The 72,089-nt window shown below is 44.3% G+C and overlaps 3 protein-coding genes across 3 annotated transcripts; all 3 read right to left on the minus strand.

The window, feature by feature from the left end:
* Positions 1–8,287: 8,287 nt before the first annotated feature.
* Positions 8,288–9,361, minus strand: LOC139385763 (histidine-rich protein PFHRP-II-like). The gene has a single exon (XM_071131023.1). It carries the CDS (start codon positions 9,359–9,361, stop codon positions 8,288–8,290), a length of 1,074 nt encoding a protein of 357 aa, XP_070987124.1.
* Positions 9,362–29,902: 20,541 nt separating this feature from the next.
* On the minus strand, positions 29,903–30,688 carry LOC139385593 (high choriolytic enzyme 1-like). The gene has a single exon (XM_071130793.1). The coding sequence runs from the start codon at positions 30,686–30,688 to the stop codon at positions 29,903–29,905; it is 786 nt and encodes a 261-aa protein (XP_070986894.1).
* Positions 30,689–37,874: 7,186 nt separating this feature from the next.
* On the minus strand, positions 37,875–38,657 carry LOC139385604 (low choriolytic enzyme-like). The gene has a single exon (XM_071130810.1). It carries the CDS (start codon positions 38,655–38,657, stop codon positions 37,875–37,877), a length of 783 nt encoding a protein of 260 aa, XP_070986911.1.
* Between the last annotated feature and the right edge of the window lie 33,432 nt (positions 38,658–72,089).

The following is a 72,089-nucleotide window of genomic DNA, read 5'->3' on the forward strand; positions in this document are numbered from 1 at the left end:
TACAAAATAGCCTCCAACACTCTAATCAACAAATTGGATGCAGTCTATCACAGTGCCATCCATTTTGTCACCAGAGCCCCGTATACTCCCCACCACTGCGACCTGTAAGCTCGCTTTGGCTGGCCCTTGTTTTATACTCGTCGCCAAACTCACTGGCTCCAGGTCATATATAAGTCTTTGCTAGGTCTAGCCCCGCCTTATCTCAGCTCACTGGTCACCATAGCAGCACCCACCCGTGGCATGCGCTCCAGCAGGTATATCTCACTGGTCACCCCCAAAGCCAATTCCTCTTTGGCCGCCTTTCCTTCCAATTCTCTGCTGCTAATGACTGGAACTAACTGCAAAAATCACTGAAGCTGGAGACACATATCTTCCTCACCAGCTTTAAGCACCAGCTGTCAGAGCAGCTCACAGAACACCGCACCTGTACATAGCCCATCTGTAAATTGCCCATCCAACTACCTCATCCCCATACTGCATTTATTTATTTATCTTGCTCCTTTGCACCCCAGTATCTCTACTTGCACATTCATCTTCTGCACATCTATCACTCCAGTGTTTAATTGCTATATCGTAATACCTCGCCACTATGGCCAATTTGATTGACTTGCCTCCCTTATGTAGCCTCATTTGCACACAATGTATATAGACTTTTCTTTCTACTGAATTATTGATTTATGTTTGTTTATTCCATGTGTAACTCTGTGATGTTGTATGTGTCGAACTGCTTTGCTTTATCTTGGCCAGGTCGCAGTTGTAAATGAGAACTTGTTCTCAACTAGCCTGCCTGGTTAAATGAAGGTGTTCTCAACTAGCCTGCCTGGTTAAATAAAGGTGTTCTCAACTAGCCTGCCTGGTTAAATGAAGGTGTTCTCAACTAGCCTGCCTGGTTAAATGAAGGTGTTCTCAACTAGCCTACCTGGTTAAATGAAGGTGTTCTCAACTAGCCTACCTGGTTAAATAAAGGTGTTCTCAGCTAGCCTACCTGGTTAAATAAAGGTGTTCTCAGCTAGCCTACCTGGTTAAATGAAGGTGTTCTCAGCTAGCCTACCTGGTTAAATAAAGGTGTTCTCAACTAGCCACCTGGTTAAATGAAGGTGTTCTCAGCTAGCCTACCTGGTTAAATAAAGGTGTTCTCAACTAGCCTGCCTGGTTAAATGAAGGTGTTCTCAACTAGCCTACCTGGTTAAATGAATGTGTTCTCAGCTAGCCTACCTGGTTAAATAAAGGTGTTCTCAACTAGCCTGCCTGGTTAAATAAAGGTGTTCTCAACTAGCCTGCCTGGTTAAATGAAGGTGTTCTCAACTAGCCTACCTGGTTAAATGAAGGTGTTCTCAACTAGCCTACCTGGTTAAATAAAGGTGTTCTCAACTAGCCTGCCTGGTTAAATAAAGGTGTTCTCAACTAGCCTGCCTGGTTAAATGAAGGTGTTCTCAACTAGCCTACCTGGTTAAATAAAGGTGTTCTCAGCTAGCCACCTGGTTAAATGAAGGTGTTCTCAGCTAGCCTACCTGGTTAAATGAAGGTGTTCTCAGCTAGCCTACCTGGTTAAATAAAGGTGTTCTCAACTAGCCTGCCTGGTTAAATGAAGGTGTTCTCAACTAGCCTACCTGGTTAAATGAAGGTGTTCTCAGCTAGCCTACCTGATTAAATAAAGGTGTTCTCAGCTAGCCTACCTGGTTAAATAAAGGTGTTCTCAACTAGCCTACCTGGTTAAATAAAGGTGTTCTCAGCTAGCCTACCTGGTTAAATAAAGGTGTTCTCAACTAGCCTACCTGGTTAAATAAAGGTGTTCTCAACTAGCCTACCTGGTTAAATAAAGGTGTTCTCAGCTAGCCTACCTGGTTAAATAAAGGTGTTCTCAGCTAGCCTACCTGGTTAAATAAAGGTTTTCTCAACTAGCCTGCCTGGTTAAATAAAGGTGTTCTCAACTAGCCTGCCTGGTTAAATGAAGGTGTTCTCAACTAGCCTACCTGGTTAAATAAAGGTGTTCTCAACTAGCCTACCTGGTTAAATAAAGGTGTTCTCAGCTAGCCTACCTGGTTAAATAAAGGTGTTCTCAACTAGCCTACCTGGTTAAATAAAGGTGTTCTCAACTAGCCTACCTGGTTAAATAAAGGTGTTCTCAACTAGCCTACCTGGTTAAATAAAGGTGTTCTCAACTAGCCTACCTGGTTAAATAAAGGTGTTCTCAGCTAGCCTACCTGGTTAAATAAAGGTGTTCTCAACTAGCCTGCCTGGTTAAATAAAGGTGTTCTCAACTAGCCTGCCTGGTTAAATGAAGGTGTTCTCAACTAGCCTACCTGGTTAAATAAAGGTGTTCTCAGCTAGCCTACCTGGTTAAATGAAGGTGTTCTCAACTAGCCTACCTGGTTAAATAACGGTGTTCTCAACTAGCCTACCTGGTTAAATAAAGGTGTTCTCAACTAGCCTGCCTGGTTAAATAAAGGTGTTCTCAGCTAGCCTACCTGGTTAAATAAAGGTGTTCTCAGCTAGCCTACCTGGTTAAATAAAGGTGTTCTCAACTAGCCTGCCTGGTTAAATAAAGGTGTTCTCAGCTAGCCTACCTGGTTAAATAAAGGTGTTCTCAGCTAGCCTACCTGGTTAAATAAAGGTGTTCTCAGCTAGCCTACCTGGTTAAATAAAGGTGTTCTCAACTAGCCACCTGGTTAAATAAAGGTGAAATATAATACAATTTAAAAAGAAATGCTGCCTAGAATGTGGTCTATAGTCTATGATCTGGCTTTGCCTTTGGAATTACAATATATAGCGTTTGCAATTGAATTTATTGACAGCTGACAACTGTTTTTCACAACAGTCAAGGGGGGTATAAGCAGTCTGTCTCATACACACACCCTGGCTTTAATGTCCTCATTACAGCTTCTGAAGGAGTCCATGATTAAGTCCATAATTTGTTATACACAGTGAAAATTAATATCCTAAATCCACACATAATTTTCAGACACTGCCTCCCTCCCCCTTCTCCCCTCTCCCTCGCTCTCCCCCTTCTCCCATCTACTCCCCCCTCCCTGCCCCCCCTCTTCCTCCCCACACCCTCCTTCTCCCCCCTCTTTCTCCCCCCTGACAATCCATTCTAGTTGAAATGTAAACTAAACAAAACAATCCAGAAAACATGAATGCAGATAATACTATCCCCCTTGTACACAGCTAATAGCTACGTAGCAAACATTAGCCAAAGCAAGCTAGCTAGCTAGCTACCCTAAATTACAGTACATATGAGATGAAAAATGATCAGGCTTACTGTACATCTTACTGTAGAAATGATTGTTGAAAACAATTCTAGGTTTGAACAAGATGCTTTTTGAGGCAAACCCACTCACAGTTCTGGGTTGTTCATCTACAGCAGGAAGCAGTCTCCTGCCTGGCTGAGAAAACAATAGATGTTCTGATCCAGTTTGGCACCACATACCTATGCAAGTCAGGGTTCTCTACTCTGGCATACTTTAAAAAAAAAAAAGTACAGAAAGGGACTCCATGCTGAGCATGACCTCAGGTTTGCACTGTCAAAAACTGAGATCAGAATAGAAATGATTGTTGAAAGCTTCAACCAGCCACACACCTTTCATTAGGACTGTGATTATGATTTCTGGTCTACATATGTGTGATGTGATCAATCAGTGTATTCCAATTCAGAATACAAATTATGTATTGTATTTTAACAGCAAAAGTTCCAACCTAGATTTTTTTTCAACAATACTTTCTACAGTAAGATGTAAAGTAGGTCTGATCATATTTCTTAGGTACTCTTACTTAGTGTTACACTATCAAAAACGGAGCCTTGCAATTTTCCTAAGTCCCTCTGTGTCACACTACTGAACAGTAGTCCAGGTGCAACAAAAATAGAGCCTGTAGGACCTGCCATGTTGATGGTGAAGGTAGAGCAGCAGTTTATTATGGACACACTTCTCTCCATTTTAGCTACTGTTGTATCAATATGTTTTGACCATGAAAGTTTTGACCATACCTCAACTTGCTCAATTCCCACATTATTCCTTACAAGATGTAGTTAAGGTTTAGGGTTTAGTGAATGATTCGTCCCGAAAACAATGTTTTTAGTTTTTGAAATATTTAGCACTAACTTATTCCTTGCCACCCATTCTGAAACTAACTGCAGCTCTTTGATAAGTGTTGTAGTTGTTTCAGTTGCTGTAGTAGCTGACATGTATATTGTTGCGTTATCCTCAAACATAGACACACTGGCTTTACTCAAGGCCAGTGGCATGTCATTAGTAAAGATTGAAAAAAGTAAGGGACCTAGACAGCTGCCCTGGGGAATTCATGATTCTACCTGGATTATGTTGGAGAGGCTTCCATTAAAGAACACCCACTGTGTTCTGTTAGACAGGTAACGCTTTATCAACAATATAGCTGGGGGTGTAAAGCCATAACACATAGGTTTTTCCAGCAGCAGACTATGATTGATAATGTCAAAAGCTGCACTGAAGTCTAACAAAACAGCCCCCACAATATTTTTATTATCAATTTCTCTCAGCCAATCATCAGCCATTTGTGCAAATTCTGTGCTTTTTGAATGTCCTTCCCTACATTGTGGAGCCAAGACATAATTGATTTAAAAGATATGTTTACATATGAAGACAAGCTTGACCCCTCCCCTCTCAGCGGCCCAAGTAACTGACCCCATGTCAGAGAACAGATAACTGCAACCGGCCAACAGTATTATCCAAATATAGACATTCTGATGAGAAGTAACTCACAAGCATATAATGAATATAAAACATCTTATCTAGGTTACCCAACTAATTCTGATTATTCCCCAAATGAAAACCCCCCCAAATTCTCCTCTTTCACACTCACTTATTGGAATTCAAAATGACAATTATTGTCTTAATTTGGTCAGATATACTTAGATGTGTAGTGTCAATGTTTGTTGCTTGCATGTCATGCCTAAATTCGCTAATCTTGCCTATGAAAAAATAATTAAAGTATTTGGCAAAATCAGTCGGTTTAGCAATGAATAAGCCATCTGATTCAATGAATGATGGAGCTGAGTTTGTCTTTTTTCACAAAATTTAATTGAAGGCACTTTTTACTATCATTCTTTGTCATTCATCTTTTTTTCATAGTGTAGTTTCTTTTTCTTTTTATTCAGTTTAGTTGCAGTACGTTTGCCAATCGGTTGTGCAGCCAGACTTATTTGCCATTCCTTTTGCCTCATCCCTCTCAACCATACCATTTTTCCAATCCTCATCAATCCACAGGGATTTAACAGTTTTTACAGTCCTTCTCTTAATGGGTGCATGTTTATTAGTAACTGGGATAAGCAATTTCATAAATATGTCAAGTGCAACGTCTGTTTCCTCCTCATTACACAACATAGGGATCCCTACACAACTTCTGGTATGACGTCTTATACACTATATTGGGCCCAGCTTTTGGACATTTTTTTTTATCTAGGGTTTTCCTACTTGGTGTCTTGCTTAGGCAGCTCCAGTAATATGGTGTATCTGAAAGCAATTTGCAATTTCCTAATGTAATCTTAAAAGCAGGGTTCATTCATTTCCAAGAGCAGCTAATTACTCCCACAATAGAAACATTTCAGGAAGAAATATTAACAGGAATTTAGGAGACGCCTCAGAAATTTTCCTGAATAACAGGGCATGCTGTGCTGAGTGCAAGGCTGACTCCAGTCTAGAATGAGTTGAGACAAAGGCATAAATCTGGTGGAGCGTGGCAAGATTTAGCATCAGTATTGTCTTTGTCTATGCTCCCCATGAGCCCATTACACTAACTGTTCGCAGATGTGTCGGATGCAAAATAAATGTAGCATCTTTAATACAGTACTCATAATTGGAAGAGAGAAGAGAGAGGATGAGGGATATAGGAGAGGAGAGGAGGGAAGCTAGTGTCCTGGCTGTGCAGTATGTGATAGGATAGCCAATGTGGCTTCATGGAGAGAGCCGATTGGGGCTCCGTCCCTCAGCCTGACACTGCAAAGTGGAGTGGAGAGGAAGAGAGGACAACCAGATCCATGCTGGGGAGCCTGTCAGCTTATCACCCCCAGACAAGAGCCCCCTGATAAACGTGGACGAGCAGGAGAGGAGCACAGCTTCAGCTGTGGAGGGGTGCGGGACAGCGATAAGGAAGCTCCGTGGGGCGAGATGGGGGAGTGAGGCATGGGGCCCAAGGCTGACAAACCCCTGCCAGCAGCCATGCTCATTCCAACTCTCTTCCGGCTTAACTTCTTAAAAAATGTACACGCACAGACATTCACCATGCTCAGCAGATGTAGGTTTGAGCAGGTAAAACTGTGTGTGTGTCAGCGTGTGTTGTGTGTGTGTACTTGTGAGAGAGGGAGTGTGAGTGCAACTGTGCATTTAACAGCAAAGAGAGAGGGGGTGGGGGGGCATCCTCTCTCTCCATCTTTCTTCAAGAGCAGCTCTGAAACTGGGTCTCTTGAAAACGGACCATGAAATGTCCTTTTTCAAAGGAAGTAACAGAGCGCGCACCATGAATTGATCCCCTGATGGAGATCTGGACTCCGTTTTCTCCTCTGCGCATCTGCCTGCCCAGATACAGGATAATCTACTCCCTCCCTGGCTTCCTAATCCAGCCATCCATCCCCATTCACAATGACAATTTGTGTCCCAAGCCGGACAGGGCTGTAGTTTGGAAGTCCATATTAGAATATATCTGGATGTTTGTCTTTTTTGAAATAACTATTGAACGGCTGTGAAGTGATCATTCCTCCAGCATTGCTACCATCTGGCTTGTGATTAGAATTCCATTCATAGTTCGTTGCAATCAGAGCTCAGCAACTTTCAACAAAATACTGCTACAATTATTAATCTGAAGGCCACAAATATTAGCATAAACAATTACACCACAGGTTGCAAAAGTCAGAGCGAATTAGTGTTTAATTGAATGAATATAGCATAAGTCAATATGTTAAGGGTTCTTTCCATTGAATGTTCCTGTTCAACTGGCACAGACAGACGAGCTCTATCATAATCACCTTAGAAAATTGTCATGCAATTCACAAATAAACATGGCTGAACCACACTGGTCTATTTGAAATGTTAAATACGAAACAATCTGTCTCATGTACAGTAGAAACAGTGATAAGGTTCAACTGGTACTCTGACCACTGACTGACATGACGACAGGGGACAGTTGTGCCAGACCTGGTAACAAACTTTACTGGCTGTATGAGTGTTACTGGCCCGTGCGAGTGTTACCGGCCGTGTGAATGTTACTGGCTGTATGAGTGTTACTGGCCCGTGCGAGTGTTACTGGCTGCGTGAATATTACTGGCTGTGTGAATTTTACTGTCTGTATGAGTGTTACTGGCCGTGTGAATGTTACTGGCTGTATGAGTTTTACTGAACGTGTGAATATTACTGGCTGTATGAGTGTTACTGGCTGTGTGAATATTACTGGCTGTATGAGTGTTACTGGCTGTGTGAACGTTACTGGCAGTATGGGTGTTACTGGCCCGTGCGAGTGTTACTGGCTGTGTGAATGTTACTGGCCGTGTGAATGTTACTGGCCGTGTGAATGTTACTGGCCGTGTGAATGTTACTGGCTGTATGAGTGTTACTGGCCCGTGCGAGTGTTACTGGCTGTGTGAATATTACTGTCTGTATAAGTGTTACTGGCCGTGTGAATGTTACTGGCTGTATGAGTGTTAATGGCTGTGTGAATATTACTGGCTGAATGAGTGTTTCTGGCCGTGTGAATGTTACTGGCTGTATGAGTGTTACTGGCCCGTGCGAGTATTACTGGCTGTGTGAATATTACTGGCTGTATGAGTGTTACTGGCCAGTGCGACTGTTACTGGCCGTGTGCATGTTACTGGCTGTGTGAATGTTACTGGCTGTTTGAGTGTTACTGGACCGTGCGAGTGTTACTGGCCCGTGTGAGTTTTACTGGCTGTGTGAGTGTTACTGGCCTTGTGAATGTTACTGGCTGTATGAGTGTTACTGGCACTGTGAGTGTAACAGGCTGTGTGAATGTTACTGGCTGTATGAGTGCTACTGGCCCGTGCAAGTGTTACTGGCACGTGCAAGTGTTACCAGATGTGTGAATGTTACTGGCCCGTGCGAGTGTTACCGGATGCGTGAGTGTTACTGGCTGTGTGAGTGTTACTGGCCTTGTGAATGTTACTGGCTGTATGAGTGTTACTGGCATTGTGAGTTTAACTGGCTGTGTGAATATTACTGGCTGTATGAGTGTTACTGGCCCGTGTGAGTGTTACTGGCCGTGTGAATGTTACTGGCCCGTGCGAGTGTTACTGGCCGTGTGAATGTTACTGGCCCGTGCGAGTGTTACTGGCCGTGTGAATGTTACTGGCCTTGTGAATGTTACTGGCTGTGTGAGTGTTACTGGCCCGGTGAGTGTTACTGGCCGTGTGAGTGTTACTGGCCGTGTGAATGTTACTGGCATTGTGAGTCTTATTGGCCGTGTGAGTCTTACTGGCCGTGTGAATGTTACTGGCCTTGTGAATGTTACTGGCTGTGTGAGTGTTACTGGCCCTGTGAGTTTTACTGGCCCTGTGAGTGTTACTGGCCCTGTGAGTGTTACTAGCCGTGTGAATGTTACTGGCATTGTGAGTCTTACTGGCCGTGTGAGTCTTACTGGCCGTGTGAATGTTACTGGCCTTGTGAATGTTACTGGCTGTGTGAGTGTTACTGGCCTTGTGAATGTTACTGGCCTTGTGAATGTTACTGGCCTTGTGAATGTTACTGGCCCTGTGAGTGTTACTGGCCCTGTGAGTGTTACTGGCCCTGTGAGTGTTACTGGCCCTGTGAGTGTTACTGGCCCTGTGAATGTTACTGGCCTTGTGAATGTTACTGGCCTTGTGAATGTTACTGGCCTTGTGAATGTTACTGGCCTTGTGAATGTTACTGGCCTTGTGAATGTTATTGGCTGTGTGAGTGTTACTGGCCCTGTGAGTGTTACTGGCCCTGTGAGTGTTACTGGCCCTGTGAGTGTTACTGGCCGTGTGAGTGTTACTAGCCCTGTGAATGTTACTGGCATTGTGAGTCTTACTGGCCGTGTGAGTGTTACTGGCCCTGTGAATGTTACTGGCCGTGTGAGTGTTACTAGCCCTGTGATAGTTACTGGCATTGTGAGTCTTACTGGCCCTGTGAGTGTTACTGGCCCTGTGAATGTTACTGGCCTTGTGAATGTTACTGGCCTTGTGAATGTTACTGGCCTTGTGAATGTTATTGGCTGTGTGAGTGTTACTGGCCCTGTGAGTGTTACTGGCCCTGTGAGTCTTACTGGCCCTGTGAGTGTTACTGGCCCGTGCAAGTGTTACTGGCCGTGTGAATGTTACTGGCTGTGTGAGTGTTACTAGCCCTGTGAATGTTACTGGCATTGTGAGTCTTACTGGCCGTGTGAGTGTTACTAGCCCTGTGAATGTTACTGGCATTGTGAGTCTTACTGGCCCTGTGAGTGTTACTGGCCCGTGCGAGTGTTACTGGCCCTGTGAATGTTACTGGCCGTGTGAGTGTTACTAGCCCTGTGAATGTTACTGGCATTGTGAGTCTTACTGGCCGTGTGAGTGTTACTAGCCCTGTGAATGTTACTGGCATTGTGAGTCTTACTGGCCCTGTGAGTGTTACTGGCCCTGTGAGTGTTACTAGCCGTGTGAATGTTACTGGCATTGTGAGTCTTACTGGCCGTGTGAGTCTTACTGGCCGTGTGAATGTTACTGGCCTTGTGAATGTTACTGGCTATGTGAGTGTTACTGGCCCTGTGAGTGTTACTGGCCCTGTGAGTGTTACTGGCCGTGTGAATGTTACTGTCCGTGTGAATGTTACTGGCCTTGTGAGTGTTACTGGCCGTGTGAATGTTACTGGCTGGATGAGTGTTACTGGCCGTGTGAATATTACTGGCTGTATGAATGTTACTGGCCCGTGCGAGTGTTACTGGCTGTATGAGTGTTACTGGCCCGTGTGTGAGTGTTACTGGCTGTGTGAGTGTTGCTGGCCTTGTGAATGTTACTGGCTGTATGAGTGTTACTGGCATTGTGAGTGTTACTGGCTGTATGAGTTTTAATGGCTGTGTGAATATTACTGGCTGTATGAGTGTTACTGGCCGTGTGAATGTTACTGGCTGTGTGAGTGTTACTAGCCGTGTGAATGTTACTGGCCCTGTGAATGTTACTGGCTGTGTGAGTGTTACTGGACCTGTGAGTGTTACTGGCTGTGTGAGTGTAACTGGCTGTGTGAATGTTACTGGCTGTATGAGTGTTACTGGCTTTGTGAGTGTTACTGGCTGTATGAGTGTTAATGGCTGTGTGAATATTACTGGCTGTATGAGTGTTACTGGCCGTGTGAATGTTACTGGCTGTGTGAGTGTTACTAGCCGTGTGAATGTTACTGGCCCTGTGAATGTTAATGGCTGTGTGAGTGTTACTGGACCTGTGAGTGTTACTGGCTGTGTGAGTGTTACTAGCCGTGTGAATGTTACTGGCATTTTGAGTCTTACTGGCCGTGTGAGTCTTACTGACCTTGTGAATGTTACTGGCCTTGTGAATGTTACTGGCTGTGTGAGTGTTACTGGCCCTGTGAATGTTACTGGCCCTGTGAGTGTTACTGGCCTTGTGAGTGTTACTGGCCGTGTGAGTGTTACTAGCCGTGTGAATGCTACAGGCATTGTGAGTCTTACTGGCCGTGTGAGTCTTACTGGCCGTGTGAATGTTACTGGCCTTTTGTAAATGTTACTGGCTGTGTGAGTGTTACTGGCCCTGTGAGTGTTACTGGCCCTGTGAGTGTTACTGGCCGTGTGAATGTTACTGGCCTTGTGAATGTTACTGGCCTTGTGAATGTTACTGGCTGTGTGAGTGTTACTGGCCCTGTGAGTGTTACTGGCCCTGTGAGTGTTACTGGCCCTGTGAGTGTTACTGGCCCTGTGAGTGTTACTAGCCCTCTGAATGTTACTGGCATTGTGAGTCTTACTGGCCGTGTGAGTCTTACTGGGCGTGTGAATGTTACTGGCCTTGTGAATGTTACTGGCTGTGTGAGTGTTACTGGCCCTGTGAGTGTTACTGGCCCTGTGAGTGTTACTGGCCCTGTGAGTGTTACTGGCCCTGTGAGTGTTACTGGCCCTGTGAGTGTTACTGGCCCTGTGAGTGTTACTGGCCGTGTGAATGTTACTGGCCGTGTGAGTGTTACTGGCCCGTGTGAATGTTACTGGCCTTGTGAATGTTACTGGCCTTGTGAATGTTACTGGCTGTGTGAGTGTTACTGGCCCTGTGAGTGTTACTGGCCCTGTGAGTGTTACTGGCCGTGTGAGTGTTACTGGCCGTATGAGTGTTACTGGCCGTGTGAATGTTACTGGCCGTGTGAATGTTACTGGCCGTGTGAATGTTACTGGCCGTATGAGTGTTACTGGCTGTGTGAGTGTTGCTGGCTGTGTGAGTGTTGCTGGCTGTGTAAGTGTTGCTGGCTGTGTGAGTGTTGCTGGCTGTGTGAGTGTTACTGGCCGTGTGAATTGTACTATCTGTGTGTTGAGAGCTGTGTGACAACAATCACCAGAGAAAAGCAAGGTAAACACAAGTAATTTCAAACACCTGCTAATCTACAAATCCTGTTGTATCTAACATCATCAGTTCGGAGGAAGTTGCTTCTCATCCAAGAAATGTATATATTATAAAGGTGCAATTACATCAAGACTAAATTCCATTACAATCTGCCATTTATACGGAATAAAGCCATGCCCAGGCAGGGAGAGAGAGAGGAAGAGAGAGAGAGAGAGAAAGAGGGAGAGAGATAAGGGGTGAGAGAAATAAATAGGAAAGGAAAGAAAGAGAGAGAAAAAGAGAGAGAGAGAGAGAGAGAGAGAGAGAGAGAGAGAGAGAGAGAGAGAGAGAGAGAGAGAGAGAGGTAATACTAATCAGAATGAGTTAGTGATGGCTGTCATATTATGTGACAGGGTGTTATATTTACAACCTGTAATAAAACTGCCTCCACTGGCGATTTATGGAGGCGCTTGCCCTGCAGAGCTAAACCCTTTTTGCCATGGACACATTTTTAACATCTGCAGTGCATTTTCATATATTTGCAGATTATCATTTTCCCGAACAGAGAAACTGCCAACTGGGAAGTAGGCACTAAAAAGGGAAACAGAGTTGTAATCCAGAATGCTGGTACAGTACCAGTGTCCCCTCCCCAATCTCTGTGACCCCCACCCCCAGCCTGGCACGGTGTCCTACCCACCCCTCAGCACCCCCACCACCATCCTCTTTCAGCAGCCCTGTATTGGCAATGGGAAGCCCGTATTCATGTGATCATACTGTTAAGTAATGTGAGATGAGTTGTGTGGTGGATGTTGTCCAAGTGTCTCTGCAGCAGTGCTTCTCCTGCTGTGACTGAGTTATGACATTGATCTGAAGCATTGGATGGTGAATTACGATGCACATTAACTTACGATGACAGAGGGTTATTGGATAGTGTTGAGGTTTGGGACTTTTTCCTGTGTGTGTCTCCAACCTCAACATTTTAGCGGTGATTCTGTTTTAATGTAACGATGTGTCAAACAAACTGCATGTACCACTGAAGCTGGATCTACCAAACTAGTTAACATGTAAAGTAGTTCTCTATTTTAGCTAATACACAATGCATTTTGCCTAACAGATGTATAATAACCTAAGCACTAACTCTATAATAAGCACCAGGTTGAATGGAGAACATTGTTAAGGAAAAACAATATGGAGGAGCTCTCCAAAAGTCTACCATACAGAAACAGGTCGACCGTACAGCTACATGTATATCGCACAGCTACAGGTCTACCATACAGCTACAGGCCTACCCTACAGTTGAAGGTCTACCGTACAGCTACAGGACTACAGTACTGCTGCAAGTCTACCGTACAGCTACAGGTCTACTGTACAGCTACAGGTCTACCGTACAGCTACAGGCTTACCCTACAGCTACAGGTCTATCGTATAGCTACAGGTCTACCGTACAGCTACAGGCCTACCATACAGCTACAGGTCTATCGTACAGCTACAGGTCTACCGTACAGCTACAGGCTTACCCTACAGCTACAAGTCTACCGAACAGCTACAGGCTTACCCTACAGCTACAGGTCTATCGTACAGCTACAGGTCTACCGTACAGCTACAGGCCTACCGTACAGCTACAGGCTTACCCTACAGCTACAAGTCTACCGTACAGCTACAGGCTTACCCTACAGCTACAGGTCTACCATACAGCTACAGGCTTACCCTACAGCTACAGGTCTACCGTACAGCTACAGGTCTACCGTACAGCTAAAGGCGTACCGTAAAGCTGCAGGCCTACCGTACAGCTACAGGTCTTACCATAAAGATACAGGCCTACCATACAGCCGCAGGTCTACCATACAGATAGAGGCCTACTCTGTAGCTACAGGTCTACCGTACAGCTACAGACCTACCCAACAGCTATAGGCCTACCCTACAGTTGCAGTTCTACCGTACAGCAACAGGACTACCGTACTGCTGCAGGTCTACTGTACAGCTACAGGTCTACCCTACAGCTACAGGCCTACCCTACAGCTACAGGTCTACCACACAGCTACAATCCTACCATACAGCTACAGGTCTCCATACAGCTAGAGGTCTACCGTGCAGCTACAGGCCAACCATACAGCTACAGGTCTACCGTACAGCTACAGGCCTACCCTACACGTACAGAGTTACCCTACAGCTACAGGTCTACCATACAGCTACAGGCCTACCATACAGCCACAGGCATGACGTCTGGGAAGCAGAGTCAGAATATACAGACAGTGGGAGGACAGGAAGAGCAGAAAGCTGATTACAGAATGATTCTGACTGAACCAAGAGGAATCGAAATACGCACACACTCTTAATGATAGGCCATTATAAGACGGTTAATGTCTGTACACAATCATCAGTGGCTGTTCCATAACTATGAAACTGCAATGAGGAGAATCAATTGATTGCCGCCCCAGTATCCGTAAGGGGGTGGAGAGGAGCAGGGGGGCTCTCCTTTTTGTTTTGGCAGGAGCCTCACCTGAGTAACGCTCTCATTAACGCCCAGGTTGCAGCCAGGCTCTTCAGACAAACAGAGACTCGCTGCATGCTACATCTCACAGCACACTCAGTTAACATCCTGTCTAACGACTTTCTGAAGTCCCAGCTTTTCTCTCTCTCACACACACACACACACTCACTCACTCACTCACTCACTCACTCACTCACTCACTCACTCACTCACTCACTCACTCACTCACTCACTCACTCACTCACTCACTCACTCACTCACTCACTCACTCACTCACTCACTCACTCACTTCTCAGTATCACATGGAACTATGAAAACTCAATTACTAAGTGGGTCTGTCTGATCTGTGCAGCTACTGTTGACAGAACATTTCGCTAACATACTATAGTAGAGCAAGTCATTTTTTATGCATTTATTCTTAAAGAAAAAGTTGAAAGGATACAGAGGAATGGCAATATTACTATGCCATCTAGGAATCCATTAACCCTTGTGTGGTGTTCGAGTCTGTGGGACCCATTTTCAATGTTTACGAAAACAACCTGAGACTCATTGGCTTTGGCAGATTTTCTGTGAAGAACATGTAAAATAACCCATTTTCATTGAGTGCACACTGTGCACCCCCCTACACATTTATATTACATATGTAGTGTTTGGGTCCACTGGATCCGAGGGAAATAAAAGTGTGGAAAAGTGTGTGTGTAGGAGAAAATAAATAAAAATGAAACAAAAAGGTTTGCTGTTTGCTTTCACTCTGTCTTCAACATAGCACCAAGAACCTGTCTGTCTCGCTGCCAGCCCCAGGACCAGCCTGTCAGCAGCCAGCCCCAGGACCAGCCAGTCAGTAGCCAGCCCCAGGACCAGCCAGTCAGCAGCCAGCCCCAGGACCAGCCTGTCAGCAGCCAGCCCCAGGACCAGCCTGTCAGCAGCCAGCCCCAGGACCAGCCAGTCAGCAGCCAGCCCCAGGACCAGCCTGTCAGTAGCCAGCCCCAGGACCAGCCTGTCAGTAGCCAGCCCCAGGACCAGCCTGTCAGCAGCCAGCCCCAGGACCAGCCTGTCAGCAGCCAGCCCCAGGACCAGCCTGTCGGCAGCCAGCCCCAGGACCAGCCTGTCGGCAGCCAGCCCCAGGACCAGCCAGTCAGCAGCCAGCCACAGGACCAGCCTGTCAGCAGCCAGCCCCAGTCAGCAGCCAGCCCCAGGACCAGCCTGTCAGCAGCCAGCCCCAGGACCAGCCTGTCAGCAGCCAGCCCCAGGACCAGCCTTTCAGCAGCCAGCCCCAGGACCAGCCTGTCAGCAACCAGCCCATCAGCAGCAGCCTACAGGAGGTGAAATATGCAGATGCAGATGGTGGTTACTCATGTGCAGGACATACAGGAGGTGAAATATGCAGATGCAGATGGTGGTTACTCATGTCCAGGACATACAGGAGGTGAAATGTGCAGATGCAGATGGTGGTTACTCATGTGCTGGACATACAGGAGGTGAAATATGCAGATGGTGGTTACTCATGTGCAGGACATACAGGAGGTGAAATATGCAGATGCAGATGGTGGTTACTCATGTGCAGGACATACAGGAGGTGAAATATGCAGATGGTGGTTACTCATGTGCAGGACATACAGGAGGTGAAATATGCAGATGGTGGTTACTCATGTGCAGGACATACAGGAGGTGAAATATGCAGATGCAGATGGTGGTTACTCATGTGCAGGACATACAGGAGGTGAAATATGCAGATGGTGGTTACTCATGTGCAGGACATACAGGAGGTGAAATATGCAGATGGTGGTTACTCATGTGCAGGACATACAGGAGGTGAAATATGCAGATGGTGGTTACTCATGTGCAGGACATACAGGAGGTGAAATATGCAGATGGTGGTTACTCATGTGCAGGACATACAGGAGGTGAAATATGCAGATGGTGGTTACTCATGTGCAGGACATACAGGAGGTGAAATATGCAGATGGTGGTTACTCATGTGCAGGACATACAGGAGGTGAAATATGCAGATGGTGGTTACTCATGTGCAGGACATACAGGAGGTGAAATATGCAGATGGTGGTTACTCATGTGCAGGACATACAGGAGGTGAAATATGCAGATGGTGGTTACTCCTGTACAGGACATAGTTTTCTTTTGAACTGTTCGTCCCAGACACCATGCAGAAAGTCATTCAGGACTGCACTAATTTGGAGGGAAGGCGTGTTTTTGGAGAGGGATGGAAGGAGATGGACCAAACTAATTTACATGCATACTTTGGGGTTCTTATCCTTGCTGGTGTTTTCAGATCCAATGGGGAATCAACAGAATCCCTGTGGGATGAAGAAACTGGCAGAGAAATGTTCCGCGCAACAATGTCTCTGGAAAACATTATTTCCTGGATTATCTGCTTCGATAACCGAGACACCAGACCAGCTTGGTGGCAGAGAGTCAAGCTAGCTGCAATCAGGTCAGTGAGGGACAAGTGTGTGGACCGCCTTCCCCTGTTTTACAAGCTTGGGCCCAACATTACTGTTGATGAGCAGCATATGGCATTAACCACATCTGGATGTATCCATAACAAATTACTATTTGAATAAATATCACTGAATGACAGAAATATTGGAAAATAGTAGGCTAATGAAGGCAACAAATTGTTGCTGACTGGAACACCCAAAGTCATTAAATTGTTATATTAGGATTTGAAGGAATAGCCTATGATTAACTATTTCAGAGACAAGCATGGGGACTGGTCTTGATAAATCAATGAGATTTTTATTTTCAATCTCCATTTGGGTATTGGTTGGCCTACAATTAGGATGTGGAAATGTTGGGAATATTTTGCTCTTCACTCACAGTCACTTAGTAGCCTACTCCCGATCAGTCAGGTGGAACTGCACCATACTGTTTCATTTTTCATTTTTCTTGGAATAGAAACACCATAATACTAACACAATTTCTTCAAATCAGTCCCATATACTATGCTCTTACAAAAAAGGTTCTCTTGTACAGCTAATATTTAAAACAGTCAAACGCTTCTCAAAGATGCCCTCTGGTGGTCAAACTTGGACTAACTAGCATTAATGGCAACAATGGCTGACACTTAAATAACGTGCCATAGAATTCTGAGGCAGCCCGCAAGCTGTGCTGCAGTACGACGCAACTTTTAAAGGAAGAACCACTAAGTGTTTTCATCATTCTAGATTACAGCCGGTAGTAACAAGAAGAAGTGTTGTTATGTGTGTGGACCCAAGAAGGACAGGAAGACACAGTACACATGCATCAAGTGCAATAAATACATTTGCAACACACACAGTAAAAATCTCTCTCCCTCATGTTGTGTGTAGACTGGCCTTAATTTGTGTTCAATGGGGCTCATTTATCATTGTATGTAAAATCATGTAAAATCTCTCCTTCCAATATGATCAGTTAAAAAAATAAACATCAATAGTGATGAACACCTTGTTTCATTTGTACTCATGATTTATTCCACCCATGTCTTAATTATAATTTATTATTGTTTACAAAAATCTAACTTTATCCCCTCCCAAAATGCAATTGATATAAGTCAACATCTAAGTATTAAGTATTCTTTCGTAAATTGTTATGGCTGTTTTGTTTTAAAACCCAATAATGTTGTGGGTCCATCAGACCTGCGATCATTGGGTGAATAACAAAAACATGAACACCACACAAGGGTTAAGCCATCCTGTGTGCTAACCTTTAACTGAATATCTGAAAACTTAATGATCTGTAAATATCAACAACGTTTGCATCTTTCCGAGTGGAGCAGCCAGCTATACCTAGACTGAAATAAATTCCCAATCCTGTATTGAAAAATTGTCCATTTGACTTTTCTGTACATTATGTCAGTTACTTCATAGTTTGTCAGGATGAACAGGAGTAGTAGGGTTAGTGGATGGTAGACGTGAGGAATGGGGCCTATCTGAAGTCGATGTAGCGCCAGATATATATCATTACCTCTGTTTGGTTTCAGGCTGTTGTTCACTCACAGTCATTTGAATATGTTCTCAAACTAATGCACTGTTGGCTAATCCATCAATATGCTTCCTCCCGGGGCTTGTTTACTGGGAGAATATGGTATAACTACTGTATAGGCCAGGGGGACCATTGGTTATTAATTACACCAGTCTGATGCCTAAAGAGAGGGGGAGATAGGAAAATGTGGACAAATACAATTGGAAAAATGTAATGTAGAAAAATGCCAGCATGTGATCCAACAAACACAAACCAAGGCAAAGGAGTTGTGATGTGAAGCCATTCACTCAGAAACAGAACTAACTTTCTCTCTCCCCAACAGCCTCTCTGAGTGTTTGCCACTTGAGAACCCTGCATGGCAAGGCTGGCAGTTTGTTCACAGCTCTCCACATCTATCTCTTACAATCATTTCATCTCCCTGACACACTCAGTACCCATGGAGCAGAGAAGAGACCCTCAGGTTCTATTGGTGCTGCTTAGTGATGGGGGAAAAAAGATAAGTAACTATCACAATAATATTTTGAGCGTTAGTATCTACACTGAGTGTACAAAACAATAAGAATACATTCCTAATTATTGAGTTGCACCTTCGCCCCCCCCCTCCCTCCCTTTGCCCTCAGAACAGTCTCAATTCGTAGGGGCATAGGGATGCTGGCCCATGTTGACTCCAATGCTTCCCACAGTTGTGTCAAGTTGTCTGGATATCCTTTGGGTAGTGGACCATTCTTGATACACACGGGAAACTGTTGAGCACGGAAATCCAGTGGCAGTTCTTGACACAAACCGGTGTCTTGCACCAACTATCATACCCCGTTCAAAGACACCTGAATATTTTGTCTAGCCCATTCACCATTTGAATGGCATACACACACAATCCACAATATACATAACTTACAATATACACACCTTACAATATACATACCTTACATACCATACCTTACATACCATACCTTACATACCATACCTTACATACCATACCTTACATACCATACCTTACATATCATACCTTACATATCATACCTTACATATCATACCTTACATATCATACCTTACATACCATACCTTACATATCATACCTTACATACCATACCTTACATATCATACCTTACATATCATACCTTACATATCATACCTTACATACCATACCTTACATATCATACCTTACATACCATACCTTACATACCATACCTTACATATCATACCTTACATATCATACCTTACATATCGTACCTTACATATCATACCTTATATATCATACCTTACATATCATACCTTACATATCATACCTTACATATCATACCTTACATACCATACCTTACATATCATACCTTACATATGATACCTTACATACGATACCTTACATACCATACCTTACATACCATACCTTACATACCATACCTTACATATCATACCTTACATATCATACCTTACATATCGTACCTTACATACCATACCTTATATATCATACCTTGTAACTGATTCATGTGTTTGTTTTTTATGACCGTGTTTTTCTTTCTGCTTGCATTTTGTATTTTCTGTCATTTTTGTAAGTCAGGGCTCATCTGTAAAAGTGACCTATGTCTCAGCATGACTCCCAGGTAAAATGCAGGTAACATAAAAACATTTACATAGGATTGTGAGAATTGACAGAATCGTGACAATCGCAACACATCGTATCGCGTCTAAGTATCGTGAGGTCCCCAGCAATTCCCAGCCCTAGTGCTGCATCAATACAGTCAGTCACCACCACGACCCACAGCTACAGTCAGTCACCAACACGACCCACAGCTAGTCAGTCACCACCACGACCCACAGCTACAGTCAGTCACCACCACGACCCACAGCTAGTCAGTCACCACCACGACCCACAGCTACAGTCAGTCACCACCACGACCCACAGCTAGTCAGTCACCACCACGACCCACAGCTACAGTCAGTCACCACCACGACCCACAGCTACAGTCAGTCACCACCACGACCCACAGCTAGTCAGTCACCACCACGACCCATAGCCTGGCCTGACACTTTTGATCACTGCAAATTGAATGAACATAACAAGCCAGTCAATATGTAATTTACTCCCTTCTAACCAATAAACAATAGGGAGCTGCCCGTGAATAACAGCATGAAAGGAAGTGCGCTCAGACTGATGTCAGTTTCCATAATGAAATATCTACTTCGCTCTCTTCCAGAAAATAGGAGCACCCTTCATGTAGGGGAGTGAAATGTCCTAGAAAAAGTCTCTGTGACTCAAGAAGTATGTATGAGAAAGTGTGCAGTCCTTTGCTTGTTCCACCCACATATTCCTTCTCATATTTTGGGGGCATACCGAGTGGATGTCTGTCTGTTTCCTACACTCCAGGATGAGACATATAAGTCTCACTGATAAATACTGATGAGTAGTGTAAGAAGTGCCTGGAACAGGAACATTTCATCCAGGTGTTGCACCTAACTCTGTGGGGGTCAGATGGAGGGAAGTAGACATTTAATAAAATCCTTGTTAAATGGTAATATATGACTATCAGTTACTGTAACGGCTCTTGTCGAAAGGAGTGGACCAAAGCGCAGTGTGGAAAGTGTTCATGATTTAATTTTTTTCTTCATTTTGAACACTCAAACAAAACAACAAACGTGATACGTAAGCGAATAGTTCTGTCAGGTACAGACACTAAACAGAAAACAAGATTCGTGTGTGGATCCCAGAAAACCCAAAAGGAAAATGACAACTTATATGTGATCCCCAATCAGAGACAACGATAGACAGCTGCCTCTGATTGGGAATAATAGGGATCTCCAAGGTCAGGGCGTGACAGTAACCCCCCGCCCAAAGGTGCGGACTCTGGCCGCAAACCTGAACCTATAGGGGAGGGTCCGGGTGGGCATCTATTCTCGGTGGGGGCTCCGGTGCGGGACACAGATCCTGCTCCGCTTGAGGCTCCCCCCACTTTGATGGCGCTTCTTGTGCAGGGATCATCGCCGGGACCTCCGGACCGCCAGAGGCTCCGGACTGGGGACCGTCGCTGGAGGCTCCGGACTGGGGACCGTCGCTGGAGGCTCCGGACTGGGGACCGTCGCTGGAGGCTCCGGACTGGGGACCGTCGCTGGAGGCTCCGGACTGGGGACCGTCGCTGCAGGCTCCGGACTGGGGACCGTCGCTGCAGGCTCCGGACTGGGGACCGTCGCTGCAGGCTCCGGACTGGGGACCGTCGCTGCAGTCTCCGGACCGTCGCTGCAGTCTCCGGACCGTCGCTGCAGTCTCAGTCTCTTCGCTACAGTCTCTTCGCTCAGTCTCTTCGCTACAGGCTCCGGACTGGAGACTGTCGCTGCAGGCTCCGGACTGGAGACTGTCGCTGCAGGCTCCGGACTGGAGACTGTCGCTGCAGGCTCCGGACTGGAGACTGTCGCTGCAGGCTCCGGACTGGAGACTGTCGCTGCAGGCTCCGGACTGGAGACTGTCGCTGCAGGCTCCGGACTGGAGACTGTCGCTGCAGGCTCCGGACTGGAGACTGTCTCTGCAAGCTCTGTGCCATGGATCCTCACTACAGGCTCCGGCCCATGGATCCTCACTGGAGGCTCCGGGCCATGGATTATCACTACAGGCTCCGGGCCATGGATTATCTTTGGAGGCTTCGTGCCATGGATCATCACCGGAGGCTCCAGGCCATGGATCATCACCGGAGGCTCCTGGTCATGGATCATCACTACAGGCTTTGTACATGGAGCCGGAACAGGTCTCACCGGACTGAGGAGACGTACTGGAAGCCTGGTGCGTGGAGCTGCCACAGGGCTTGCCAGGCTGGGGAGACACACTGGAGACCTGGTACGTGGAACCGGAACAGGTCTCACCGGACTGGGGAGATGCACTGGAAGCCTGGTGCGTGGAGCAGGCACTGGATACACTGGGCCGTGGAGGCGCACTAGAGGTCTCGAGCGTAGAGCTGGCACAACCCGTCCTGGCTGGATGCTTACTTTCGCCCGGCAAATGCGGGGCGCTGGCACAAGACACACTGGGCTGTGAAGGCGCACCGGAGACACAGTTTGCAGAGCCGGCACAGGATACCCTGGGCCGAAGAAATGCACTGGAGACCAGGAGCGCTGAGCCGGCACATTCCGTCCTGGCTGAATGCCCACTCTAGCACGGCAAATGCGAGGAGCCGGCAACGAGCGCAGAGGGCTGTGATTGCGCACCAGTGCACATCACCGCATAACACGGTGCCTGACCGGTCACACGCTCCCCACGGTAAGCACGGGGAGTTGGCTCAGGTCTAAACCCTGACTCCGCCAATCCGCCAATTTTTTGGACTTCCGTTGTTGTTCTAATTCCTCGTATCGTCGCCGTTCCTCTTGCTGCCTTCATTTGCTCCCTTGAACGGCGAAACTCTCCAACCCGCATCCAGGGTCCTTTTCCATTCAGGATTTCCTCCCATGTCCATTCATCCTGACCACACTGCTTGGTCCGTTTTTGGTGGGACCTTTTGTAACGGCTCTCGTCGAAAGGAGTGGACCAAAGTGGAAAGTGTTCATGATTTTTATTTTTCAAAAAAACACTCAAACAAAATAACAAACGTCAAAATGAAAGCGCACAGTTCTGTCAGGTACAGACACTAAACAGAAAACAAGATCCCACAAAACCCAAAAGGAAAATTACAATTTATATGTAATCCCCAATCAGAGACAACAATAGACAGCTGCCTCTGATTGGGAACCACACACGGTCAAAAACAAAGAAATAGAAAACAGACTTTCCCACCCGAGTCACACCCTGACCTAACCAAACAGAGAATAATAGGGATCTAAGGTCAGGGCGTGACAGTTACAATAGAATAGATAGAATATAACGCTGATAATTATCCCTAGTGACAACACTTAGGGATGGGCATAAATCTCAAATTACATTTACAAAATACAACTACAAACTACACTAAAAAACAATTGACACCATTGATGTATACAGAGAAAAGAGTCGGCCCGAGAATTTAACCCTGTGGCAAGTCAGTTATTTACAATTTACAATGACAGCCTACCACGGCCAACGCTGGGCCAATTGTGCACCGTCCTATGGGACTCTCAATCACGGCAATTGTGATACATAGTGATGCCTCCAGCACTGTGATGCAGTGCCTCAGACCACTGCGCCACTCAGGGTGCACTGTCACTCTGGATAAGAGTGTCTGCTAAATGACCAAAATGTAAATGTATATGACAAAATGAACAATTGCAAAGCACACTGGGTATTGTCATTGGCCTTGTTTCGGGCGGAGCTCTTTGAATAATACTCAGCATGCTTTGCAATTGTTAATGTTTACATATACATTTAGTTAATTTAGTAGACGCTCAAATTAATTCACCCCAAAAAAATGTATTTGTCACATGCTTCGTAAACAACAGGTGTAAATTGGCATTGAAATGCTTATGAACCCTTCCCAACAATGCAGAGAAAAGTAATAGAAAAAGAATAACACGGGGAATAAATACACAATGAGTAACGATAGCTTGGCTTAAACACAGGGTACCAGTACAGAGTTGATTGCGGTAGATAAGGTAATTGCGGTAGATATGTACATATACAGTGCCTTCAGAAATTATTCAGACCCCTTGACTTTCTCCACATTTTGTACCGTTACAGCCTTATTCAGCCTGTTTTTTTTTTTTTTATAATTTCCTCAGCAATCTACTCACAATACCCCATAATGAAAAAGCGAGAGAAAAAAAATAGAGCAAAGCAGTGCGACACAAACAACACAGAGTTACACATGGAAAAACAAACGTACAGTCAATAACACAATAGAAAAGTCTATATAAAGTGTCTGCAAATGTAGTAGTAAGATTAGGGAGGTAAGGCAATAAATAGGCCATAGTGGCAAAATAATTACAGTTTAGCAAAAGATTGGAATTTAGATTGGAATGTTCCACTCCGCATCCTGGGTCTCTTCCAACACACAAGACCCACGCACACACACAGAAAATACAACTTTGATGTGGTACGGTGGGGCTATTGCTCACAGGAGTAGTGTGGGGTGTTACATCTGCCTAGAGATGAGAGAGAGAGTGGCAGGCTCTCAGAAAAGGGGCATCAGAAGCCATTTTAAATTTCACCAGGATGACATGTGTCCTCTACCTTTCAGCCGGCGCTGACAGGGGTGACAGTTAGCCAGCTTGAAGGTTACTGAAAGTCGGGAGGAACACAGGAGTTTGCTGCTTGCGGCTTGATTTAAGACAATGTTTTCTGTTCTACTTTTAGTCAAGTATTCAGCACCCCAGATTATTATGATTTTTTTCACAAAAATAAATATGTCAGGAGGCTGAATAAATTAACCTGTGGACTTCTGGCAAACATATTATTCTGATAAAGTAGTAAAAACGGAAGGAGGAGATTTGGTTTGCAGAGAGGAGAGAGGCAATGGGAAGAACCACCAGTCACGATAAAGCTGGCCTCAGAGAGTATTTATCACAGGAGTTACTGAGATCAATGTGTTGGATGTAACTAATGGTTTGTCACCCATTCCCGGGTAGGCAGGGCCAGGGGGAGGCTGTTCTTTACTGTGTGTCTGTCCGCAGGTGAATGACACAGAACAGTGTTGTTGTTAACGTGTCTCCACTGGTCAATAATAATCTGCAGTTGGTCTTCCTCCAATGACACATTAGTGCATTACGTTCCCGTGCTATGACCAGTGAAGGGAGAAGAAAGTTCACGTCTTTGATAAAATACACATCTAAACCCAAAGACCAGTGGCACATTGCGCTCGAACGATCGGGCCGTGATTCATTCGGAGGGAATTTGGTGTGGATCAATTTTGTATGAACAATGTTATGTTCTGCATGGTATCGAGCATCAGGGATGCAGAAATCCATATATTAACTGTGGTAATTAAAGTCTAACGTTAACTAATCAGGAAGTGTATTTGGTCAGCCAGTGGAGAGATACTGTACTGTACGGAGAAGGGAGGGGGGTCTTTGCACTGTACTGGGTGGTAAAGGGAGAGGTTTTTTTTACAGTACTGGGTGGTGAAGGGAGAGGGGTCTTTGTACTGTACCGGGTGGTGATAAAACAAGACCCCAGCCTTGTCTAGGGTTGAGAGGTCATAGCAGTTAGGATGATGAATGGCTGGAAACATGTAGAACCTCCGATCCAACAGCAGCACAAAGATTCAAACCAAACCCTGTGTCGTGTCTTCACTATCATTAACTGAAGACTGATAGTTTTTATCAAAGACCCTCTGTAATTAGTTATTACGCGATTAGACTGATTAATCATGTAACCGTAATTACTAGGAAGTCGGGGCACCAAGGAAAAATATTCAGATTACAAAGTTATAATTTCCTAAAATAACTTTTCAGATATTTTCATATCTGATCCATAGTCTTCTGATTAATGAATAATTTACTTTACTTCACGTTAGTCTCATTCCAAACGTCGTAAATTATTGGTTATCTGCACAAACCCAGTCTTCACTATGAGTCATCCATACATCAATTTTCTTAAAACTTGTTGAGGATAGGGGGCAGTATTTTCACTTTGGATGAATTGCGTGCCCATAGTGAACTGCATCCTACTCTGTCCTAGATTGCTAAAATATGCATATTAGTATTACTATTGGATAGAAAACACTCAGAAGTTTCTAAAACTGTTTGAATTATGTCTGTGAGTATAACAGAACTCATAGGGCAGGCAATCTTCCAAATAAGAAGTGAAATTCTGAATGTGGGTCAACTTTGACGTCATCGCCCCTTCCTTTCCCAACAAGATATGGATCTGGTAGCACTTCCTACGCCTTCCACTAGATGTCGTCATTCAGTAGAAAGTGGAATGGAGCTTTTGCTGTGAACTTTGACCGAACGGGAGGGGAAATAGTCACTGTCCCGACAGAATGCCATTTTCCTGTGGCGCATTTCTCTGTGGGTGCCACCGTCGTTCCATTTGGCTGCAGCTGAAAACGTATGATCCGGTTGGAACGTTATTGGAGATATATGAAAATAACATCCTGACGACTGATTCTCTACTTAGTTTGACCAGTTTATTCGACCTGGAATATATCTTTTTGAAGTTTTGGTGCGAGTTGTCCTGGACCGGCGTCAGCTTTTGGGCACGTGAGCTGAAAGTGGTAGCAAATGCTGCTACTTGGACACTAGTATTGGACATTATGGAACAAAACAACAATTTATTGTGGAACTAGGACTCCTTGCACTGAATTCTGATGAAAGATCAAAGGTAAGGGAATATTTATGATGTAATTTCGTATTTCTGTTGACTCCAACATGGCGGAGAAATACTTTTAAAATCTGACACAGCGGTTGCATTAAGAACCAGTGTATCTTTAATTATATGTAGAACATGTATCTTTAGTCAAAGTTTATGATGAGTATTTCTGTTATCTGGCGTAGCTTTCTATAATTCCTCAGGATATTTTGGAGGCATTTCTGAACATGGCGTCAATGTAAACTGAGATTTGTGAATATAAATATGCATATTATTGAACAAAACATAAATGTATTGTGTAACATGTCATATGAGTGTCATCTGATGAAGATTTTCAAAAGGTTTGTGATTCATTTTATCTCTAATCCTGCTTTTGTGACTCTCTTTGGCTGGAAAAAATGGCTGCGTTTTCCCTTTGATTTGGTGGTGGTCTAACATAAATATATGTTGTGTTTTCGCTGTAAAACATTTTAAAAATCGGACATGACGGGTAGATGAACAAGATGTTTATCTTTCATTTGAGGTATTGGACTTGTTAATGTGTGAAAGTTAAATATTTCTAAAGAATATTTTTGAATTCCCTGTGCCACCTTTTCAGCTGAATGAGGGGGTGGAGTTCCTTGCCATAACAGTTTCATTTATGTATTACTAACTAAGTAATTCACAGAAATGCATAAACAAACAGTAAATATGGTTACATGAAATGAGAATGTGCCCTAGTTGGCTAAACCGGCATGGCGGCTTGTTAGACAAAAGGGGAAGTGGGGGTCGACTAAGATTTCACTACAAAGTGATAATTATAACAATTGAAATGCTAATCCTTTGCACATGAACGTTCACTCGTTTGCGAACAATTGCAATCAATATATATATTTACGCTCAGTGTGTCGTCTTGATCGCTGGATGAAAAGTTCATTTCTTTTGTAGAATTGTCCGTCTCTCTCCCTCTCTCTCTCTCTCGCTCTGTCGTGGTTATAGTGGATAGTTCAGAGTAACATTAATTCATTTCGTTATAGAATGGATGATTCAGTGGTTGTCGTTCTTCGCGTTCAATGATACCGAATTCCTAGCTGCAGACTAGTAATTAATATCAAAGACTTGTTCTTATTCTGTCGGTATCGATAGTCTAAGAGTTTAACAGTGGCATGGTTAAAAGATTCAGCAATGGTCTACAACCTTTGTCCTCCTAATGGAGAAAAACATGATCTGCAACCTTTAGCCATCTCGTAATTGAGGTAAGCTTGGTCTGCTGATCGAAAACCCGAGTGGGGGTATATATTCGGAAGGGCCGAAAAAGGGCTGTCCCAGGATGTCTGACCCTAACTGGGCTCAGGGGCGGTCCTCTGATTTAATTCAAATCAAAAGGGAATTGTATTTTTCTTCATTCAACAGTCCAAAATCATATTACACAATTATACAAACAATATCATACTCACTCATTAATCTTATACAAAAATTAGATGTAAACCTCATATCTGAGGCTATTATATAAACAGAGTTATGGTAATGTGGCCACACCGTCTCCCATAAGCTTCCCCAAGTTGTGACAAACGGACCAGTTCGTAGCTGGATTCTTCACTGATCTTTTATACTTTCTCCGGAACATTAAATTTGTTGGTACCTCAAGTTCTGTGAGGTGGAAGGATTTCCTTTGTTCTCCATGAAAATCTACTCTCTCTATACTGTGTGGCCATGTGGCAAGGTCTCTCAGGAATTTACGACCTCTCTGACCAGAAGTAACCTAGTTGATGGAGGCAAAGGGGAGGCAGGGAGAGGGGGATGGGGCTTGTTATACCCAAAGAGGCCAACGTCAAGACACCTGTAAGACATCCCTTATTAGACCATCTTTGCTGAGGCATCAATTAGGTTCCCCATTTACTGTGCGGTAAACTCTGTAGCATATCATCACATGACTATTTATCTGTGAATGTACTGAGCAAATGTAGCTGCAACCTCTTTGATTTACGGAAGATACTGATTGTTCCTGTCATGATGGTATAGTATTGTAGGTTCGCAAAAGGTTATGCATAATAAAGTAGGATAAACACTCAACCAAACAGGTAAGTCATGATTTTGTCTTCTCCAAATCTCTCTAAGGTACTACAAAGTACATCAAGGTAGGTCTCAAAAATCAGTATGCAGAATAGCTCCACCTCTAAATCTCCAACCTTCCCCTACTTGGTCTCTTGTGGCCACTCCCCTCTTCCTGCCCACTGCGTAGTAGTGCTCAGGCAGATGGAGAGATGTGTGAGTGGGCCAGGCCAGGTGATTTGCAGGCCCGCCCAAGTAAGCATGCATTCCGTGGGCCTCTAATCTCCTCCTTGCCCTTTGTACCGTGGGCGTCCATTTTGTCCTAGGCCTCCGTCCCGTGGGCATCTCATCTCCTCCCGTGTGCATCTCATCTCTTCCTGGGCCTCTGTCCCATGGGGTCTCATCTCTTCTTGGGCCAGGGCTGATTTAATGCAGACTATGGGGGTCGTTAGGATGAGTAAGTGCTGGAGATGGACAGGCATATCTCCACAGCAGGCCATTTGGACTCTGATGGTGGAGGGGTGAGCAGAGAGGTTCTGTCCATTTGGAAGACTGACAGAGCAATTAGAGGCACGTTAATCACGACTGGTTGCCTCATTAATCAGAAGAAGCACAGTCGCTAACTCGAATACCCCCCTCTCACCATGTTCGCAAATATATTTCCATTTAGAACTTGGATAGCCTCCAATGAGTGGGGATGAAAGTTAACTGTTGGAGCAGTGTGGAGGTGTCTCCCAAGTTGTGGGCAGAGTTTATCATTTGATCTGGTTAGTTTGTCGAAGATGTTAGAAGATGAACGATACATTTTCCTCTCAAAGGCCTGTAAAAACCCACCCCAAATTCTGTATTTCTATTTCAAACAGTTTTGTTATATTTCAGTCTTCTGTGATGTATATAAAGTTTAATATGGGATGCAAACTCAAAATTGAATACATTTCATCTCTATATCTGACATGATACAGGTGTCTTCTTTTTTTAAGCCCATAACCATGTGTGTGAGGTGCATATTTTTGTTTCAAAGTAGATTTGCTTGAAATGACCAAGAAACATTATTTTCCTCTAAACTAATGTGATCAGCGTCATTAATGGCCAGTGGCCATGCGGTGTAGGCGTTGGTTTTCCACACGACTGTAAGTACCATGATGCCTGTAAAGTCTCCCATATTTAGTGCTCGACTTGGGCAGGAACTCACCGGAACTGACTACCAGCACATCACATTTTCTTCTGCTTGCCTGTTCCTCTTATAGAATATTATCTCAAAAGTATTGCCCATGTTGTACTGTCATATTAATGCAGTCCATGTTCATGGAAGTATTGGAGCCTCTCCTCCCTCATCAACCCATCTCTCCAGGTGAACATCACACCCCCCACTTCATGAAAGACAGAACAATATGAGGATCATTTTAAGATGGCTAGTTTTACAGGACTGAATGTTAGACCACTCTGCAGTTACAATCCTACTTAATAACACCAACCCCCAAGAGCTGCAGTTAATAATTGCAGTACCCAATCAGATGGATAAATATCCTATGAATAAATATCAAACTCATGCACTTTTTTTTACCATAATCATGCTTTATTATTACCAATGTGATTAAAAGGATAAACACAAACATACAATCCTCTGACAATAAAATACGTCAGCACTTGACAGCATATCCAGCATCACACATTTTCAACAACGGCGCTTTTTCTCTTAGCATTGGTAGAGCTTGTTGACCCTCAGGACATCAATGTCAGACATGCCCTGTCTCTGTCCGATGGCCACAGATGGGTCTGGGATGGGAGTGATGGTTTCCTTTCCGTAGTTGTTAGTGTAAGCGGTTCTATCATAGTGCATGACAGAGGAGTAGTCGTATGCAGTATTCAGGTTGTTGGTGTCCTGCTTCTGGAAGTTCTCGACGGCGTAGTTATAGATGTATTGCCAGTTGATCCTGATATACTGGTCACGGTCACTCCTGTTGTGCTCGTGGTGGAAGCCCAGGGAGTGAAGCAGCTCATGCTGGATGATACCATGCTGAACACAGCCAAACTGTGCAAGAGACAATGTCTGCCTGTCCCCAACAGTCCCCATGGTACCAAAACACCCGCCACTGCTCTGAATGTCCAGGTAGGCAGTCTGTGTCTTACGTGGGATGAAGCGGATGCAGGTCTTGCCATGGAAGTACTTCATGGCCGTCTCAATAGTCTCTACCTCCAAGCTGGAATATACAGAGCTGAGGATGTAAGGCACATACACCAAGCCGTCGGTTGACTTCTTCCAGAGACAGCTGTACTGGCTGCTAAAGCACTTCATGGCGTTCCTGGTTCTAGGAGCCAGAATGTCTCCTTCCAGCAGCAGCTCATTGGTTCCGTTGTTGGACTCCAGAATCGCTGAAGTGATGGACACATGGTCCGGCTCATCATGGACTTCATTTCCACTGGCCTGCGATAGGCCCAGCAGCAGCAGCAGTAGCAGGTTAAGAGTGGGTCTGTGGGCCATCTTTTGTCAGAGTATGTAGTTACTTTGGATGGATGAGTCCTTGGCTTTACCTGTGGAGGATCCTAAAATGTCTCATTCACCAAAGCTTGATGCCAGTGTTCTGTCAGAGCTGTTTATATACAGCTGTCCCATAGGTGTGACTGTGTAGGATTAACGGTTGGGGATGATGCTCACTGTCTTGGAAAAACAACCAGAGGGAGTACTCCACAACCTAACCCACTGTTTCAACAATTCATCTGTGTGGGTCAAATTACATTACACTTCAATTTCTTGAGGTATAAGTCGTCTCTACTACAACCACATATCCAGGATCAGATTACCTCATTCTACGATCATAATATTAACCATAAAGGGGATCAGATTACCTCACTGTCTGATCATAACATTAACCATAAAGGGGATCAGATTACCTCACTGTTGATTATAACATTAACCATAAAGGGTATCAGATTGCCTCACTGTCCGATCATAACATTAACCATAAATGGAATCATATTACCTCACTGTTGATCATTACATTAACCATAACAGGAATCAGATTACCTCACTGCCGATAATAACATTAACCATGAGGGGGGGATCAGAAAGTATCTGACCCTAGATCAGTGGTTAGGGACAAACTATATTGAGTCCATTCCTTTGGAACACATGTTTGGTTCACATTGGCTGTGACAAGCTTAACGAGATGAATCTCACTTAGGTGTGTTGTTTTAAAACAACCATTAGAGCACCATTAGATGTTGGCCAGTTGAGACGCTACATCCCACATATCCCAGCGAGGTTAAAACAACCATTACAGCCCAATTAGGTGGCAGTATAGAATAATAGTCATGTGTGTAGCTCAAGCACTTTAATTAAAATCTAAAAACTGTCTCTACAGAAAAACTTAATCCTCAGTGATGCTATGGTGCAAGCTGTGTATTGACTTTCCTAATGCCACGCATTTAGTAAGATTTAAAGCATATTAGCACACTATTTCCCACCCGTCACTTAACACACAACCTGATTAGAAGGCTCTGTGTGTGTGTAAATACTAGTGTGCTTGTGTGAGTGCATGTATAGAAAAAGATTGCAGGAGAGTATGAGGGCGAATTCTCTAGTTGTGTTACCTGGCTACTGATGAAATGGTGTGACTGATTAATTTTGTTATGTTAACATTAATAATTCCCATGCAGTTATTTGAACTTGGGTGCCTACAGTGTATCGTTCTGATAGGTGACAGGACGGTACGATGTACCCTGGGGCTCGACCCCGCCTTGTGCAACTGGGTCCTGGACTTTCTGACAGCACACCCCCAGGTGGTGAGGGTAGGAAACAACATCTCCACCCCGCTGATCCTCAACACTGGGGCCCCACAAGGGTACGTTCTCAGCCCTCTCCTGTACTCCCTGTTCACCCTTGACTGTGTGGCCATGCACACCTCTAATTCAGACGTCAAGTTTGCAGACGACACTACAGTGGTAGGCTTTATTACCAACAATGACAAGACGGCCTACAGGGAGGAGGTGAGGGCCCTCGGAGTGTGGTGTCAGGAAAATAACCTCACACTCAACGTCAACAAAACAAAGCAGTTGATCGTGGACTTCAGGAAACAGCAGAGGGAGTCCCCCCCCCCCCCCCATCCACATTGACGTGACAGTAGTGGAGAAGGTGGAAAGTTTTAAGTTCCTCGGAGAATACATCACGGACAAACTGAAATGGTCCACCCACACAGACAGCGGGCTGAAGAAGGTGAAGAATAGGCGCAACCTCAGGAGGCTGAAGAAATTTGGCTTGTCACCAAAAACACTCACAGACTTTTACAGATGCACAATCGAGAGCATCCTGTCGGGCTGTATCACCGGCTGGTACGGCAACTGCTCCGCCCACAACAGTAAGGCTTTCCAGAGGGTAGTGAGGTCTGCACAACGCATCACCGGGGGCAAACTAGCTGCCCTCTGGGACACCTACACCACTCGATGTCACAGGAAGGCCAAAAACATCATCAAGGCCAACAATCACCCGAGCCACTGCCTGTTCACTCCGCTATCATCCAGAAGGTGAGGTCAGTACAGGTGCATCAAAGCTGGGAGAGAGAGACTGAAAAACAGCTTCTATCTCAAGGCCATCAGACTGTTAAACAGCCATCACTAACATTGAGTGGCTGCTGCCAACATACTGACTCAAATCTCTAGCCACTTTAATAATTAAAAATTGGTTGTAATAAATGTATCACTAGTCACTTTAAACAATGCCACTTTACATAATGTTTACATACCCTACATTACTCATCTCATATGTACATACTGTACTCTATACCATCTACTGCGTCTTGCCTATGCTGTTCGGCAATTGCTCATCCATATATTTATATGTACATATTCTTATTCATTCCTTTACACTTGTGTGTATAAGGTACTGTAGTTGTTGTGAAATTGTTAGATTACTTGTTAGATAGTACTGCATGGTCGGAACTAGAAGCACAAGCATTTTGCATTAACAGCTGCTAACCATGTGAATGTGACCAATAAAATTTGCTTTGATTTGTTTACATACCACCTCTGCACAACAGTAATGAATCAAACTAGGGTGGACAGACTATTGTGATACGGGGTCAGGTAACAAAATGAAATGAAAACAAATAGAAACATTTTGGAACATTTGAGTAGTCAGCTTCAATGCCACACAACACTCCTTCCGTGGCCTCCAACTGCTCTTAAATGCTAGTAAAACCAAATGCATGCTTTTGAACCGTTCGCTGTCCGCACCAGCGCCCGACTAGCATCACCTCCCTGGACGGTTCCAACCTAGAATATGTGGACAACTACAAATACCTAGGTCTCTGGCTAGACTGTAAACTCTCCATCCAGACTCATAATAAACATCTCCAATCCAAAATCAAATCTAGAATCGGCAATCTATTTCGCAACAAAGCCTCCTTCACTCATGCCGCCAAACTTACCCTAGTAAAACTGACTATCCTACCGATCCTCGATTTCGGCGATGTCATCTACAAAATAGCTTCCAATACTCTACTCAGCAAACTGGATGCAGTTCATCACAGTGCCATCCGTTTTGTTACCAAATCACCTTATACTACCCACCACTGCAACCTGTATGCTCTAGTCGGCTGGCCCTTGCTACATATTCGTCGCAAGATCCACTGGCTCCAGGTCATCTATAAATCTATGCTAGGTAAAGCTCCACCTTATCTCAGTTCACTGGTCATGATAACAACACCCACCCGTAGCACACATTCCAGCAGGTATATCTCACTGATCATCCCTAAAACCAACACCTCATTTGACCACCTTTCATTCAAGTTCTCTGCTGCCAGTGACTGGAACGAAATGCAAAAATCGCTGAAGTTGGAGACTTTTATTTCCCTCACCAACTTTAAACATCTACTATCTGAGCAGTTAACCGATCGCTGCAGCGGTACATAATCCATCTGTAAATAGCCCACCCAATCTACCTACCTCATCCAGATACTGTTTTATTTTATTTACTTTTCTTCTCTTTTGCACACCAGTATCTCTACTTGCACATCATCATCTGCTCATTTATAACTCCACTTTTAATCTGTTAAATTGTAATTATTCGCTCCTATGGCCTATTTATTGCCTACCTCCTCATGCCTTTTGCACACACTGTATATAGACTTTATTTTTCTACTGTACCATTGACTTGTTTATTTTGTTATTGGCTTATTTATTGTTTACTCCATGTGTTAACTCCTTCTCCTCCTGGGCCTCCGTCCCGTGTGGATCTCATCTCTTCCTGGGCCTCCGTCCCGTGTGCGTCTCATCTCTTCCTGGGCCTTCGTCCCGTGTGCATCTCATCTCTTCCTGGGCCTTCATCCCGTGTGCATCTCATCTCTTCCTGGGCCTTCATCCTGTGTGCATCTCATCTCTTCCTTGGCCTTCCTTCCGTGTGCATCTCATCTCTTCCTGGGCCTTCGTCCCGTGTGCATCTCATCTCTTCCTGGGCCTTCGTCCCGTGTGCATCTCATCTCTTCCTTTGCCTTCATCCCGTGTGCATCTCATCTCTTCCTGGGCCTTCATCCCGTGTGTGTCTCATCTCTTCCTGGGCCTCTGTCCCATGGGGTCTCATCTCTTCTTGGGCCAGGGCTGATTTAATGCAGACTATGGGGGTCGTTAGGATGAGTAAGTGCTGGAGATGGACAGGCATATCTCCACAGCAGGCCATTTGGACTCTGATGGTGGAGGGGTGAGCAGAGAGGTTCTGTCCATTTAGAAGACTGACAGTGCAATCAGATGCACGTTAATCACGACTGCTTGCCTCATTAATCAGAAGAAGCACAGTCGCTAACTCGAATACCCCCCTCTCACCATGTTCGCAAATATATTTCCATTTAGAACTTGGATAGCCTCCAATGAGTGGGGATGAAAGTTAACTGTTGGAGCAGTGTGGAGGTGTCTCCCAAGTTGTGGGTAGAGTTTATCATTTGATCTGGTTAGTTTGTCGAAGATGTTAGAAGATGAACGATACATTTTCCTCTCAAAGGCCTGTTGACAAAGGACAGATTCCTTTTCAAGTCATTTGTACAGTGAATAATGAATAGGAGAGTGAGATGCCTTGCTTACTGCTCTCTTGAAATTCTGCATAAGGTGACATTCATATTTCATACACATGAATTAGCATTTCATATTTGCATATTTTTGCTTGGTCTACAACAAAACCCCAAAACAAGGAGGGGAGAGAGGTGGGAAGTAAGACTCGCTTTCCTTTGGTCTCAACCCAAAAGGACCAGGGCATCTTATAAATTCTCGTCCAACAGCCCCGCATGTTCAGCATGCTCCTTGTGTCCACAGCAGATCACGTCACCTTCACCCATATCTCCCTCTGTGAACACCTTGACGTGCCTCTGAAAGGTCACAGCATCAACACAGAGACTAAGCCTCATTCACAATGGAATGGAATACATGCAGGTTGCCTTTCCCCCAACAACTTGATTTGTCAGACCAATAGATATTGACAATGGAACGTTTCTATGTTTGTAGAAAATTGGTTAAAATCACATGATGCACACCGATTATGTTATTAGTATGATCGGTCATTGGAATGCTGCTCATAGAGCTTGCTAACATAGTACATGGCAGCCATCCACGGAGGGAGCTCAGGGCTTTGACAGAGGCTGTTAGGGCTTCTGTAGGCACCCATGTGGTAACTGTGAGTGGTCACATGAATCCACAGAAAAGCCGTAAAACCATTCTTCTAACATTTTTAAATATTGGTGGCCAATGGCCAGCCATCATCATTTCAACAAAAAACTAAGCGGCTCTAGTTTGGCTGTGTCAGAGTAGCCACTGTTTAATTCAGTCTTTCAATTTAGGCGTCACATGACGTCTATTTGTTTCTGTTGGACAGTGATAATCTTCTGGTAGCCCCAGTCCATGGTTATTCCCTATCCCCTGGTGGATTGGGTTGTTTATTTCAAAACGAATTTGCCGTCATCCAATCACCAACGGTATAGCAGTTTCCATCATTGCCTAATCCCATACAGCTGCTCCATAAAGATTAGACCACAACTATACAAAAGTCAAAACACAATAAGTAAAAAAATATAGCTTTGATCAACAAGAAAATCAGCTCCATGGATATTTTTTCTTGTTTGTTTTGTAAAACCTGAAGAGGGATTGCTTTCTCGCCTCTGCATAAGATGTATTTTCAGTGATTCAGCCTTGGGAAGGACACACAGAATCTCAAATTCTATTGGTCTTGAAAGGGCATGATACATTTTCAGAGGGGGAAAATGATTCTTCTTCTGCAGAAATGAATCTCTGATGACAGGTTAGTCACTCCGTGTCCCATCCCTTGCTGGTATGTGGTTAGAGTTAGAGTAAACACTGGCTAATCAATTCCCCATCATCGCCTATAGATCACTGTCTGGGAGCAGAGACGTGGACTGACTCTCTATGCCGGCTGATGTACCATTCCATTATTGCGCTTGCTGTATGAAGCCTTATTTAATGCTGCGATACTGGAAACTCAATTAGACACTGAGGTAATGGATTACTGCAATAAGAAGGCCATCACCAGAAGGACTTTACATTTGGTCCAGCATGGACAAATAACACAGAGGACAGGGATTTGAAATAGGATTTTTAAAGTGCTGTATGTCTCCCTGTGTCCTTCCTTTCCAATATCATATTTCAGTAATCATCTCAGCAATATCATATTTCAGTAATCATCTCAGCAATATCCTATTTGCCGGAGCTCTTTCCTGTAGTCAAATGACCAAATTGCCCTCTTGTGACCTCATGGGTGGAATATTATTAATATTTTTCATAATTAATAAACATTACTTCATTAAAAACCCACCCCAAATTCTGTATTTCTATTTCAAACAGTTTTGTTATATTTCAGTCTTCTGTGATGTATATAAAGTTTAATATGGGATGCGAACTCAAAATTGAATACATTTCATCTCTATATCTGACATGATACAGGTGTCTTCTTTTTTTAAGCCCATAACCATGTGTGTGAGGTGCATATTTTTGTTTCAAAGTAGATTTGCTTGAAATGACCAAGAAACATTATTTTCCTCTAAACTAATGTGATCAGCGTCATTAATGGCCAGTGGCCATGCGGTGTAGGCGTTGGTTTTCCACACGACTGTAAGTATCATGATGCCTGTAAAGTCTCCCATATTTAGTGCTCGACTTGGGCAGGAACTCACCGGAACTGACTACCAGCACATCACATTTTCTTCTGCTTGCCTGTTCCTCTTATAGAATATTATCTCAAAAGTATTGCCCATGTTGTACTGTCATATTAATGCAGTCCATGTTCATGGAAGTATTGGAGCCTCTCCTCCCTCATCAACCCATCTCTCCAGGTGAACATCACACCCCCCACTTCATGAAAGACAGAAAAATATGAGGATTATTTTAAGATGGCTAGTTTTACAGGACTGAATGTTAGACCACTCCGCAGTTACAATTCTACTTAATAACACCAACCCCCAAGAGCTGCAGTTAATAATTGCAGTACCCAATCAGATGGATAAATATCCTATTAATAAATATCAAACTCATGCACTTTTTTTTACCATAATCATGCTTTATTATTATCAATGTGATTAAAAGGATAAACACAAACATACAATCCTCTGACAATAAAATACGTCACCACTTGACAGCATATCCAGCATCACACATTTTCAACAACGGAGCTCTTTCTCTTAGCATTGGTAGAGCTTGTTGACCCTCAGGACATCAATGTCGGACATGCCCTGTCTCTGTCCGATGGCCACAGATGGGTCTGGGATGGGAGTGATGGTTTCCTTTCCGTAGTTGTTAGTGTAAGCGGTTCTATCATAGTGCATGACAGAGGAGTAGTCGTATGCAGTATTCAGGTTGTTGGTGTCCTGCTTCTGGAAGTTCTCGACGGCGTAGTTATAGATGTATTGCCAGTTGATCCTGATATACTGGTCACGGTCACTCCTGTTGTGCTCGTGGTGGAAGCCCAGGGAGTGAAGCAGCTCATGCTGGATGATACCATGCTGAACACAGCCAAACTGTGCAAGAGACAATGTCTGCCTGTCCCCAACAGTCCCCATGGTACCAAAACACCCGCCACTGCTCTGAATGTCCAGGTAGGCAGTCTGTGTCTTACGTGGGATGAAGCGGATGCAGGTCTTGCCATGGAAGTACTTCATGGCCGTCTCAATAGTCTCTACCTCCAAGCTGGAATATACAGAGCTGAGGATGTAAGGCACATACACCAAGCCGTCGGTTGACTTCTTCCACAGACAGCTGTACTGGCTGCTAAAGCACTTCATGGCGTTCCTGGTTCTAGGAGCCAGAATGTCTCCTTCCAGCAGCAGCTCATTGGTTCCGTTGTTGGACTCCAGGATCGCTGAAGTGATGGACACATGGTCCGGCTCATCATGGACCTCATTTCCACTGGCCTGCGATAGGCCCAGCAGCAGCAGCAGCAGGTTAAGAGTGGGTCTGTGGGCCATCTTTCGTCAGAGTATGTAGTTACTTTGGATGGATGAGTCCTTGGCTTTACCTGTGGAGGATCCTAAAATGTCTCATTCACCAAAGCTTGATGCCAGTGTTCTGTCAGAGCTGAGTTTATATACAGCTGTCCCATAGGTGTGACTGTGTAGGATTAACGGTTGGGGATGATGCTCACTGTCTTGGAAAAACAACCAGAGGGAGTACTCCACAACCTAACCCACTGTTTCAACAATTCATCTGTGTGGGTCAAATTACATTACACTTCAATTTCTTGAGGTATAAGTCGTCTCTACTACAACCACATATCCAGGATCAGATTACCTCATTCTACGATCATAATATGAACCATAAAGGGCATCAGATTACCTCATTCTACAATCATAATATTAAACATAAGGGGGATCAGAAAGTATCTGACCCTAGATCAGTGGTTAGGGACAAACTATATCGAGTCCATTCCTTTGGAACACATGTTTGGTTTACATTGGGTGTGACAAGCTTAACGAGATGGATCTCACTTAGGTGTGTTGTTTTAAAACAACCATTAGAGCCCAATTAGATGTTGGCCAGTTGGGACGCTACATCCCACATATCCCAGAGAGGTTAAAACAACCATTACAGCCCAATTAGGTGGCAGTATAGAATAATAGTCATTTGTGTAGCTCAAGCACTTTAAAATCTAAAAACTGTCTCTACAGAAAAATTTAATCCTCAGTGATGCTATGGTGCAAGCTGTGTATTGACTTTCCTAATGCTACGCATTTAGTAAGATTTAAAGCATATTAGCACACTATTTCCCACCCGTCACTTAACACACAACCTGATTAGAAGGCTCTGTGTGTGTAAATACTAGTGTGCTTGTGTGAGTGCATGTATAGAAAAAGATTGCAGGAGGGTATGAGAGGGATAATTATCTAGTTGTGTTACCTGGCTACTGATGAAATGGTGTGACTGATTAATTTTGTTATGTTAACATCCTTAATAGTTCCCATTCAGTTATTTGAATTTGGGTGCCTATAGTGTATCCTTCTGATAGGTGACAGGAACGTACGCTGTACACTGGGTCTCGGCCCGCCCTGGACTTTGACGGCACGCCCCCAGTTGGTGAGGGTAGGAAACAACATCTCCAACCCGCTGATCCTCAACACTGGGGCCCCACAAGGGTACGTTCTCAGCCCTCTCCTGTACTCCCTGTTCACCCTTGACTGTGTGGCCATGCACACCTCTAATTCAGACGTCAAGTTTGCAGACGACACTACAGTGGTAGGCTTTATTACCAACAATGACAAGACGGCCTACAGGGAGGAGGTGAGGGCCCTCGGAGTGTGGTGTCAGGAAAATAACCTCACACTCAACAAAAGGAGATGATCGTGGACTTCAGGAAACAGCAGAGGGTTCACATGTTCACATACCACTTCTGCACAACAGTAATGAATCAAACTAGGGTGGACAGACTATTGTGACACGGGGTCAGGTAACAAAATTAAATGAAAGCAAATTGAAACATTTCGGACATTTGAGAAGTCATTTTGTGTCAAAATCTATGAAACGAACAATAAAGTGGGGAAAAAATAGTTTTTAAGCCCCCTTTTTATGCCAATTATTTTTGCTGATAAAGTAGTCATTTTCAATGGAGAACTTATTATCAAATATAGATGAAGTATCAGATGATTTCTTGTTTATTATGCACAAATTATGTTAACCAATGTGTTGATTATTCATGATTCATGAACAGTAGCATGGAACAAGTCCAGTGGTTTGAGAAGGGGGAGTAGTTAGAGACAGGAAATTGTGTAGAGCCACTGGTTTGACTGTGTACAGGGATTTGAAAATACTCTAAAATGTGACAGCCAGCTCTGGGTTGGAGTAGAGCATCTTCATCGAGAGGAGAGACGAAAGTGTAGGGATGAGGAAAAGAGACAAAGGACAAGCAGGGAGCAGAGGAGAGGACATGGAGGATATCGGAGCTCAGAGCCCTGTGCTGGAGAGGAGAAAGAGAATGGGGGAAAAGGAGGAAGAAAGAGGAGGGAGAAAGAGAAGGGGGAAAGAGGAGGGAGAAAGAGAAGGGGGAAAGAGGAAGGTGAAAGAGAATAGGGAAAGAGGAGCGAGAAAGAGGGGGGAGAAAGAGGAGGGAGAAAGAGAAGGGGGAAAGAGAAGGGGGAAAGAGGAGGGAGAAAGATAAGGGGGAAAGAGGAGGGAGAAAGATAAGGGGGAAAGAGGAGGTAGAAATATAAGGGGGAAAGAGGAGGGTGAGTGACAGGAGGGGAGTAGAGGAGAGGGACAGAAAAGCTGGCAGCAGTGGAAGGAAACGCAGACTGACAGGTAAACCCAGGAGGATTGACCGGCATGCATCCAGCTGTCGGGTGGAGCTCATCTGGTACCACCAGAGCCCACTGCCACTCACACCACACGCACATGCACGTCAACCAGCCAGGGAAAGAACAGGACTCTGCATATGGCCATGCTGGTACATGTGTGCCCCAAGCACACACTAGGCTCTTCTAATGAGCAAAACGTTATCATAATGCAGCGTGCAAGGACATGGGAGTGATTATCATCTGACACACAGTGGATGTGTTGCCATGCCTGTACCTTGTCCTCTTGTTGATGAAAAACTTTCCATCATTATGTCAGTTGCACCTTATTATTCGTGTTGAGTTAGAATGTAGAACCAAGTCAATGGAGGTGGATTCTGTCTCAGGGGATGTAGTTATGTCTCTGTAGCAATGCATACATACTGGTAACATCATGTAGGGCATTCCAAACACTCCCCACCATTATAGCATACTACACCACTATGGTTTACTGTTACACTGAGATACACCAGTTAGACTGCTACCCTCTAGTGGTTTCTTTAGATCACAGATGGGACCAGAGATAGGACCAGCGTAACAATTCCGTGATAAGACAATTTAACCTTCACAGACAACTCGGCCTGGAGGACAGCAGGCGGGCGGTGACCCCTGGACAACAGGAGGGGAAAAGGGCATCGGGGATATTTCAAGAAATGTAATTAAGTGGTTATAAAATAGAATAGAGACAATGGATTTTCTTTGTCCCCCAAGAACAAGTTTACAGGCCCAAGAAAAACAGTTTGCCTGTCTGTGTATTGATCGAGGAGTGTATTGATCTGTTGCTAAGCTGTGTAAGTTTGTTTAAGTTGGATCTATGGAGTGTGAGCACAACTATCTTGTTCTGGAAAGCTAACACAGATGGTGATGGGAGGGCATGTCATTAAAAAAAATGGCGGGGGTTACATGATGATTTCCAAATGTTTCAAATGTTGATGGGAATCAAATGATATTACAGCCTCTGCCAGCAGGTGAGCTGATAGTTCCTGCAGTTACACTTGATTCAATAACAGCGTAAGAGCTGAACATTTCTCTCAACCGAGTGCAGAAAGACACACAAAGTCTTGTACAGTACTATAGCGCTTGCTATTTCATTAGGTTAGGTTCTCAAAGGATTTGTGCCGTGGATACATAGCCGTAATGAAAGCATTATCCTTTACAGGGGCGCAACTTTCACTGGGGACGGTGGGGACATTACACCTCCACATTCTGAAATTGCATTTATGTCACCCCCAGTTTTAGCGTTGAGCTGTGATACAGAAGACAGCATCGATGTTTGGTGGTAGGTCAGGTAGGCTGTTTGGTGGTAGGTCAGGTAGGCTGTTTGGTGGTAGGTCAGGTAGGCTGTTTGGTGGTAGGTCAGGTAGGCTGTTTGATGGTAAGTCAGGTAGGCTGTTTGGTGGTAGGTCAGGTAGGCTGTTTGGTGGTAGGTCAGGTAGGCTGTTTGGTGGTAGGTCAGGTAGGCTGTTTGGAGGTAGGTCAGGTAGGCTGTTTAGTGGTAAGGCAGGTAGACTGTTTGGTGGTATGTCAGGAAGGCTGTTTGGTGGTATTACCCGGCTGGAATTAGGACCATGTGAACAGAGGCAGCTGTTGTCTGTGTGTGTTGTGCTTTTTCTCCAAGTTGTAAAAGCAATCATAGCAGAAACTGGCTACTTTTTATTTCACTGATGTAGCTGGCAAGGTAACTGCTTTTTGATTAAAATTTCCCTGCCTTAGGTCAGTTAGGATCACCATTTTATTTTAAGAATGTGTAATGTCAAAATAATAGTAGAGAGAATTATTTATTTCAGCTTTTATTACTTTCATCACATTTCCAGTGGGTCAGACATTTACATACACTCAATTAGTATTTGGTAGCATTGCCTTTAAATTGCTCAACTTGGGTCAAACATTTCGGGTAGCCTTCCACAAGCTTCCCATAATAAGCTGAGCGAATTTTGGCCCATTACTCCTGACAGAGCTGGAGTAACTGAGCCAGGGTTTTAGGCCTCCTTGCTCGCACACGCTTTTTCACTTCTGCCCACAAATCCTGGTCAGGGCTTTATGATGGCTACTCCAATACCTTGACTTTGTTGTCCTTAAGCCATTTTGCCACAACTTTGGAAGTATGCTTGGGGTCATTGTCCATTTGGAAGACCCATTTGCGACCAAGCTTTAAATTCCTGACTGATGTCTTGAGACGTTGCTTCAATATATTCACATAATTTTCCTCCCTCATGATGCCATCTATTTTGTGAAGTGCACCAGTCTATCCTGCAGCAAAGCACCTACACAACATGAAGCTGACACCCCTGTGCTTCACGGTCACGATGGTGATCTTCGGCTTGCAAGCCTCCCCCTTTTTCCTCTCAACATAACGTTGGCCACAGGACATTTCTCCAAAAAGTACGACCTTTATCCCCATGTGCAGTTGCAAACCTGTTTTTTTTTTTTTGTCTGGCTTTTTTAATGGTGGTTTTGGAGCAGAGGCTTCTTCCTTGCTGAGCGGCATTTCAGGTTATGTCGATATAGGACACGTTTTACTGTGGTTATAGATATACTTTTCTACCTGTTTCCTCCAGCATCTTCACAAGGTAACTTGCTGTTGTTCTGGGATTGATTTTCGCACCAAAGTACGTTAATCTCTAGGAGATATAACACGTCTCCTTCCTGAGCGGTATGACGGCTGCATGGTCCCATGGTGTTTATTCTTGAGTACTATTGTTTGCACAGATGAACGTGGTACCTTCAGGAGTTTGGAAATTGCTCCCAAGGATGAACCAGACTTGTGGAGGTCTACAATTATTTTTTCTGAGGTCTTGGCTGAATTTGAAGGTAGGCCTTGAAATACATCCACAGATACACCACCAATTGACTCCAATTGACTCATTTTCTGGAATTTCCCAAGGTGTTTAAAGGCAGAGTCAACTTAATGTATATAAACTTCTGACCCACTGGAATTGTGATACAGTGAATTATAAGTGAAATAATTTGTCTGTAAACAATTGTTGGAAAAATTACTTGTGTCATGCACAAAGTAGATGTCCTAACCGACTTGATAAAGCTATAGTTTGTAACAAGAAATTTGTGGAGTGGTTTACATACCTAAGTGTATGTAAACTTCCAACTTCAACTGTAGTCCCCCATTTTAGGGGAACAAAAGCATTGGGATGAATTCACTTGTACAGTGCCTTGCGAAAGTATTTACCCCCTTGCCATTTTTCCTATTTTGTTGCATTACAACCCGTATTATAAATTTAGTCCAACACAAAATAGTCCAAATTGGTGAAGTAAAATGAAAAAAAAAAAAAAAATCCAAAAAGTATTATTATTTTTTACGGAAAAGTGGTGCCTGCATATGTATTCACCTCCTTTGCTATGAAGCCCCTAAATAAGATCTGGTGCAACCAATTACCTTCAGAACTCACCTAATTACTTAATAAAGTTCCCCTGAAATCTAAGTGTCTCAGTATATATACACACCTGTTCTGAAAGGCCCCAGAGTCTGCTAAATCACTAAGCTGTCACGCCCTGGCCTTAGTTATCTTTGTTTTCTTTATTATTTTGGTTAGGTCAGGGTGTGACATGGGGGATTTATGTGTTTTACCCGGTCTAGGGGTTTTGTATGTTTATGGGCTGTTTTTACTAGTCTAGGTGTTTATGTAAGTCTATGGTTGCCTAGATTGGTTCTCAATTAGAGGCAGGTGCTTAATCGATTGGGAACCATATTTAGGCAGCCATGTTCTTTGGGTATTTTGTGAGTGGTTGTCTTTTGTCTTTGTACCAGATAGGACTGTTTCGGTTTTCACATTTGTTATTTTCTAGTGTGCTCGGGTATAGTCTTGATTAAACATGTTGAACTCTAACCACCCTGCATTTTGGTCCTCCTCTCCTTCAGCGGAAGAAAGCCGTTACAGAAGCAAGGGGCACCACCATTTCATTAATGTGCTGATGATCGCCTGCTAATTCCATCAGCTAATGTGCTGTGACACAGTCCACAGATCTTCTACCCTGCCTGACCCAACTCAGTGTGGATAGAACATCCAGTCCTCAGGTTAAATCTTCAGTCACTGAAGAAGTCTAGATCTGTGTTAAATGTGTTATTCTAGTATGCTCGTGTGGGTAGAACATCCAGTCCTCAGGTTAAATCTTCAGTCACTGAAGAAGTCTAGATCTGTGTTAAATGTGTTATTCTAGTATGCCCGTGTGGATAGAACATCCAGTCCTCAGGTTAAATCTTCAGTCACTGAAGAAGTCTAGATCTGTGTTAAATGTGTTATTCTAGTATGCCCGTGTGGGTAGAACATCCAGTCCTCAGGTTAAATCTTCAGTCACTGAAGAAGTCTAGATCTGTGTTAAATGTGTTATTCTAGTATGCCCGTGTGGGTAGAACATCCAGTCCTCAGGTTAAATCTTCAGTCACTGAAGAAGTCTAGATATGTGTTATTCTAGTATGCCCGTGTGGGTAGAACATCCAGTCCTCAGGTTAAATCTTCAGTCACTGAAGAAGTCTAGATCTGTGTTAAATGTGTTATTCTAGTATGCCCGTGTGGGTAGAACATCCAGTCCTCAGGTTAAATCTTCAGTCACTGAAGAAGTCTAGATCTGTGTTAAATGTGTTATTCTAGTATGCCCGTGTGGGTAGAACATCCAGTCCTCAGGTTAAATCTTCAGTCACTGAAGAAGTCTAGATCTGTGTTAAATGTGTTATTCTAGTATGCCCGTGTGGGTATCTCCGTAGGGGATGGAGACTCTTTATTGCCTCTTTAAACCAATATTAAGCATTTGATTAATCCTGAGCTGTCAGTATTCTTCTGTCATATCTTTGCAAAATGGAGAATCAAGTTTTAGAACCTAATATGGGCTTGAATAAATATTGGTCCTTTAACGTTCGAAATATGCTAAATAAATCCACTAAAGGTACAATGATATTCCAGAAAAAGGGTGCTAAAATCAGATTTTGCCATATCTATCTGAATTGCTGAGGCAGAGGATTGATAGTTTATTATGAAACACCAGCTGGGAGACTTGACCTGTAGGTCAGAAAGCATCCCCTGAAGGGAAGACAGTTGGACATGTAATTAGCTAACTAATGAGCAATGAAAACGGATGCTTTTCTAAGCAGTTCTGTACCCACTGTGGCACACTCGGTCACTGAGGAATCTGTCAGAAAACTTCCAGGGCAATTGTTCAGAAAACTTTAACTAGTCAACTTTTTGGAGCAGGTTTAGCTCCTTGTTGAATTCAGGAAGCCTACAGATACTAGCTTAAGTCCTTGGCAGATAGCATGTAACACATTGTGGATGTGACTGCTGTGTTCCACAATACCTTAGCTCAGGCCTTTATATTGACTTTACATCGTTATTTCACAGTGAGTCACAGTGTAGCATGGAGAACAATTGTTGTTTCACTCTCTCTTGGTGTGTGTGTTTCATTCAGTAACATCCTCTGTGCTCTGCTCTTGTTGGGCTGCATGTCTGATACAAGTCCAGGTGTCTGGTATCACAGAGTGACAGGAGAACACCAGTGTGTTCTGCCTATACCCTGAACAACAAACGTCCTGGAATACAAGACAGACTGCACTCGCTAGATATTGCCACGTCATCTCCTGTGTCCACTTCCAGCTTGGAAGACTGGCTACCCAGAGCCCCCTGCCACACATAGCAGGCCAATGAAGCATCAACCAGACAAATTGAAAACCCCAAGTAATTAAAGTATTGCAGTACCCACTCATTCTGGTGAAGACAGCACAACTCTGACTGCACTGCAGAGAACCAGGCACTTTAGACCGCTTGGCCGTGACCCACACTTTATTGTGGATGAAAAAAACATGGCTCTACAGTATATCGCCAGCTGGATGCCCATATGACCACACATTAGATTCTTCTCTGAAATCACAACACACACATACCTGCTCATATCGGGGACACACTGAAATCACTGACACATCTGGTAAACTAACTTACGGCATGTAAAATATTCAGACATCAGACAGACTACACCCCCCGTGATCAAAATATTGAGATAATCAAACCAACAGCTGTGTGTGTACTGTGTCGGTGTGGACAGATTATGACAAATCCCTTCCCGGCCCTCTGTAACGCCCACACTGCAGATCAAACACACCTTTTTGTTTCCGGACAGCTGTGTCTCAGGGCGGCTTTATCCCAAGCAAACACAATCAGACTCAGTAAACCTGTTTAGCCAGGTGAGACCGCTGCCACTGCCATCTGGCATGGAGGAGTGTGCCAGCATGTAGTCCATGCTAACGTATTCACTTCTGCTCCACACTGAACCACTCAAATCTAAAGTTCTTTAACACTCATCCACTAGAAAAAAGAATGCTTATTGTAAAAGAGATGTGTCAGGGTCAGTGATGGCCCTTGTCTGTTGAGTAGGTCAGTGTGTAACCAGTGAGGAAACACCAGAGGGACAAGGTCTGCCCTCTTAACACTGTGGAGAGAAACAAAGTACTACATACACCACCTCCACAGGCAAAGGGAAATGGCAAAGGAGACCATTATTAGTCAGGGCTATCCGGGGTCCTTGAGAAATCCCTACACTAACCGTAACCTTTTACTGCACTGGGCTAAATAAGGGTCCCACAGAGTGATTCTTGGTAGCCTTAAACAAATCTACTATGAAACTAAAGTATACACCTCACACACATGGTTATGGGCTTAAAAAAATAAAATAAAATAATTGTTTGCATCCCATATTAAAATGTATATACATCACAAAAGACTGAAATACAACAAAACTGTTTGACATAGAAATACTGGATTTTCTGCTAGTAAAAAAAATGTTTTTATTAATTATGAAAAATATTAATAACATTCCACACAAGGCCACTAGGTCATTTGACTGCAGGAAAGGGGTAGCCCCTACCTTTACCCTGACCGAAAACATAACCCTACCTTAACCCTAACCTTAACATTTCAACCAATGGGTTAGGGATGTCCCAAGGATTTTTTTGCATTTAAAAAAAACATAACCTTTATTTAACTAGGCAAGTCAGTTTAAGAACAAATTCTTATTTACAATGACGGCTTGCACCAGCCAAACACAGACGATGCTGGTCCAATTGTGCGCCGCCCTTTGGGACTCCCAATCACGGCCGGTTGTGATACAGCCTGGATTCAAACCAGGGTGTCTGTAGTGATGCCATTAGCGCTGAGATGCAGTGTCTTAGACCGCTGTGCCACTCGGGAGCCCGGAAAGCATAGACCATTATGCTTTACTCTACATGGACATGAAGTGTTATGATTCGTAAAAAGGCTAATTTGTCTATTTACGCCCCCATAAATGACTTTGTTCAGCCATTTGTGCCAATAAGAAAACTGTACCCTTCTGTACCCTTCGACTACAGAAGGGTACATATAAAAATGGGCTCCTGTGATTAAAGTCCCATCCAGGGCTGATGGGGCAGGCCTTGGGTGCCACTGGAGCTCCTGATGTCTGAATGCAGCTCTACTGCTAATGACCTGCAGGGCCCTGGCTGGCAGGATGGCTTCTGACTGACTGGCTGGCAGGATGGCTTCTGACTGACTGGCTGGCAGGATGGCTTCTGACTGGCTGGCTTCATGGAGGGAGGGCAGGAAGGACAGCTCTGTGCAGATGTGCAGTCAATTAGTGCAGCCTCACCTCCTCCTTCATCTCTCAATCTCTCTCCATCCTCCCTCCCTGCCTCTCAAATGGAGCCTGTTGTATTTGCGTCTGAGAGAGGACGCCTCGGTAAACAACACTACAACAGAAAAACCTCCAGGTAATGTCTCCACAATGTCATTATCCCACCTGCTCCCCCCTTTCTCTCCTCCAGTCTCGTTCATTCATTCACTCACTCTCTCCTCACCAGACTATTCAGCTACAAATCCCTCATTGTAGTCCCTCCTCCAACCTCACCCCATCCTACTCATCTCCATTTAAACTAGGTGATCGTGGACTTCAGGAAACAGCAGAGGGAGCACATCCCTATCCACATCGACGGGACCGCAGTAGAGATGGTGGAAAGCGTCAAGTTCCTTGGCGTACACGTCACTGACGATCTGAAATTGTCCACCCACACAGACAGTGTGGTGAAGAAGGCACAACAGCACCTCTTCAACCTCAGGAGGCTGAAGAAATGTGGCTTGGCCCCTAAAACCCTCACAAACTGTTACAGGAGCACAAATGAGAGCATCCTGTCGGGCTGTATCACCGCCTGGCACGGCAACTGCACCGCCCGCAACCACAGGGCTCTCCAGAGGGTGGTGCGGTCTGCCCAACGCATCACCGGGGGCAAACTACCTGCACTCCAGGACATCTACACCCAATGTTACAGAAAGATAATCAACGACATCAACCACTCGAGCCACGGCTTGTTCACCCCGCTATCATCCAGAAGGTGAGGCCAGTACAGGTACATCAAAGCTGGGACAGAGAGACTGAAAAACAGCTTATATCTGAAGGCCATCAGACTGTTAAACAGCCATCATTAGCCGGCTTCCACCTGGTTAAGTAACCCTGCACCTTAGAGGCTGCTGCCCTATATACATAGACTTAGAATCACATTCATGTTTAAATAATGTTTACATACTGCTTTACTCATCTCATACAGTGCCTTGCGAAAGTATTCGGCCCCCTTGAACTTTGCGACGTTTTGCCACATTTCAGGCTTCAAACATAAAGATATAAAACTGTATTTTTTTGTGAAGAATCAACAACAAGTGGGACACAATCATGAAGTGGAACGACATTTATTGGATATTTCAAACTTTTTTAACAAATCAAAAACTGAAAAATTGGGCGTGCAAAATTATTCAGCCCCTTTACTTTCAGTGCAGCAAACTCTCTCCAGAAGTTCAGTGAGGATCTCTGAATTATCAAATGTTGACCTAAATGACTAATGATGATAAATACAATCCACCTGTGTGTAATCAAGTCTCCGTATAAATGCACCTGCACTGTGATAGTCTCAGAGGTCCGTCAAAAGCGCAGAGAGCATCATGAAGAACAAGGAACACACCAGGCAGGTCCGAGATACTGTTGTGAAGAAGTTTAAAGCCGGATTTGGATACAAAAAGATTTCCCAAGCTTTAAACATCCCAAGGAGCACTGTGCAAGCGATAATATTGAAATGGAAGGAGTATCAGACCACTGCAAATCTACCAAGACCTGGCCGTCCCTCTAAACTTTCAGCTCATACAAGGAGAAGACTGATCAGAGATGGAGCCAAGAGGCCCATGATCACTCTGGATGAACTGCAGAGATCTACAGCTGAGATGGGAGACTCTGTCCATAGGACAACAATCAGTTAGTTGTATATTGCACAAATCTGGCCTTTATGGAAGAGTGGCAAGAAGAAAGCCATTTCTTAAAGATATCCATAAAAAGTGTCGTTTAAAGTTTGCCACAAGCCACCTGGGAGACACACCAAACATGTGGAAGAAGGTGCTCTGGTCAGATGAAACCAAAATTGAACTTTTTGGCAACAATGCAAAACGTTATGTTTGGCGTAAAAGCAACACAGCTGAACACACCATCCCCACTGTCAAACATGGTGGTGGCAGCATCATGGTTTGGGCCTGCTTTTCTTCAGCAGGGACAGGGAAGATGGTTAAAATTGATGGGAAGATGGATGGAGCCAAATACAGGACCATTCTGGAAGAAAACCTGATGGAGTCTGCAAAAGACCTGAGACTGGGACGGAGATTTGTCTTCCAACAAGACAATGATCCAAAACATAAAGCAAAATCTACAATGGAATGATTCAAAAATAAACATATCCAGGTGTTAGAATGGCCAAGTCAAAGTCCAGACCTGAATCCAATCGAGAATCTGTGGAAAGAACTGAAAACTGCTGTTTACAAATGCTCTCCATCCAACCTCACTGAGCTCGAGCTGTTTTGCAAGGAGGAATGGGAAAAAATGTCAGTCTCTCGATGTGCAAAACTGATAGAGACATACCCCAAGCGACTTACAGCTGTAATCGCAGCAAAAGGTGGCGCCACAAAGTATTAACTTAAGGGGGCTGAATAATTTTGCACGCCCAATTTTTCAGTTTTTGATTTGTTAAAAAAGTTTGAAATATCCAATAAATGTTGTTCCACTTCATGATTGTGTCCCACTTGCTGTTGATTCTTCTCAAAAAAATACAGTTTTATATCTTTATGTTTGAAGCCTGAAATGTGGCAAAACGTCGCAAAGTTCAAGGGGGCCGAATACTTTCGCAAGGCACTGTATGTATATACTGTATTCTACTGTATTTTAGTCAATGCCACTCCGACATTGCTCGATCTAATATTTATATATTAATTCCATTATTTTACTTTTATATAGTAAGAATTTATTTTTGTGAACTGTTAGATACTACTGCACTGTTGGAGCTAGGAACACAAGCATTTCTCTACACCCACATTAACATCTACTTAATATGTTTGATTTGATTTTGACGTGTTCTATTATGCTTGGCCCCAATTTGTTTTGCAGAGACAGTCATTATCAAGGACCACATTGAGGAAAAAACAGGGGTGTGGGTTGGTGAGGAGAGACAGATGTCTAAGTTACTATTCTCAGCTCCTGGAACATGAGAAGGCTTGTTAGATGTCTAGGTTACTATTCCCATTTCCTGGAACAGGAAACGACTTGTTAGATGTCTAGCTTACTATTTCACACTTCCTGGAACATGAGAAGACTTGCCATGGATTTGTATAGTGTTGAAGGCAGGGGGTTCATACTGGTGGGAGAGTGTGAAGACTACTTCTACACCTAGTTTGCCATTTGGGGATGTGGCAGTGACACGGATTCAGCTTGAAAAGGGTGTCATAATAAATGAATGTTAAATTAACTGTCTGAAAGTGAACTATACTTTTTGGTCTCTATTGTGCTGGCAGAGTAGATGGTCAGTGTGACAGGGGTAAGGCAGAAATATCCAGGGGACAGAGGCTGATACAGAATATCACATTGTTTCAACAGCAGTATCAGCAGGGTTGGGGAGTGACTGATTAAATGTAATCAGTTACATGTAATCTGATTACCAAAAAACAATAATACATTACCAAACATAAACTCTTCAATCCCACCCCTCAGCCACTCTCAGCCCATCCCACCTATCACCATAGACCTCAGCTCTTTAATCCCACCCCTCAGCCACTCTCAGCCCATCCCACCTATCACCATAGACCTCAGCTCTTTAATCCCACCCCTCAGCCACTCTCAGCCCATCCCACCTATCACCATAGACCTCAGCTCTTTTATCCCACCCCTCAGCCACTCACAGCCCATCCCACCTATCACCATAGACCTCAGCTCTTTAATCCCACCCCTCAGCCACTCTCAGCCAATCCCACCTATCACCATAGACCTCAGCTCTTTAATCCCACCCCCACATACTCCCTTCGCTTGAAATATGACAAAAAAGAGGCAGTAATACTGTTTGTCCATTTTGAGACACCATAGCCAATATATAAATCATCAAAATAGTCCGAATTAATCTAAGATAATTTAAGAAATCTGTCATTCATTTGACGTTTTTGCCGGGGTGATCTTAGTTGCGCAATTTTACATCTAACTAAGATGTTTGGCACAGTATTTCTCAATGGGGAAAAATGTGCATGAAATCATGTTCTCTAATTGATTGACAACAAGACTTTATTCAAGAATCCCTACTCAAATTCAAATAAAATTGTATTGGTCACATAGACATGTTTAGCCGATGTTACTGCAGGTGTAGCGAAATGCTTGTTTTACTAGCTCCAACAGTGCAGTAATATCTAACAATTCACAACAATACACAAACCTAAAAGTAAAATAATGTAATTAAGGAATATATAAATATTAGGATGAGCAATGTCGGAGTAGCATAGACTAAAATACAGTAGATAGAAGACTGTTGACCAATCACCAACGAAGGGGCGTAGACCTCGGCTACCAACTTCGGCTTGCCTCAAGAAGAAAAATGTGTGCCCGAACAATCGGGGAAAAAAGCCTTACCAAAGTCCAAAATGAATGCGTCTCAAAATGTAATCATAACATATACACAATCTCTTCCAAACTGTTTCAGCTGGGAAGCATGCGGATGCATAAAATGACATACCCAAATGTGTGTGTGCAAAATTTTAGACTGATCCAGTGAAGCATTGAAATACTGCACAATGTTTTTATCAGGTCTGCCCAAATGTGGCTAATTGGTTAATTGATACATTTTCAAGTACATAACTATAGAGAACATACCAAAATGAAGGTCATACATGATGGAAAATGTGCTTCCCTACAGAAAAGACCTTCAGACATCTAGATGACCGGGTGGGGTAGGTGCAGGGCCAGAAACAGCAGGTATTCAAACTTTAGAACCAAGTTCCTACATTTGAATATAAACATTTATTTTATCAAACAAAACTATGCTACAAATTATCTCTGGGACCCTCAGGATGACAAATCAGAACAAGATTACTGAATGTAAGTACATTATTTACCTTCAGAGGTGAATGTATCAAACCAGGTGCCGCGATATAACAATAGCATGGTCTTTTTCACTGTAATAGCTACTGTACATTGGACAGTGCAGTTAGATTGACAGTAATTTAATATTTATGCACGTATAAGATGTCTACGTCCTTGAAAGTTGGATGTTACTTACAACGTCATTGTAGTCACATTAGCAGCAACCGTCCTGGTATAGGGACACCGATCCCATATTAATGCCTCTTAATGGGAAAGTAATCCAAAAGTGACTGAAATTAAACAGATTAGGTTACGGAGTGTGGGTAATCCAAAGGTTACGTTACTGGTTACAATTTTGAACAGATAATTAAATCCGTTACAGTTGCTAGTTAAGAAAGTAACCTAACCAACCCTGAGTGCTCGCCAGTTCCCCAGTCAACTCAATAAGGAGGCCTTGGTACAGGAACTCTGTCAGATTTATGATCAGAGCAGAGCCACATAACCAACTCCTTATACCCTGAAGGGATTTTACACCATGTTCCCAAAATTGAATATATCTTGCGAAAGCAGTTTTCAGTTTCGATTCATGGTGTTGAATTGTGACTGCAGCCTTGGATGAGGACAAGACACAGTTATGACAGGCCAAGAAACATTCCCAGAACTATACTCCTGACAATGTCCTGGACATGGAAACGGATTGTGAGAGATGTGCGTCTTTCTCGATTTGCCTCAAGAAAAAATGTTGTGCACGAACAGCTGAGAAACCCCCTGCTGGCCAAAACAAACAAAATGTGGGCATAATATTTTCACCAACTGTTTTGACTGGGAAGCTTTACACTTGTGCATGAGAGCTGGCCTGCTGTCCCTTGTCAAACAGCTCTGACAGTGCACAGTCCACACACACACACACACACACACACACACAGCTCTTAACTTCAGTAGAGGTAAGAGAAATATCACTCTTGGTGTCACCAGGCAAATTTAGGAGTGACAGTTATGTGAGAGTGACACAGGGTTCCATATAACCTACACCCTCATGTCTTTCAACCTTTGACACCCTGTGTGACATTTCAGGAAGAGTGAGGCTGCTGATGCGTGATGCCTGAGCTTGAACATGGCATTCCTCATGCCGCCAGGACAGTTACACACACGTTGCTGTTGGGTTTCCTGTGCCGCGAGCAGTGTAGAGATGTCACAATATTGACTCTGCACCTCCCCTCTGACACAAACCTGCCTGACTGTCATGGATATGGATATGGATACCAGCCTCAACACAACAAACTGGGCCACTCTCTGCCACTGGGCCACTCTCTGCCACTGGGCCACTCTCTGCCACTGGGCCACTCTCTGCTACTGGGCTACTCAGAATTTGCTCAGAATTTTGGTAGTCAGTGACACCTACTGTAAAATTATTATTTTTGTACATTTTGAGACCAAAAATATACACCTGCAAATGGTGGGAAATGAGACCACAAATGATTTACCGTCTTGCATAGAATGACCTTTGGTTCTACATATAATATTTTGTCCTCCTTAGAGCCATCTCAAAACCCACTAGACGGAGGAGGTGTCTTTGTGATGAAAACAAAAAATTGTGTGACAACTGTGTCTGATGTGACCTCCTTGAAGACAGATACCAGAAGAAGAAATACTGATTGTGCTACAGACAAACTACATCCTCCATTTCTGGTCTTGGGAGACACTGAGTCTCTGAGTCTCTGAGGAATACCGAGCTGAAACAGATCAGCTCAATTCTGTCAAGTCTCCACCAGCAGAGTAATAAAGACAGACACAAAGCCAGAGGTTTGTGAGGCAGGCAGACAGGCAGGCAGGCAGGAAGGCAGCAGCCTCCCATAAACTAGGGTACAGGCTGTGAGGGATACTCATATTACAGCACAACAACCATAACCATTCAACACAGCTCTCAGAGTGGCATTTACATTTTATGTTGGCTCTAGGGGAGGGAGGGGATCTCGCTGGTCTGTCCGGACCTACCGACTTGACAGGCAGCTGAGAGAAATGGCAGTGTAATCAATAGCTTCCTGGGCCACTTGTTAAATCTGCTTTTCCCATCTGCAAGTCGCTGAGAGGACCCCTTCACTGGGGAGAACCACATATCATTCTCTATCCACCACCATGACTAAAAGGAGCCCATTGTCACAGAGTCATATTGATTATGAGTGAAAATGTGATCATTTTGTATTAACTTGGCCCTCTGATCCCTGTTCTGTCAGGATGGCTGTAGGGAATTTCAGCTTTCATATTACGCTTAAGAAAAAAAAATGTGCCCTTGCTCATTTCAACCCCTCCCTCCTTAGACAAAGAGGTATGCGCCAATCACAGACTGTTAATGGCTTCCAGAAGAGAACAAGATCCTGGGAATTAGATTAAAGTCATTATTTAACACAGATTCCCCCCCCCCCCTTTTAGAATATGTATTATTGCCTCTGACACCACACCACTTTAATAAAGCCCTGGACTTCGCATTTAAAATATACATTTCTGGCAATTAGATGTCATTATTAAAAAGAGAAAGAGTAGCGAGGGAGGGGCTCTGCTGCCAAAATCCCAGGGTCTCTTTAAAGTTCTGAATCCTTATAATGGTATCCATGTTGAACATGTTGTTCATTCACGTCATGGACTGACTGAACAGACTTCCAATCCAACCGTTGAGGGGGAAAATGATCAAAATTGACTTTCTCAAAAGACCAGTGAAGGCTATAATGGTCGATTCTCTTAAGGGTTAATGTACCAAAGCTTAGAAAAAAAAGAAAGCTCTCTCTCAACACTAACTACACACATACTGCACATTCACACACATATACTGCACATCCACACACACACACTGCACATCCACACACACACACTGCACATCCACACACACACACACACTGCACATCCACACACACACACAGCACATCCACACACACACACAACTTGGACTTTGTTTTATTTACAGTACCAGTCAAAAGTTTGGGAACACCAAATCATTCAAAGGTTTTTCTTTATTTTTACTGTCTTCTACGTTGTCGAATAATAGTGAAGACGTCACAACTATGAAATAACACATATGGAATCATGTAGTAACCAAAAAAAAAGTGTTAAACAAATCAAAATACATTTTATATTTGAGATTCTTCAAAGTAGCCACCCTTTGCCTTAATGACAGCTTTGCACTATCTTGCCATTCTCTCAACCAGCTTCACCTGGAATGCTTTTCCAACAGTCTTAAAGGAGTTCCCACATATGCTGAGCACTTGTTGGCTGCTTTTCCTTTATTTTGCAGTCCAACTCATCCCAATCCTTTTCAATTATGTTGAGGTCGGGTGATTGTGGAGGCCAAGTCATCTGATGCAGCACTCCACCACTCTCCTTCTTGGTCAAATAGCCCTTACATAGCCTGGATGTGTGTTTTGGGTCATTGTCCTGCTGAAAAACATATGATAGTCCCACTAAGCGCAAACCAGATGGAATGACATATCGCTGTAGAATGCTGTGGTAGCCGTGCTGGTTAGTGTGCCTTGAATTCAAAATAAATTACAGACAGTGTCAACAGCAAAGCACCCCTACACCATCACATCTTCTCCTCCATGCTTTGCAGTTGGAACCACACATGCAGAGATAATCTGTTCATCTACTCATAGGCGTTGGAACCAACAATCTCACATTTGGACTCATCAGACCAAAGGATAGATTTCCATCGGTCTAATGTCCATTGCTCGTGTTTCTTTGCCCAAACAAATCTCTTCTTCTTATTGGTGTCCTTTAGTAGTAGTTTATTTGCAGCAATTCAACCATGAAGACCTGATTCATTCAGTCTCCTCTGAACAGTTGATGTTGAGATGTGTCTGTTACTTAAACTCTGAAGCATTTATTTGGGCTGCAATTTCTCTGGCTATTATCTCTAATGAACTTACCTGTGCAGCAGAGCTAACTCTGGGTCTTCCTTTCCTGTGGCGGTCCTCTTGGGAGCCAGTTTCATCATAGCTGTTTTTGAGACTGCACTTGAAGAAACTTTCAAAGTCCTTGAAATATTCCGGATTGACGGACCTTCCTTTCTTAGAGTAATGATGGACTGTCATTTCTCTTTGCTTATTTGAGCTGTTCTTCTATGGACTTTGTCTTTTACCAATTAGGGCCATCTTCTGTACACCACCCTACCTTGTTACAACACAACTGATTGGCTCAAACGCATTAAGGAAAGAAATTATACAAATTCACTTTTAACAAGGCACACCTGCTAATTGAAATGCATTCCAGGTGACTACCTCATGAAGCTGGTTGAGAGAATATCAAGACTGTGCAAAGCTGTCATCAAGGCAAAGGGTGGCTACTTTGAATAATCTCAAATATAAATATATTTTGATATGTTTAACACTTTTTTGTTTTGGTTACTACAGTATATGATTCCATATGTTTTATTTCATAGTTTTGATGTCTTCACTCTTATTCTACAATGTAGAAAATAGTAAAAATAAAGAAAACAAATTAGTAGGTGTGTCCAAACTTTTGACTGGTACTGTAGTTTTTTGAAGTACAGTGAACAAAAATCTAATTGAAATGAAGCAGCACAAATTAAAGAAAATAGTTTGGTTATAGCTTGTCAGCATGACCGGGGGGTATAAGAAGTGTAATTTTGGATGCAGGGTGGCTGCCACTCTGCCCCCTCCACAAGGTGCTGGGAGGTTCATAATTATAGCCCACAGACTCAAACCTGGGCCACTCAGCTCTTATTGAGGGCTTATTCCTTCTCACAAAATGCCACCAAATTATGAAGACTGCCCTATAGGACAATAACCTGTGGTGTTATATTAAAAAGCATGATTCATCTTTCCCCCTCAAATTGCCTCAGCCAGATTTCCCTTGAAGGCATTTTGTCCCCCTCTCAGTGGCTGGCCAGACTGGTAATGGCAGCAACAGTGATATTACACTCCTAGCTTCACACCCCACAGACAGCCTTCTGTGAACACATAAAAACTACCATTCAAACTTAATAAATAATTCATGGACAAGGAGAGAAACTATATATTCTGTATGCTTCCAAATAGGTCCTTATTTATATAAAACTGTCATTTAGATTCTACAGATGGGAGTTATTGCACATATGGGTCATCTTCGAAAGAGCAATTGTTGTTTCAATTGTCCTATGATTGTTCAATTATTTTGATAATTTGGTAACTACACCAAAACAGGAGCAAATGTGTTGACAATTTAATTTTGAGTTGTTAAAATAGCTCTGTGTCACGCCCTGACCTTAGTTTTCTGTGTTTTATGTATTATTTTGGTCAGGTCAGGGTGTGATGAGGGTGGGTATGCTTGATTGTCCTGTCTAGGGTTTTTTGTATATCTAGGGTGTTTGTTAGTGTTACGTTCCCCAGTTTCTGTGGAAGATGGCTTCCTGAAATCCCCCAGCAGCTGATTGGTCGACTCCACGATTAATTGGAGAGCTGACGCCGCCTCCTCGTCAGGACGCAGCTGTCTCCAATTTCCAAGGCCTTCTGAAGCTAAATAAAAGCCAGTGTTCTGTTCAGAAGCGAGATCATTGCTGGGAGGTCATTGCAGAGAGATTGATTGTGATATAGATCTTTGCTGAGAGAGGAGGTTGATGGCTGAGGGGTATAGCATGTTGGTTGTTAGTGTGTACTATGTTAGTGGTTCTTGTGGTAGCAGCTTTGGTGCGGTTCTGTGTTTGTTGCTTTGTCAGAACTTCTTTAATGGCCTGATTTAGTTTTTTCTCAGTTTTGTTGTGATGTGGATTGTTTAATATTCTGTTTCTTTTGTTCCCAGGGGGGAAGGGGAAGGCACCTAGGGAGTGCTTAGGCAAGAGGCCCGCGGGAATAAGTATACCTGTAGTATATTCACTGTCTAGGCACATGGGGGAAAAGGGCTGAGCGGAACCAAAGAAAATAAATCTCAAAGACCTGGGCGGACCACCCCCTGTATTTTGGTTAGGGCACCAGGTGGTACTAGATTAGGTAAGTAGAGGGTAGGCAGGTAAGTAGAGGGTAGGCAGGTAAGTAGAGGGTAGGCAGGTAAGTAGAGGGTAGGCAGGTAAGTAGAGGGTAGGCAGGTAAGTAGAGGGTAGGCAGGTAAGTAGAGGGTAGGCAGGTAAGTAGAGGGTAGGCAGGTAAGTAGAGGGTAGGCAGGTAAGGTAGGAGAGGGGGCTTTGAGATGTATTTTCTTTGGTTCCGCTCAGCCCTTTTCCCCATATTACAGTGTGAAGGAATAAATTCCTAGTAAACGGTAAATTCTCTGCCTTTTGTCATCCTTACTCACACCTAGAGTCCATACCTCTTTCACTTCGTTGAGGCAGGGTGTTGCGTTCCTTCTTCATAGAGGTGTGCGTAGACCTGAATTGGTTCCCAATCAGAAACAGCTGTTTATCGTTGTCTCTGATTGGGGATCCTATTTAGGTTGCCATTTAGGTTTTGTGGGTTATTGTCTGTGTAGTTGCCTGTCAGCACTTGTGTCTTATAGCTTCACGTTTGTTTAGTGTTCTTCGTGTAATAAAATGTATTATCACGCTGCGCCTTGGTCTCCTATATAACGACCGTGACATCTGATCAGCTTTGTACCAAGAAACCGATTGAGCTCAGGAACTTCTCAGCAAAAATATAGATTTAGAGTTGGACGTGGATTTTTCCACAAGGACCTATAAAGGATATTACAATCCACAACAACCTTCACTCAAATCAACTCCAAACCCACCACCTGGATTTAGGAAAAAAATTACCTCCAAGGATTCCTACCACCATTGACTGCAGCAAACTTTCTGGCAACCAAGCACAGTAGAAACCTGAAAATACCATCTGAACTGAGTGAGGAAACGTTACATCTGAAGCTGTTTAAAGCCAAGTAAAATGCATTACAATGATCTCATGTTACTTTATAAAGACAATGACAAATTAAGGCTACAAAGCTTGCTAGTGTTAGACAGATGTCCCAGCACAAACGAGCTCATCAGCGAGAATCCAGATACTCTATTTTCATACTGTATCAAGACTGGGTGCAACAACTTTAGACGAAGACAATCCCCTGGCATGGCACACTGCTATGAGAGAGAGAGGGGGTATTTGGGGGGGGTGAGACTGACAGCCTCTGTTAAGTTATACAAAGTTGGAACTGTGGTGGTGCAGGGCAACAAACTTCCAACAGGACTTTGATTCTGTTAAAGAGAGCACAGCAGGATAAGCTCTCTCTTGGTGAGGACTCCCCCAACCCAAGTGGGTAGGTCCAGACCCCCACAGACAAGCAACCCCAAGAGGAGAGTCATACTCCTTATTGACTCCAATGGGAAATAAACTATCCCCAAAACACAGTGTCTAAACTCTGAGGCCATACACCCAGCATGCCCTACACCTACCGGAGGACCACCCAGCCACATAGGAATTCACACAGGCACAAACAACCTGAGAGCACAGCAGGAAAGGGTGGCCACAGAACTCAAGGGAGTGAGTTGAAACCAAGGCCTGATCACCCCAATCCACAAAAGTGAGACATTTGACCCCAATAATGACCTTGGAATATGCTCCACCAGCAATCTCAGGAAAATCCTCTGCACGATCATCAACAGCAGTGAAAACCAATGTCTTGAGCAAATGTCAAATTGGCTTCTTACCTAAATACCGTACGACAGACCACGTGAACACTCCTCACACCCTTTTTGACAAACAAGACAAAACAAAAGCAAAGTCCTCCCATGCTTCATTGATTTCCAAAAAGCTTTTGACTCAATTTTGCTATACACATTGATGGAAAACGGTATTGGGGGGAAAGCATATGACATTACAAAATCAATGGTAACAAACAAGTGTGTTAAACTGGAGTTAAAATTGGCAATAAACACAAACTTATTTCCACAGGGCTGTGGAGTGAGACAGGGATGCAGCTTGAGCCCCACCTTCTTCAACATATACATCAATGCATTGGTGAGGGCGCTAGAACAGTCTGCAGCACCCGACCTCACCCTACTAGAGTCTGAAGTCAAATGTTTACTGTTTGCAGATGATCTGGTGCTTCTGTCACCAACCAAGGAGGGTCTACAGCAGCACCTAGATCTTCTGCACAGATTCTGTCAGACTTGGACCCTGACAGTGAATCTCACTAAGACAAAAATAATGCTGTTCCAAAAAAAGGTCCAGTGGCCAAGACAACAAATACAAATTAAAATCGAGACACTGTTGCCCTAGAGCACACTGTTACTGTAATTTCATTATTCCCAATATGTTTTTATAAATTGAATTCCCTTAATCTATTTTATGAGAATTTGTAAGATTCTTGTTTGCATAAAATAGATGGAGACCACTCTTATCAATAATAGGTAACAGAATTTATTCTCAGAGCGCATTACAACAAGCAACAGTTTATATCCAATAACATGACGTCATTTCATTGCTTCTAGAATGAATCCCCTCCTCCCGACCTAGAATTAAGTGAGTGTAAAAGTTCATTCCAACTCACTAACACACTCACAGGTCACACAACATAACTGAATTAACTCTTGATCCCTCACCATTATCGATCACCACTTAGCTGACAGTTCTAATTAACAGAAAACCTAGGAATGCACTCACTGCCTTATCTAAAACACCACAGAGCTAAGTTTCGTCGGTTCAACCATAAGTAAGCAGATAGGGTCGTTAACCTAACTCACTCCTCTCCAGACTAGTTTGGAATGATGTTCGTTATATTTCATTACTCCTTGTTCATGCCACAATCCCTTCTTATGAACTCATATTGTTAATCAGATATAATAAAACAGAGTATAAGTTTACTTAGTTACAGTTCTATTTAAAATTAGGATATTGTTTAGTCATTTATTCATAATATTCCTAACACACACAAAAACTATACCTATCTCAGTCTAAACATCAACACCACAGGTAACTTCCTCAAAGCTGTTAATGATCTAAGAGACAAGGTAATAAGGTCTTTCTATGCCTCCTAAAAGGGACATAAAACTCAACATCCAAATTAGGATCTGGCAAAAAATATTAATGCTATCTGGGTCTAAACAGAGTATACACAGTAGCAGAATACCTGACCGTTATGACAGACCCAAAATGTACAGTGAGTGTGCTGCCATCCTGTTAGAAGGTAACAGATTATTTTATTACAAGGGTTCAATTGGATTTTCATTGTGTGCAATGGTGTTATTTGCCCCCTAGTGGATGTTTCTGGTACTTAGAAAGACAACGCAAACAGAAAGTAGAGAATTTGTTCTGCACGCATAGAAGCAGCTACAAACAACGCTACGGTGCAGGTCTTTCAATGTAGTTATTTCTTGTCACGCTTCAGCCTTGGAAAATATTTGTTTGTAAGTTCAATTCAAGCATTTAGCTAATGGTTATAATCTTGTTATTGATAGAGTTGCTTACATGTCAATGTTGGTTGCATTTACTCACAAATTGCAATGCTTTTCATGTATGTCGTTAGCTGTATTACTTTGCTCGTGCGTCATGCAAACGAATTGTAAAATATACAATACTGTAGTTTGTTACTGTTCCTAGTGTAATATGCTTTGTTATTCTACATAAATGGTTGTACATTATTAGAGTAATGAAAGGAGCCAATTACCATATGAGTAACAATTAGCTATATGGTTTGGCATCATGCCAGATGCATGGTACCTTAGCGTGTGCTTTGTATTTATGCAACTTCAAATGTATAATATACAGCTACTGTCGGTGTGAATTGAATACTAAAGTATATTCTTTTCTGTATTTTGCAGTTTCACAACTTAAACGTTTTCAATATATTCATTCAAGAAAAGTCACGCCTTGGGAGTTTTATTGAAGACTTAGTTGTTAGCTATCTGTCTAGTTTTGCATGGGAACGCAACTCAAGGGCAGAATAGTGAGCATTGCCTTGGTATTGAGTGAGGCTGCCATTGGCAGATCTGGCTTTCAAAAGAAGACTGCCCACAAAATTAGTTGGAAACTGAACTGCACTTCCTAATCATATTAGAGACACATACTGTATTTCCCACAGATCACACAAACCACAAAGAATTTGAAAACAAATCAAACATTGATAAACTCCCATATCTGTTACTCGAAATGTCACAACATGCAATCACAGTAACAATATTTGTTGCCATGAAAACAGGGAAAACCATGGATCAAACATTGTAAATACAAGCAAAATGTATCTGTCTACTTGTCTTCCCCTACTATTCATACTACAACTACTTGCACATTGTTAAAAACACTGTACATAGCTGAGAACATTTGAAACATCTTTATCATTTTTAAACATCTATAAGTGCAATGTAAACATATTTTATGTTTAAAAAAAATGAAACAAATATTATTCTCGCTTTAGTTTGTTTATTTAACTTGCTTTCCCATACCAATAAAGCCCCATTGAATTGAGAGCAAGAGAGAGCGAGCGAGCAAGAGAGAGCGAGCGAGCAAGAGAGAGCGAGCGAGCGAGCAAGAGAGAGCGAGCGAGCGAGCAAGAGAGAGCGAGCGAGCGAGCAAGAGAGAGCGAGCGAGCGAGCAAGCAAGAGAGAGCAAGCGAGCGAGCGAGCAAGAGAGACAGCGTGCAAGAGAGACAGCGAGCGACAGCGAGCAAGAGAGACAGCGAGCAAGAGAGACAGCGAGCAAGAGTGAGCGAGAGAGCGAGCAAGAGTGAGCGAGAGAGCGAGCAAGAGAGAGCAAGCGAGCGAGCAAGAGAGACAGCGAGCAAGAGAGACAGTGAGCAAGAGAGAGCGAGAGAGCGAGCAAGAGAGAGTAAGCGAGCGAGCAAGAGAGACAGCGAGCAAGAGAGACAGCGAGCAAGAGAGAGCGAGCGAGCGAGCAAGAGAGAGCAAGCGAGCGAGCGAGCAAGAGAGACAGCGAGCAAGAGAGAGAGAGCGAGCGGATTTGCGAAAGGGAGAAAAGGAGTGTAGACTTTTTTTTTAGTAAATTATTTTTCTCCGTCCACCTGTGACAGCTTGGTGAACTGTTTGAGTGTGGTGGTGGTGTCAGGTCTGACAGTCAGGTATATCAGCTTGGTGAACTGTTTGAGTGTGGTGGTGGTGTCAAGTCTGACAGTCAGGTATATCAACAACGAAGCCGTACTCCCTTTCCCACTGCTGGGGAGACAACAGACCGGTCAGGCTTCTGCACACTACTAATCGACTGCATTACCCAGAGTTCCCAGAGATGACAAACAGATGTCACAACACACCGACGCTGTCAAGTCTCCCAGACAGGTGGGAATTGCTCTCCAATCTGTAGCAATTCAGGTGTTGAGAATGGATTAAAATTGAGACAAGCTTATAGGGAAAACCTCAGCACTTCTGCTGTTGTCAAGCTCATTGGAGGGGTGAAAGTCATGTTATCATTAAAACAACCCAGACCTGTGACCATAGCGATTACATTCCTCACATGTTTTAATTGATTCCATCCATCAACTTCACCAACCTCCAAATCTTCAGTGTCTGATTGCATCTCCTTGCTGCCTGGCAAAGGTTTCACTACTAGAACGGTGGGAATCTCCAGCCTTCCCATCCATGGTTCCAATTCTGTAGTATCAATTTGGCTCAGAGTGGCTTATGCTCAGTTAGTCAACCAGCTCTCAGCCAGCCAGGCTCTGGGACTCATTGGTCAGAGGGATAGTACTGAGGGGTCTCTCTCTATCAGATGCTCATACCAGTTGGTGTAGCAGAGCCAGAGCCCAGGGGAGAGAAGAGAGAAAGTCCAGCTCTGTCCATGTGCACTTCAGAGACAGAAATATACCTTTTCCAGAGTCACATATATACAGTTGAAGTCAGAAGTTTACATACGCCTTTGCCAAATACATTTAAACTCAGTTTTCATCATTCCTGACATGTAATCCTAGTAAAAATTCCCTGTCTTAGGTCAGTTAGGATCACCACTTTATTTTAAGAATGTGAAATGTTAGAATAATAGCAGAGAGAATAATTTGTTACAGCTTTTATTTCTTTCTTTCATCATATTCCCAGTGAGTCAGAAGTTTACATACACTCAATTAGTATTTGGTAGCATTTCCTTTAAATTGTTTAACTTGGGTCAAACATTTCGGGTAGCCTTCCACAACCTTCCCACAATAAGTTTGGTGAATTTTGGCCCATTCCTCCTGACAGAGCTGGAGTAACTGAGTCAGGTTTGTAGGCCGCCTTGCTCGCGCACGCTTTTCAGTTCTGCACACACATTTTCTATAGGATTGAGGTCAGGGCTTTGTGATGGCCACTCCAATACCTTGACTTTGTTGTCCTTATGCCATTTTGCCACAACTTTTAGATGTATGCTTGGGGTCATTGCCCATTTGGAAGACCCATTTGTGACCAAGGTTTAACTGATGTCTTGCTTCAATATGTCAATATAATTTTCCTGCCTCATGAAGCCATCTATTTTGTGAAGTGCACCAGTCCCTCCAGCAGCAAAGCACCCCCACAACATGATGCTGCCACCCGTGCTTCACAGTTGGGAGGGTGTTCTTCGCTTGCAATCATTCCCCTTTTTCCTCCAAACAAAACGATGGTCGTTAGACCACCACAGACAGGTCTGTCTACTGTCCTGCACCACAGGCAGGTCTGTCTACTGTCCTGCACCACAGACAGTGACACTAAGATAAAAGACTACTGGGTCACCGTGAGCTTGGGGATGACAGGATAGGGGACAGGAAGGGACAGGATAGGGGACAGGAAGGGACAGGATAGGGGACAGGAAGGGACAGGAAGGGACATGATAGGGGACAGGAAGGGACAGGATAGGGGAAATGAAGGAACAGGATAGTGGACAGGATAGGGTACAGGAAGTGTCAGGATAGGGGACAGGAAGGGACAGGATAGGGGAAATTAAGGGACAGGATAGGGAACAGGAAGGGACGGGATAGGGGACAGGAAGGGACAGGAAGTGTCAGGATAGGGGACAGGAAGGGACAGGATAGGGGAAATGAAGGGACAGGATAGTGGACATGAAGGGACAGGATAGTGGACATGATAGGAAACAGGAAGGGACATGATAGGGGACAGTAAGGGACAGGATAGGGGACAGGAAGGGACAGGATAGGGGAAATGAAGGGACAGGATAGTGGACATGATAGGGGACAGGACGGGGCAGGATAGGGTACAGGAAGTGTCAGGATAGGGGACAGGAAGGGACAGGATAGGGGACAGGAAGGGACAGGATAGGGGACAGGAAGGGACAGGATAGGGGACAGGAAGTGTCAGGATAGGGGACAGGATAGGGGACAGGATAGGGGAAATGAAGGGACAGGATAGTGGACATGATAGGGGGCAGGATAGGGTACAGGAAGTGTCAGGATAGGGGACAGGATAGGGACAGGATAGGGGACAGGAAGTGTCAGGATAGGAGACAGGAAGTGTCAGGATAGGGGACAGGAAGTGTCAGGATAGGGGACAGGAAGTGTCAGGATAGGGGACAGGATAGGGGACAGGATAGGGGAAATGAAGGGACAGGATAGTGGACATGATAGGGGGCAGGATAGGGTACAGGAAGTGTCAGGATAGAGGACAGGAAGGGACAGGATAGGGGACAGGAAGGGACAGGATAGGGGAAATGAAGGGACAGGATAGTGGACATGATAGGGGGCAGGATAGGGTACAGGAAGTGTCAGGATAGAGGACAGGAAGGGACAGGATAGGGGAAATGAAGGGACAGGATAGGGGACAGGAAGGGACAGGAAGTGTCAGGATAGGGGACAGGATAGGGACAGGATAGGGGACAGGAAGTGTCAGGATAGGAGACAGGAAGTGTCAGGATAGGGGACAGGAAGTGTCAGGATAGGGGACAGGAAGGGGACAGGAAGGGACAGGATAGGGGACAGGAAGGGACAGGATAGGGGACAGGAAGGGACAGGATGTGTCAGGATAGGGGACAGGAAGGGACAGGATAGGGGAATTGAAGGGACAAGGTAGGGGACAGGAAGGGACAGGATGTGGGAAAGGGGACACAATATGGGACTGGAGGACGTTGCAGAGCCAGGTTGCTAAATGACAGTGTGGCATGCCCCAGTGCCAGTTTTTGCCAGTGCTTCAAAAACAAATGAAAACATTAACTACACTTCCCATTTGTCTTGGCTCCTGACAGAAGAGGGATAATCTCGACAATGATAATGACACTATTAACAACTCATCCAGTATCTCATGAGCCATCGCAATCTGTGAGACTGAGCTCTGGCCAAGAAATGTGTGGCATAGTTTTCCTCTTTCTCCGTTTGGCTCGGCCTGGCAGGGAGGAAAGGCTAATTAAACAATCATTGTACAGCAGACCCGTGGATTCCCCATCCTCCTGTCCTGTTGACTTTGTCATGCCGCTCAGCCTCTCTCTACAACAAAGCCCCTCGTCTGATGTCATGCTGGGAGAAGGGTCTCTCTCTCAACATCAAAGCAGCAGGCACACAGACTGGAGCTGGCTTTTCTTTCCATTTAGACAGAGTTAAGTCTCACGCTGTACATAATGTGTCTGATTGTGACTGTGAATAGCACCTGCAATGCAGGAAGTCGGAATTTGGAATCGTGCCTCCAAGAGAAAGATACTGAATCTCATCATAAAATGTTGGAACCAGCCAAATGGAACTGGAAATGGCAGAAGTTTGATTCTAATGGATACCTGCAAAAAACAACCAAGATAGATGAGATGACCTCCTTGAGCAGGGTACAAATACAGACTCTGACCACAGAGTAAAGAGACGTGATGAGAGCAGAGGAAATATGTTCAAACTCTGAGTAAAGAATGCATTATCACAAGTCATCACTGTTCCTACGGCAACCGCACATGACCTTATCCTTGGGTTCTCTCTTCAATGACCACAGTGAGACAACAACCCAGTCCATGTCACTGATATGCCTTCTGTAACACTGATCACATGGCAGCCATGCCCTGCTGCTTCACCATAGAGCACGCTGGGACACACCCCGTCTGTGGCAGGGAGAGAGCTGTGCGCATGAGCCAGCGCTGGCTGTCAGGAAATGGGGAGGAAGTGGAGGGGGGGGGGCGCTCAGTCACACCACTCAGGATGCATGTTTCCCATCATCATTTCACAGACACTTGGGTAATTATAGGCATCCACTCTTCACCACTGGGATGAAACTGAGTGAGTGAAGAAAGGGGAGATTGAGGTAGAATATAGACAGGGTAGAGTAAGGACAGAGAACAGAGACACAGAGGAGAGTAAGGACAGAGAACAGAGACACAGAGGAGAGTAAGGAGGGAGAACAGAGACAGTGGAGAGTAAGGAAGGAGAACAGAGACAGTGGAGAGTAAGGAAGGAGAACAGAGACAGAGGAGAGTAAGGAAGGAGAACAGAGACAGAGGAGAGTAAGGAGGGAGAACAGAGACAGTGGAGAGTAAGGAGGGAGAACAGAGACAGTGGAGAGTAAGGAGGGAGAACAGAGACAGTGGAGAGTAAGGAGGGAGAACAGAGACAGAGGAAGAGTAAGGAGGGAGAACAGAGACAGAGGAAGAGTAAGGAGGGAGAACAGAGACAGAGGAAGAGTAAGGAGGGAGAACAGAGACAGAGGAGAGTAAGGAGGGAGAACAGAGACAGAGGAGAGTAAGGATGGAGAACAGAGAGTGGAGAGTAAGGAGGGAGAATAGAGACAGTGGAGAGTAAGGAGGGAGAACAGAGACAGTGGAGAGTAAGGAGGGAGAACAGAGACAGTGGAGAGTAAGGAGGGAGAACAGAGACAGTGGAGAGTAAGGAGGGAGAACAGAGACAGTGGAGAGTAAGGAGGGAGAACAGAGACAGTGGAAGAGTAAGGAGGGAGAACAGAGACAGTGGAAGAGTAAGGAGGGAGAACAGAGACAGTGGAAGAGTAAGGAGGGAGAACAGAGACAGTGGAGAGTAAGGAGGGAGAACAGAGACAGTGGAGAGTAAGGAGGGAGAACAGAGACAGTGGAGAGTAAGGAGGGAGAACAGAGACAGTGGAGAGTAAGGAGGGAGAACAGAGACAGTGGAGAGTAAGGAGGGAGAACAGAGACAGTGGAAGAGTAAGGAGGGAGAACAGAGACAGTGGAAGAGTAAGGAGGGAGAACAGAGACAGTGGAAGAGTAAGGAGGGAGAACAGAGACAGTGGAGAGTAAGGAGGGAGAACAGAGACAGTGGAGAGTAAGGAGGGAGAACAGAGACAGTGGAGAGTAAGGAGGGAGAACAGAGACAGTGGAGAGTACGGAGGGAGAACAGAGACAGTAGAGAGTAAGGAGTAAGGAGGGAGAACAGAGACAGGAGAGTAAGGAGGGAGAACAGAGACAGTGGAGAGTAAGGAGTAAGGAGGGAGAACAGAGACAGGAGAGTAAGGAGGGAGAACAGAGACAGTGGAAGAGTAAGGAGGGAGAACAGAGACAGTGGAAGAGTAAGGAGGGAGAACAGAGACAGTGGAGAGTAAGGAGGGAGAACAGAGACAGTGGAGAGTAAGGAGGGAGAACAGAGAGTGGAGAGTAAGGAGGGAGAACAGAGAGTGGAGAGTAAGGAGGGAGAACAGAGTGGAGAGTAAGGAGGGAGAACAAAGAGTGGAGAGTAAGGAGGGAGAACAGAGACAGGAGAGTAAGGAGGGAGAACAGAGACAGGAGAGTAAGGAGGGAGAACAGAGACAGTGGAAGAGTAAGGAGGGAGAACAGAGATAGTGGAAGAGTGAGGAGGGAGAACAGAGACAGTGGAAGAGTAAGGAGGGAGAACAGAGACAGTGGAAGAGTAAGGAGGGAGAACAGAGACAGGAGAGTAAGGAGGGAGAACAGAGACAGTGGAGAGTAAGGAGGGAGAACAGAGACAGAGGAGAGTAAGGAGGGAGAACAGAGACAGAGGAGAGTAAGGAGGGAGAACAGAGACAGAGGAGAGTAAGGAGGGAGAACAGAGACAGAGGAGAGTAAGGAGGGAGAACAGAGACAGTGGAGAGTAAGGAGGGAGAACAGAGACAGGAGAGTAAGGAGGGAGAACAGAGACAGTGGAGAGTAAGGAGGGAGAACAGAGTGGAGAGTAAGGAGGGAGAACAGAGAGTGGAGAGTAAGGAGGGAGAACAGAGACAGTGGAAGAGTAAGGACACAGAACAGAGACAGGAGAGTAAGGAGGGAGAACAGAGACAGGAGAGTAAGGAGGGAGAACAGAGACAGGAGAGTAAGGATGGAGAACAGAGACAGAGGAGAGTAAGGACACAGAACAGAGACAGTGGAGAGTAAGGATGGAGAACAGAGACAGTGGAGAGTAAGGATGGAGAACAGAGACAGAGGAGAGCAAGGAGGGAGAACAGAGACAGTAGAGTAAGGAGGGAGAACAGAGACAGGAGAGTAAGGAGGGAGAACAGAGACAGGAGAGTAAGGAGGGAGAACAGAGACAGGAGAGTAAGGAGGGAGAACAGAGACAGGAGAGTAAGGAGGGAGAACAGAGACAGGAGAGTAAGGTCAGTAGTATATTGGGAGATGCATAATTTAGCTGGTATCAAGTCTCGTTGGGAGGGCCCAGTATTATCGGTTACTATGAAATGAAGTGGTGTAATTGTTTGTGTGACCTTGTTGAAATTCTAACAAAATACAACTAATGTGAGAAAATAAGCGGCAGAGAAAACCTAAGGGAAAAGGACGAAGACAAAGAGCATGAAAGCAGTAGTGTGGTGAAATTAGAAGAGGAAGAGCTGTGGAGGGAAAGGGCTGCTGGAGGAGCTAGAGTCATGGTAAGAGTGCAAGCTCCCCCTGCTGGTGGAGTTGACACTGACAACACAGCAGGGTGACGAATCTCAAGCGTATCATGACACAAGGCGAGACCCAGATACAGGAGCCAGATGGTTGAAGTTTAAGATGTTTAATAAATCCAAAGGGAGTAGGCAAGAGAATGGTCGTGGACAGACAAAAAGGTCAAACCCAGTTCAGAGTTCAGTAGGTATCGAAGGGCAGACAGGCTCGAGGTCAGGCAGACGGGCAAGAAGTCCAGAAAACAAGCAAGGATCAGAACCGAGAGGACTAGCCAAAGGTGAAACGGCAAAGCAGGAAACTGATAAACCACTGGTAGGCTTGGACATACAAGACGAACTGGCCCAGAGAGACAGGAAACACAGGGATAAATACACCGGCCCAGTGAGACAGGATCACAGGGATAAATACACCGGCCCAGAGAGACAGGAAACACAGGGATAAATACACCGGCCCAGAGAGACAGGAAACACAGGGATAAATACACCGGCCCAGAGAGACAGGAAACACAGGGATAAATTCACTGGCCCAGAGAGACAGGAAACACAGGGATAAATACACCGGCCCAAAGAGACAGGAAACACAGGGATAAATACACCGGCCCAGAGAGACAGGAAACACAGGGATAAATACACCGGCCCAGAGAGACAGGAAACACAGGGATAAATACACCGGCCCAGAGAGACAGGAAACACAGGGATAAATACACCGGCCCAGAGAGACAGGAAACACAGGGATAAATACACCGGCCCAGAGAGACAGGAAACACAGGGATAAATACACCGGCCCAGAGAGACAGGAAACACAGGGATAAATACACCGGCCCAGAGAGACAGGAAACACAGGGATAAATACACCGGCCCAGAGAGACAGGAAACACAGGGATAAATACACCGGCCCAGAGAGACAGGAAACACAGGGATAAATACACCGGCCCAGAGAGACAGGAAACACAGGGATAAATACACCGGCCCAGAGAGACAGGAAACACAGGGATAAATACACCGGCCCAGAGAGACAGGAAACACAG

This window comes from Oncorhynchus clarkii, chromosome 27 (genome assembly GCF_045791955.1).
Source record: "Oncorhynchus clarkii lewisi isolate Uvic-CL-2024 chromosome 27, UVic_Ocla_1.0, whole genome shotgun sequence".
In the NCBI taxonomy this organism is placed as follows: domain Eukaryota; kingdom Metazoa; phylum Chordata; class Actinopteri; order Salmoniformes; family Salmonidae; genus Oncorhynchus; species Oncorhynchus clarkii.

Bases quoted from the DNA above. Each gene is read 5' to 3' on its own strand.
- LOC139385763 (XM_071131023.1), bottom strand. From the start codon at position 9,361: ATGCCAGTAACATTCACAGGGCTAGTAACACTCACACAGCCAGTAACA.
- LOC139385593 (XM_071130793.1), bottom strand. From the start codon at position 30,688: ATGGCCCACAGACCCACTCTTAACCTGCTACTGCTGCTGCTGCTGGGC.
- LOC139385604 (XM_071130810.1), bottom strand. From the start codon at position 38,657: ATGGCCCACAGACCCACTCTTAACCTGCTGCTGCTGCTGCTGGGCCTA.